Below are 72,089 nucleotides of genomic sequence, written 5' to 3' on the forward strand. Positions count from 1 at the left end.
TCAGCTGGTCATCTGCATTCTGCTCACGTCTCAATTTCTTAATCACCCTCTTTAATGCACTTTCTTCCTTTACTTCGTGCAACGCAAACATTCGTACTTCACTTAGGTCTGTTGCTGTAACTCCCGCGTCATCACAGAGCTCCGCACTTCTAAATAACCCATCAGCTACCAAATTATCTTTGCCTTGAATATATCTAACCTCAAGGTCAAACTGCTGGAGATACAATTACCATCTTACCAAACGAGCATTGCTCAACTTACAGGTCTTTAAAAAGGTCAACGCCTTATGGTCACTGTAAACAATTATCTTGTGACCTAATAGATACTGCTCAAATTTCTGTACCCCAAATACAACTGCCAATGCTTACAGTTCTGAGATGCCATAATTTCTCTCTGCTGCCTGTAAAGATCGACTTGCGAAAGCTATAGTCTTGTGCACTTCTTGTTCGTTCTCTATTTCTACTTGGAATTTCTCCACAGCTATACCATAGCCACTAGCATCAACAGACATACAGAATGGTTTTTCAAAATCAGGTTGATGTAAAATAGGACTATTAATTAAAGATTGTTTAAGCACCTCGAACGCCTGTTGGCATTCTGCTGTCCAAACCCAAGGGGTATTCTTTTTCAGCAGGAGGTGAAGACAGGGCGCATTAAAAGCCTATCACTAATAAAAGGCCTATAGAAGCCGAAAAAACCGAACATCGATCTCAACTGCTTCTTGTTTCTGGGAGCCTCAAATTTTTCAATGACTGCTAGCTTGCCTCGGTCAGGCAGAATACCTTTTCCACTTATCATATATCCCAAGAAACCTATTTTCTCTATAACGCACTCTGTCTTTTCAATCTATAGTTTCATGTTAACTGGCACATCATTGCTTTCTGCACTGTTGTTTACCTGCATAATTTTGTTCGGAACAAAATTACTATCATTTGGATGCCATTGTTGGTTCTGATAATTATTTCTCCACTTCCTACCTATCTTAGGGTGGCGAACATCTACTGTTCTGATGTTTACATTGCCATTCTGCTCGTTCTTAAAATTACGACTAGTGTTATTGCCATTTCTGTTATTACTTGCTTGCTCCTCATTGGCAGCAACACGCTCTACACGTTCCAAATACTCAATGAAACGATCAAGATTGTCTCTAGGGGCAGATATAATTCTAGTTTGCCAATACCATGACAGTTTGGCTTCAAGACCTAGTATTATCATTTCAGGTTTCAGCTTTTCCGCCAAATGTACAAACGTGAAATCCATGATCTAGCAAACTCTTTAATAGATTCCTTGCCTGCATTGAAGCGTTTTCCACTCCAAAATTCTATCAGCACTTCATTTTGCTTATTGCTAGACCAATTGCTACCAAATTAATGAAAGCTGTTTTAAATTCCGCTAATGTTTTACACTTCAACATAACATCAGCCGACCAACGCATGGCGCCACCTGCTAAATGGCTTCTAATAAATGAGATTTTCTCTCATTCAGACCAAGTTGGTGGATTCACATCTTCAAAATCGTTCCAGAAATCTAGCAGGTGGATATTTTTATCTGGATCGAACCGCAAGAACTGCCGACATCCGATAAATGCGGCGTTTGCAGCTACAGCTTGTTGTATACTACCATTACCAGAAGTTACTGAAGCTACTTTACTCTCAATGCTAGCAATGTTAGTACTAATATTTTCTACTCTCATTTCAACATTATCTACTCTTTGCACAATATGAGTAGTCTCAGTTTTGATTGCATCTATTTCTGCTTGACATATGTTTACTTTTATACTAACATCGTTAAACCAATCTGAGCACAGTTCAGATTCCACCTTGATCTTTTCTGTTAACTTGTGCTCCAGCTTCGCATCTTCCATTTGGAAGTGTTTGTGAACCTCAGCAACTTCGGATTTTACTGTTTTATACATTTCAGAAAATTGTTGAGCAACCTTTTTCTTAATATCCTTATGATTGTAATCAATTTTATAATTCAAACTGTCCAGATCATCTTGCAACTTATTGCAACCAGCCTTGAAGGTATTGTCCATTACCTCCAATCGTTTATTAAAATTAGTTTGGCTGGCCACAATCTCATACTTTAATTCAGCATTACTGCTTTTGACCTCAGTTATTTCAGACTTTAATTCAGCTGTAATTTTAGCATTACTGGTAGCTATTGCTTGTAATATAACATTTAAATCAATAGCCCCAGTATCTTTGGGTTGCTCACTAGCTGGTTTTTTATCACACTCAGGTGAAGAAAAACTAGCTCCAATACCAGAATCATCAAAACGAAATGAAACATCTGATTGATCAGTCATATCTAACTTATCCTTTTTAAACTCTACCACCTCTGACGACTGTTTCGTTTTTAACTCATCAGATAAACTATCATCCAATAAATTTACAATTTCTGATTTCTGCTTTACTACAGGAGTCTCTATTATTGAATCATTGCCCCTTTTCACACTACTGTCAGGAGACAATACTTCATATTTCACTTTAACATTACTATTTTCATGCAAATTTACAATTAAACCGTTGTCTGGATTTACAGTTCCCTCAACAGACATAGGTTCTGATTTAAGTTTAACCTCAATTTCTTCTGGCGGTTCCATCGCCAACAGTCTTTTAGTGCAGGTTAGTAAAAATTTTAACAGCTTTTCACTTAACTTAGTTCCTTCTGCACGACGTATGGCGTTGCCAGCGCGGCGTACCAGGATTACTGATGCGACGCGGCGCGTTGAACTGCAGACGGCACTTCGACAGCTGCTGTGTGTTTGCGTGGCCTGCAACTGCAGGCGCGGCTCCGGTTGCTCCGGCAGACGACTGCGGTGAGGCGAAACTGGCTTCTCGCTATGGCGGCAGCGCCGCTAGACTCAGTGCCAGCTCCGTCAATCCAGATGCGTTGTTAATCCAATTGCGTCGTCCACATGCACACATAACACTATCACTGTTCTATTACTCAGTTGCGTGTCGCATTTCACTCTCGAATCCGAATATTTAAAAATCACTTTCACTTTTACTCAGTTTCTTTCCCGGCCGATTGGCACCATATGTGGGGTGGCGGGTGGAATAATTGTTAAATGTTCCTATTATTTATTTAATGCTGTTGTTTGCCGTTCTCAACACTGGCTCTCTAACTACAATATTGGCAACCAGAAAGTGATTAGCAAAACGTGAAGCCTGTAATTAGAATTCCTAATGCCCACTTCATCTGAGAAATACATTTATAGCTACAGCTTATAGCTCTGAGGAATTAGGAGATTGTCTGGGATTCATAATCAAAAACCATTCTCTCTAAAATGTTCACTATATTCTGAAAGTCACAGACCAAAACGAATCCACACAATCCAAGTACCAGAGCAGTTCAGAGTCTAATGCGCTGATGCAACTATAACTGTTTAAATTAAATGTTTAAGTGAATGCTCGCCATAATTTGATGATAATGTTCATCAAACGCCACGCAAATAATGGTGCGGCGGCATGTGAAAATACGACATACGCAAAATAAAGATAGTTCATTAACGTCATCCCAAAATTAACAATTCACTCGAAAACGATTTCATGGTTACACGTATCCCGAGTAACTTATTACTGCATCCGAGGCTGTTTATATCAACGATACCGACGTGACGCGACTCGCGGCACAGGTGGTGCGCTCATCAGCGTCTGGAGAGAACTGGGGCCTTCTGCTTCTTCACGCAGCTTTCTTCCATACAAAACCGCGGTGCGGACGGCTAAGGGAACGCCTGATCAAATCTGCTCTCCCGACTAGCCGCTGGGCTAGTAATGCACCACTTTAAGTTATCGAATAAATCATTGCTTCATTTGCTGATGGTCGTTGAAGCTCTCAATTTAAATGTGGAATCAGCACACAGGTAAGTAATCATAATAAAAGTCTGACGTGGCTAAGTCAAATATTTTGGGCGAGATAATTAATTTAATTACACTACACGCAGTAGACGAGCTCTGAAATTGCCCTTTGGAGATACGCTATCGCTATAGTTTTATAGTTATTCAGTTGAAACTTCTCACATCTTTATGATTATAGCGGATCTCCCTTCTACTTAAATTTAAACATCCTAGCTTTATTTATTCGCCTATTTAATCTATCTTGCTTCCTTAATTTAAAAAAGATAAAAACCAGAAAATCATGAATTTCAACTAAAATTTTAATTTGTGCGATCCAGAAAACTGTTTCTACTAAATTATTATGCAAAAGGAATCTAAATATAAATTTTTAAGTTTCTAGCTCTTTTCTGTTGCGCCAGTGATTTTTACAGAAAAACGTCCAAAATGGTTAAAGTTATTAAACTGATATTCAACACATATTGATTTAGTATTACTCCTGACATGCTAGAAACGTTTCAGGTTATTTACTTGATTTTTAAAGTATTGCGCAAGATTTATGACGTCAGAGCTAGTTACTGCGGACTGGCTGGCACACAATGGAAAGACTGATGTGAATTTTACAAGGCGTGAGTAGGCTGCTTCCCTACGGAAAGTCGCCGGCTGAGGGTGCGACTTTGAGTTCTTCTTCGGACGAGAGGTGGTGTGGCTCCGCTCCATGGAACGCCGTTTCGTTCCCAGTTCGAAGCGATGAACACATGTTTCATCGCATCGACGGTATTGGACAAAAAATTGTCACGTTCAGCCAAGGAACATGCAAGAAATTCTGCAGAGATGGTTCTTCGTTGTTCCTTATGATTTTCTGTTAAGCGGCGAGGAACCCAGTGTGTCACGCCTTCGAGTACCCCAACTGGTGGACAAGTGTGTCAGCACAATCAAGAGAGACGTCCATTTCAGCATTGCGAGGTTTTTGACTGATCCATCTAGCACTTCGATCGAAAGTACTCACAAGTCCCAACACTGTGAGAATCACAGCTATGTGTGGCCAGCCGGCACGCAGGATATCGGACATGTTTGCGCGATGTTGTTACGATGATGAGAGAGCCTCGCCCATCGACTCACTGTGCTTTTGTTCACTGCCAGGACTCCGCAGATATTCTGCAGTCGCTTATGAATACCAGCTCATATGCGCACATTCGCATCCGAAAACGTTTGTGTACTTACATTTACTGGAAATTCTTTGCTTCTCTGATTGTATGTCGAGTTCGATTCCAAAAAAATGGTTAAAATGGCTCTGAGCACTATGGGACTTAACTTCTGGGGTCATCAGTCCCTAGAACTTAGAACTACTTAAACCTAACTAACCTAAGGACATCACACACATCCATGTCCGAGGCAGGGATTCGAACCTGCGACCGTAGCGGTCGCGCGGTTCCAGACTGTAGCGCCTAGAACCGCTCGGCCACTCTGTCCGGCGGTTCGATTCCATATGGAATGGGTGTACTCACCGATTGTGTTTGCTAAAATTGAAAAGTGTACAGCAGTCAGTCGCTGATAATATGTTTATCGCAGATATAGTTAGATTTCAACCACTGTGTGTCAGAGTGATAAGATGCAAGTCAAACTGCCATTGTCGCTTGCCTGATAGCCCCTACTGGAATACCCATGGCAGTATTTCAGTTCACGTTCCACTTACACCAGCGTCAGTTTTCACCACTAATTATGACACTTCCTGAATCTTTATTGTATTGCAAAACAGTTAAATTCCATACCTGGGCCACCATCCAACATTTTTGGACGAGGTAATACAGTTTCATGAGAGGAACTGTGAAAAATTTCTTCGTTCAGTTAAGGAAAGGCGTCGATTCTCAGTACATCTACATCTACATTTACATGGATACTCTGCAAATCACATTTAAGTGCCTGGCAGAGGTTTCATCGAACCACCTTCACAATTCTCTATTATTCCAGTCTCGTATAGCGAGCGGAAAGAATGAACACCTATATCTTTCCGTACGAGCTCTAATTTCCCTTATTTTATCGTGGTGATCGTTCCTCCCTATGAAGGTCGGTGGCAACAAAATATTTTCGCATTCGGAGGTGAAAATTGGTGATTGGAATTTCGTGAGAAGATTCCGTCGCAACGAAAAACTCCTTTCTTTTAATGATGTCCAGCCCAAATCCTGTATCATTTCTGTGACACTCTCATCCGTATTTTGCAATAATACAAAACGTGCTGCCTTTCTTTGAACTTTTTCGACGTACTCCGTCAGTCCTATCTGGTAAGGATCCCACACTGCGCAGCAGTATTCTAAAAGAGGACGGACAAGCGTAGTGTAGGCTGTCTCCTTAGTAGATCTGTTACATTTCCTAAGTATCCTGCCAATAAAACGCAGTCTTTGGTTAGCGTCCCCCACTACATTTTCTACGTGTTCCTTCCTTCTTCATTAGTTTTCAGGTTGGTGGAACGCCACAGGTGGACTTCAGTGATACCGGGTGGATTCTCATATGAATTTCCAATTCATCTCTCCGACCCAATTGTTCTGTACCTCTCTCTTTCCCTTTTTTCCCCTTCGGTGCTAGTACTGGGCGTCGCTTCTCTTGCAAAATATTTTCAGTTTATACGTGTACTGGCAAAGGGCTTAATCGACATTAAGAGAATTATTTCCGTTAATAACCACGAATCGGTTGTGCGTTCATCGCAATGGTAAACGACAATTAGTGTTTTATGAAAGAAACTAATAGCTGGAGCGCTCATTTGGATGCCAACATATTTCCAGCATACGCTGCTTTACGTTTTTTTTTTACATTTTGTGAAATTAGTGACTGAAAAAGTAATTTTCTTTGTGGCTGAATGGACCTGTTTTTTAACTGGATTATCGGAGTACTGTATCAGCGCTTTTGTCAATGTCGCTTCGCGTTTCTCACATTTTATACTCTTTTAATCAGTGTGACGATTTGACTGTTTTGTCATCAAGCTTCGGAACCGCTGATTTAATTCAGACAGAATACTAACGGCAAGCAAATCTGGCAACAAAATTCCGTTTTTGTGCTTAAATTTCCAGCTAGTAAGTGCCGGCGGGAAAGGAACACTGGAAGACCCCAAGCAACCTAGAAGACATCTAATAAAATATTTTACTGGCTGAAATTTAACCTTCGTAATTTGTGGTAACAGAGAGGTTAATGGAAATTATTATGAAAAGTACGTGCTAAATTAAGACCTTTATGTTGTGGATTGGCAAGACAGCCAACCCACTATGACAGGAAGCCGAAAGGCACGCGTTTAAGCTCACGCAGGCTGGCGTGAGGTCTGGAACAGAACACGGAAATGAGACTAGTAAAAAACGTACGTAACTACTGGAATACTTAACTTTAATTCATAATTGGTGAACATCGCTCATGACGGTACATGTTTTACAGCATCAATAGTAACTGGTAATGGCGCCTTGCTAGGTCATAGCAAATGACGTAGCTGAAGGCTATGCTACTTTACACATGTATTCTTTCAATTTACTTTCTAAGTATTCCACAACTCTCCAAATCTGACGTACAATTTCGTCTCGAATTCGTTGCTTTAAATTTATTGAGTACTGCTGTGTAGATCAGGTCGTAGAAGAAAGAATCACAAATTCTAAACTATCAGATTTTTGTAACCATTTTATTGTTCACTTTACGCGGCAGCTCCATAAGCAAAATATGAAACAGGTGGCTGTAAGTCGCAGTCTTAGTTATGAAGTGCTACTAATTCTACATGTCTGCCATTATTAGTTTTCAGAAGTCATTTTTTCCCTTCGGGGCACCGTGCATGTGTATAAGATTCGCTGCTGTCTAGGATATAGTGAGCCATTGCTCTGACACCAAAATCTGGTGCCCTTATGCCCAAAGAACAATATCTTTATAGTGTTTGCTCAAGAGTGGATTCACTCACTAGTTTATACGTTTTTCTACTTGGAGGGAAAACTTGAATTGTGGTACATTTGCAAAATATTAGCTTGGACTAAGAATAACAGTCTTCCTATGCTCCACTTAGAAAAACCTACGTGATGGAATAAAAAGCACCCTCTGCCACACACATGACAGTGAATCTCATAGTATACAGGGTATCCCAGGAGGAATGGTCAATATTCAAGATGTGACAGCAACGATCATTTGAAGCAAAATAGGCTAGTAAACATGGGCATTAAAATGTATTACTTAAGACCTACGAGCGCTTCTTCGATATAAATCTTTTATGCTGCAAGCTTTTTGCTTTTGAAATTTCGGGAGGAGGTAGTATGGACTAAAACGACACAAAATTGTCCAGTAAACATGGGCGCCAAAGTCAGCTATGAGCACTTGTGGGAGGGATGTGTTTCACCGTATCGAAGATGAAGAACTCATAGCTCTGAAGGTATGTGCTTTAGAGCACATGTTTACTCGCCGTTTACTTATTTTCCTCCATACTACCAACACACAAAACATCGAAAGTAATGAGCTTCCAGCAAATTTGTTTCACAGTATCGAAGACGAAGAAGTGCTCATAACTGTTAAGATATGCATTTTAGAGCCAATGTTTACCTCATCTTTTTCCTTGGAATGATCTTTCCTGTCATTTCCCCGAATACTGATCATTCCTCGTAGGACAACCTGTATAGTTAGGTAGACATGTAGATACAGCTTAGACGGCGCAGTTTAGCACAAGAAAAAAGGAAATTAATACAACAGGACAGCATTCCCGAACCTCTTTTTATGGTGGGCCCTATGTAAGGAGATTTTAAATAAAGTTAAAATCTTGTGGGTTGTTAGGCCGCGGCCATATTTCCTTCTAAAATAATCGACGTTTCGACTCCTCTGCTAGGATCTTCTTCAGGATGTTTCGGTGTCCACTACTGCTAGAACCCTGGACACCGAAAATCCTGAAGAAGATCCCAGCAGAGGGGTCGAAAGGTCGATTATTTTAGAAGGAAATACGATGCGGCTAAAAACCAAGATTTTAACTTCAGTGAGAACGGCCACGGAGGCCTGCAGACTTACATAGACATTAAGGATTTCATGCAACGCACAAATATTAGGCGTTACTTAAAGGCTTAAAGCAGCACAAGTCGTTATTTACAAAGTGTTCCATAAGGGAGTTGCGGGTATTTATTTGAAGACTAAATTACTGTGCAAAATTACTTTAGCTTAGTAGCAAATGGTTCAAATGGCTCTGAGCACTATGGGACTTAACATCTATGGTCATCAGTCCCCTAGAACTTAGAACTACTTAAACCTAACTAACCTAAGGACAGCACACAACACCCAGCCATCACGAGGCAGAGAAAATCCCTGACCCCGCCGGAAATCGAACCCGGGAACCCGGGCGTGGGAAGCGAGAACGCTACCGCACGACCACGAGATGCGGGCTTAGCTTAGTAGCATTCGATGTATTTTAAGAAGCGTTCACATTACACAGCAAATTATTTGAGAGTCAAGGCTCTGTCATTGTGTTGTCAGTGTACAAAGCATCCCATGGGAACTATTAAAAACAGAGTAGCTGTCTAAATACAAAGCACTATGGACAGAAAGTCCTGATTTTACCTTACAATTCTCCACTTCTGTCTCCTTTGCTGAGTCACATCTCTGCTCGCACTTGATATCACTTTCTATCCTCTTCATCAACTATTGGTCCCTATCACGGTTAATTTCATGCATCTCCAATGTACAAACTTCCAGGAACTGTGTGCAGGTGCTGGGATTTCCTGACCGGCATATTTTAGACAGGCTACCCAAAATGAACAGCAGGCCATTAAAACTGCATCATCGTGAAAAAGGCAAGCATCAAATGTCAAATTGGAATGAAGTGCACTACATTCTTAGATCTGCAGATGACCATCATTTCAGTGCATCCACACGACATAGGTAGCAGTAGTGCCATCGACATGTAGGCGACAATGTCATGTGTTGTGAAGCAAAACACAGCCGACAGGCCTCGGGAAGTGGGGCCAACTATGCACGTTACAGCAACACGCTAGTGGGAGGACAAAAGCCTTTTCTCACTTGCCACCACAAAAGTGTTTTTCAGTACATGCCTTAAGCACTGAACGAACATGCTCTGCAGTGTGTAAGTACTCAGCCATTCGTGTACGAAGATATTCTCGTCTCAGTATCAAAGCCTACTCCAAGAGCCTGTGACGCCCGAAGTGACACCTTGCAATGCAGTGCGGGGCCCGCTGTTCTACCATGGGACGGGGCAGACTGCCATGAGTCACGAGAGAGGCACAGCCTGGGGCCCTACTCTGCATTGTTCACATCGATCGGTGCGGTAAGTTAGCCTCGGTAGTGACTTCATTCTGTGTTCTTTAGCCGAAACTACAATCTTGTAAGCTCCTGGGACCTGTTATGGATCGGTCCACTGATTTTCCAACTGCACCGAGAGATAGTTAGGTTTCAGTATGGCCACTCGTTTGGAACAGTGTGGTTTGTTTACAGCTAGAATTTGTTATTTGAGAATTATTGAATGGTTTTATTTTCAGATTTAGTGATTATGATTTACTGAAGAATCATCAGTACACATCCCAGTCAAAAGTGAATTAATAATAGACAGTTTCCTTTATTAGAAATATGGTTTGTATTGTTGTTGCTGTGAACGATGATAACATCGAAAAACATTTTCGGTAAAAACTGAGTCTTACTCCCATTTAAGGCTAGTTTATTTTTTACAAGCCATTAACTTACATGTTGAAACAGTGGCAATGTTGCACACAACATACTTTACTACCAAGTTAGTGTCATCAGAAAACAGAGTTATTTCAGAATCACCTGTAATACTAGAAGGCATATAATTTATGTAAATAAGGAACAGGAGTGGCCCCAGAACTGGTCCCTGAAGCACCCACCATTTAGGCGTGCCCCACTCGGACCTCACATCACAGCCATTCTCAGTACTGTGGAGGATGACTTTTTTCTGTCTTTTCTTAAAGTAAGAGGAGAATCAATTGTGAGCTACTCCCCGAAATTCCATAATGGTACAAGTTCTAAAACAATACAGAGTGATTCAAAAAGAATACCACAACTTTAAAAATGTGTATTTAATGAAAGAAACATAATATAACCTTCTGTTATACATCATTACAAAGAGTATTTAAAAAGGTTTTTTTTCACTCAAAAACAAGTTCAGAGATGTTCAATGTGGCCCCCTCCAGACACTCGAGCAATATCAACCCTATACTCCAACTCGTTCCACACTCTCTGTAGCATTTCAGGCGTAACAGTTTGGATAGCTGCTGTTATTTCTCGTTTCAAATCATCAATGGTGGCTGGGAGAGGTGGCCGAAACACCATATCCTTAACATACCCCCATAAGAAAAAATCGCAGGGGGTAAGATCAGGGCTTCTTGGAGGCCAGTGATGAAGTGTTCTGTCACGGGCTGCCTGGCGGCCGATCCATCGCCTCGGGTAGTTGACGTTCAGGTAGTTACGGACAAATAAGTGCCAATGTGGTGGCGCTCCATCCTGCTGAAATATGAATTGTTGTGCTTCTTGTTCGAGCTGAGGCAACAGCCAATTCTCTAACATCTCCAGATACTGTAGTCCAGTTACAGTAGCACCTTCGAAGAAAAAGGGACCAAAAACTTTATTGGCTGAAATGGCACAGAAAACGTTCACTTTAGGCGAGTCACGTTCATACTGAGTTGTTTCCCGCGGATTCTCAGTGCCCCATATACAGACATTAGGTTTAAGTCTATGGGAATTATGACCTTTCTGTTGAGCGGTCGCCATCTTAGCATCAACTGACACTGACGCCTAGTCAACAGCGCCTCAAGCGAACAAATGTAGAACTAAATGGAACTTTATAGCTCCCTCAATTCGCCGACAGATAGTGCTTAGCTCTGCCTTTTGTCGTTGCAGAGTTTTAAATTCCTAAAGTTGTGGTATTCTTTTTGAATCACCCTGTATTTTGTGACCAAGATAATCAAATTCCTTAGTTAAATGAAGAAAGTTGCGTAGCGTTAGAAACCTTTTATTTAATCCTCCCATTACCTCACAGAGAAAACAGAAAACAGCGTTTTCAGTTGTTACACCACTTCTAAAACCAAATTATACTTCAGACAGCAAATTATGTGACATGAAATGATCAATTAATCTTAATAAACACCCTTTTCAATAACTTTACCAAACTCTAATGGCACAGAAATAGGTCAAAAATTGTCTACATTGCCCCTTTCCTTCCTCTGATGAAGTGGCTTTACTAATGAGTACTTTAATCGTTCAGGAACTTGACTATTCATAAACGAAAAATTTCAAATGTTGTTAAGTACAGGGCGAACACATACAGCATACGAATTTAGTGTTGTGTTGTACACTCCATGATGTCCACGAGAATCCTTGACCTACACTAATTATTGGCTCAGTCTCCCTCTTGTCAGTATGAAGGAGAAATATTTCAGATACCAGCCTCGGAAAGCCATTTTCCGAGAGTGCTACACGATCTCCAGTAGAAACTAAGTTTCTGTTTAATTCACCTTTTATATTCAGAAAGTGATTGTTAAATACTGTTGCCTGGCTGTCTCGACCCGCCTCAGCACAGAGTGTGTTCCACTGCTCTCCAGCCCAGCAGTGCTCAGCACGTTTTCTGAAAAGATTTGGTCATGGGCCTCCGAGACACTAGTGCGCCACCATTTACTAGCCACTACAATTGATGAACACCGGCATGGCGTTCAAGTAACGTGAAATGACGCAGCAGTATCTGCCCTCAAAGAATTATTAGACAAGACCAAATTCCAGAGCTCTCACCTCCCCCTCCCCCCCGCCACCCCCCAGGCCCCCCCTCACACACAACAACAAAAATCCTAAAACCTAATGTCACTCTCTCTCTCTCTCTCTCTCTCTCTCTCTCCCTTTTCACACACACACACACACACACACACACACACAAATAAAAATAAAAAATCCTAAAACCTACTAAACCTACTGTCACTCTCTCTCTCTCTCTCTCTCTCTCTCTCTCTCTCTCTCCCTTTTCACACAGCCACCCACACAGCCACCCACCCACACACACACACACACACACACACACACACACAAATATCACACCACTGAAAGATTCAGAACAACTGCCAGGAACACCTTCAACTGTTCCACTGTCAGCCATCTTGTTTTTACACCTTCAATTGTTCCACTGCCCACCTTGTTTATTTTTTGCAGCTGGTACAGCAGTGAAACAATGACAGGGACAGTGACAGTGGCAGCTCAATATATAGTGTTTGACAGTGATGAAGATGAATAAAAAGAAAATGTGAGTGAAACATTATGTAAATAGACACACACACACACACACACACACACACACACACACACACACACAGACACAGAATTAAATAATTTCAGGCATAGAAATAGCAAGTTTTCGAATTGTAATTTTGGCTTAAACCATTTATCTACTTTAGGATATAAGTGGTTGCAGATGACAACCTGTGGAACCAAACGTTCACTGTAGAAAATAAAAAACATCAGAAAGATCCACACCATGTGGTGAAAAGGTATGAATTCATAATTTATGTGTTTTTTTCACATATCTGGAATTACGATTTAAAAACTATAGCTACATGTATACAAACAGCAAAGAACACTCTTTATCTTTAACAGATGAAAAATAAAAGCCCACTGAAGGTGCTGCAACTGCAGTGAAACATGTTTGGGTTAAAAAACAAAATTGGGTTTTGCTGAAGGCGGAAGGAAAAATCGCAGATGAAAATACACCACGGGCCATTAAAATTGCTATACCACGAAGATGACGTGCTAAAGACACGAAATTTAACCGACAGGAAGAATATGCTGTGATATGCAAATGATTAGCTTTTCAGAGCATTCACACAAGGCAGGCACCGGTCGCGACATCTACAACGTGCTGACATGAGGAAAGATTCCAACCGATTTGTCATACACAAAACAGCAGTTGACAGGCGTTGACTGTTGAAACGTTGTTGTGATGCCTCGTGTAAGGAGGAGAAATGCATACCATCACGTTTCCGACTTTGATAAAGGTCGGATTGTAGCCTATCACGATTGCGGTTTATCGTATCACGACATTGCTGCTCGAGTTAGTCGAGATCCAATGACTGTTAGCAGAATATGGAATCGGTGGGATCAGGAGGGTAATACGGAACGCCGTGCTGGATCCCAACGGCCTCGTTTCACTAGCAGTCCAGATGACAGGTATCTTATTCGCATGGCTGTAACGGATCGTGCAGCCACGTTTCGATCCCTGAGTCAACAGATGGGGACGTTTGCAAGACAACAACCATCTACACGAACAGTTCGACGACCACGTTTGCAGCAGCATGGACTATCAGCTCGGATACCATGGCTGCGGTTACCCTTGACGCTGCATCACAGACAGGAGCGCCTGTGATGGTTTACTCAACGACGAACATGGGTGCACGAATGCCAAAACGTCATTTTTTCGGATGAATCCAGGTTCTGTTTACAGAATCCTGATGGTCGCACCCGTGTTTGTCGACATCGCGGTGAGCGCATATTGGAAGCGTGTATTCATCATCGCCATACTGGCGTATCACCCGGTGTGATGGTATGGGGTGCCATTGGTTAAACGTCTCGGTCACCTCTTGTTCGCACTGACGGTACTTTGAACAGTGGACGTTACATTTCAGACCCGTGGCTCTACCCTTCATTCGATCCCTGCGAAACCCTACATTTCAGCAGGATAATGCACGACCGCATGTTGCAGGTCCTGTACGGGCCTTCCTGGATACAGAAAATGTTCGACTGCTGCGCTGGCCACACATTCCCCAGATCTCTCACCAATTGAAAACGTCTGGCAAATGGTGGCCGAGCAACTGGCTCGTCACAATACGCCAGTCACTACTCTTGATGAACTGTGGTATCGTGTTGAAGCTGCATGGGCAGCTGTACCTGTACATGCCATCCAAGCTCTGTTGTCAATAATGCCCAGGCGTATCAAGGCCGTTATTAAGGCCAGAGGTCGTTGTTCTGGGTACTGATTTCTCAGGATCTATGCACCCAAATTACGTGAAAATATAATCACATGTCAGTTCTAGTATAATATATTTGTGCAATGAATACCCGTTTATCATCTGCATTTCTTCTTGGTGTAGGAGTTTTAGTGGCCAATAGTGTAGTATCTCACTGGTACAAATTTAATGTTTATTGTTAAATTAAGTTGGTGTAGAACAAATATTAAATGTGTGTACTACATGTCAGTGGAATGGAGCAGTGTTAATGGATAAATTGTTTTCTGTAGATGAATGGTAGAAGCATAAGGAAAGATAGATCGCCGGATTGTGGTCCTGCGCTTTCCTCCTTCGTAGGTCTGCAAAGTGAAGAGCGGGCAGGCGATTCCCCACTCCCTGTACTCCGCTGAGCTACAAGAAGAAATTACAAGGTGTTTCACAATGGTGCACTGACCGTTTCGTAGCGTACCTTGTGAGTCGCTGGCGACGCATTACGCACAGACCTCCGGGAATTGTTTGTTTTAATACCAAGAGAGTGAAAACTACAGGGAATATGTGGCATAACAGCACCTTCTGACAAATGTTCAACAGTGAGACATGATATCCGCTTAATAAATTCTGCTATCTGAGCTCGCTTCCAGTCCAGCGAAAATTTCCAACTTCTCTCGCACTGGAGGCTGTGCGTTACCCTCATTTGTCGCAGCATCACACTAATGCCTGCAAGAGTACGGACGAAGAGTGCATTTTCACTGACTGACCATTAATTGCGATCAACCGCATATATTTGTGTATGTAGTGTGCTTTCGTAGACGTCTGAAAGAACAAACATCTGTTTCACGATCTCGAGAGTAATGAACAGCGAACACTACGTCTGTGGTGTGCGACAAGTTGGGTATTTTGGTTGACAGTGTTCTTGATCGGATATCCAGAGTGATTAAGATGACCGCTTGCATAAAGTGGGAAATCGGGTTCGACTCTTGGTCTGGCATAAATTTTCACTAGTCGTCGTTGAATTTATTTCAGTGCTCGATTGCGGCTAAGGTCGGAATTTAAATTTCGGCATGTACATATAGAGATACAGGATGATGTCCGCCCCGATAGCTGAGTGATCATCGTGACGGATAGCCGTCCTACGGGCCCGGGTTCGATTCCCGGCTAGGCGGGTCTCCCAGCGTGGCGTCGAATGTAATAAGACCTGCACCTGCCCCGCCAAACTCTCATTTCCATTTTACAGGATCATGAAACGGATGTCTGTTTGTTCGGACATGTCCGACGGAATAGACGCCACATACATAAAATTAAATAGCAATAATTTCACTCCTTCTATCCAACAGCCGGGACGACCAACAGCAGGAACAGAAAAATTACCAGCATTGCAATGAGACCAGCGTCCTCTTGTTAAGAGTTATTGACGAATGAGTTGTTGGCACTAGCCCTTTATATGAAATAGTCATTGTTAACATGTAGTGGGTTCGTAGTTCACGACCCGTTTTAGTCAGTTGCAACTACACTACCTGACAAAAAGTGAAGCAGTTGGACGGGAGGAGTAAACAAAATGGAACTTCACATTTTGAGAGAGCAAGTGACATTATGTCAGTGATTACAAACTGGAGTCAAAGAAGAACTTGGCTGCACAAGCTCACTTATCAGTATAAGACCTGGATGCATGCCCTTATTCCGTTGAGAGGGGTGTCCTGCAGCTGTTGTATCCTCTCCTGAGGCAAAATGGCTCACAACTGTTATAAGTGGATCTTGATATCATGAATACCGGCACTGCGACGGCACTGACGTACGAGCTGGTGCCACGTATGTTCGTTTCCGGACATCTAGAGCTCTTGCTGGCTGTGGGAATGCCTCAACGTCATGCAGACATTGCGTAGAGACTTGTGCCATGTGTGAATGAGCATTTTCCTGTTGGAAAATAGCACTGAGAAACAGTTGCGCGAAGATGCTACTCTCTTTTAGGATCTGGATTTTAATAAAAATGGCAAGGTACTGTTAATCAGAACACACAGAAAAGTTGTGATCTAAATGACAATAGATTTAGTCATCCTTAACATCACAAGACAACAAAAATGATTATAGAAACGTCACACAAACATTTTTATTTGACAAACGCTTTCACTAACATGGGGTCTACGGTGGACAGAGTGATCAGCTGGGGGTCGACACACGACACTAACCGGAACACTAATCGCTTTATCTGACTTCATACACGTGAATCTGGGTTATGGCACAGAAACTACGTCACCATCAAGCATCTAAACTCCACTGTTCCTGTTGCTGGTCAGGGCGGCACACCACATTGCGTTCGGCGACTGAAGTCATGGACGACCGCAATCTCTTATTAATGGCGCACGCCTGAAAAATGCAAGTATGCCATCTTGTGTTCGGTTAATTCGGAACGCACGTACTTCCCTATGACCCTCTGAAACCCCGCTGGATTCCTGTGCGCATATGGACCCGTTTACTGGTCTGCCATACCAATTTGACTCCGTGCCACGACTATGCGTGACGGAATATGTCAAATGGTTAGACGGCCGACTCAAGACAAATAAGTAACCCACACATCACTCGTTGTGTGCGTGATGCTAGAAGCAGTACCTCCGACGGTTCAGAAGGTGACTGGCACAGGCTCTAAGTCGCACACTAGCAAAGGACACAAGTCTCACCATTTAGGTAGAGACCTGCAGTTCTTTACTAGCGAAGCGCCAGTACAAGAGTGATCTTCTCTTTCCGTCCGCTTTCCTCCTCAGCTCGGTAGCAAAAGCCCATTTACATCTTAGACTTCCCCCACTTTAGCACAAGCCAATCACGAGCTGGAGCACAGCATTCGAAGCTCGGAGAGCGCCCCTTGCTCTGCATACACCGATTTCACCAACTTTAAAGTTAATTGGGAGAAAATGAAAAAAGATTCAGCTTCACAGCCTCTTTCCCACGCGTTTACGCCGTGTCTTTTGCTAACAACATGACCCGGATGGCACCACAGCCGTCCATAAAAAGCTTGTTATCTCCCCTGTTGCATCCATTTCGAAGTTTCTAAAGAACAGCCATAAACTCGCTAAAAGCCTCGTGCTATCACAAATACACTCCTGGAAATGGAAAAAAGAACACATTGACACCGGTGTGTCAGACCCACCATACTTGCTCCGGACACTGCGAGAGGGCTGTACAAGCAATGATCACACGCACGGCACAGCGGACACACCAGGAACCGCGGTGTTGGCCGTCGAATGGCGCTAGCTGCGCAGCATTTGTGCACCGCCGCCGTCAGTGTCAGCCATAGAGATGGGTCGAACTCGTTCATTCCCGTGAACTACTTCATTCATTTCACTCTTTGCCGTGAAGCGTTCAAATGAAGTAGTTCATTCGTGAAGTACGGAAGCCTAGCGAAGTTTCCCAGTTCGCCGCTCAGCCGCTGCTACGCTCGCTTCGCCTCGCTCATACAATAAAGCTTCGTAATACTTCACAATTTTACCAACAGATGGCGGAACTATGGAGTAACGTACACGCAACGTTTTACGCTCTTACAACGTCTGAGTTATCTTAAATAGAGCATGGTCGAAGGGGACAAAGGGCGTTTCTGTATGTGTCCAAGTGTCTGAACAATTTTATCTTGGACTCTACGCCCGTGAACGGCACCTTGTATTTTAAAAAGTGTTTGTCTCCGTTTATATGTCCACCATCTTTTTTCTCTAATTGTCTTCATTTCTATCTTTTGTGTTTCTCTGCGGCCAAAGAGCGGCGTAGTATGCTGCTGCAGGCCTGCCTGTATACAGGTTTCAAAATGACAATAAAGAAAAAAAGGGGGACAAAGAAAAGATAAACAGAGAAGGCTGTCACATATAAAGAAGGTACTACATTTAATCTTGCTCGACATTTTCTCGTGAAGCGCCCAAAAAAGTATTTATCTTCCAAATGAAACATTATTTGTTGTATTCATGGACTGAAAAATAGGGCTACCAACGAAATGCAGTCCAGTTTTATGTTCCTTTTAAAATTTAATCCAAAATGAGTATGTTCAACACTGTCACAAAGTCTATATACCTACGTTAAGTAATTATTCAGAAGTTTTCCTGTAGATTTTATTTTTGTTGACAATAATAACCCACTAGATTCAAAACGTAAACTGTCACCTGTAGTCATTGGTACGATTTCAGGTAAAATCCCTCTTCCAGTGTTATTAACAAACCTTTTATTTTCATGTTTGCTGTGCGTGCTCACACAGATAGCCTCTTCGTTTCTATCTTTAATATTCATTTGTCTTCAAGCGCTGCCAACGGTAGGCTCCCCGTAGACGCGAAGTTTAACTGCACAAATAGTCACGGGTAATGATGTCAGCACTGCAGGTAGCAGCTGACGCTGCCTTCTCATCGCCCCTCACCTCCCCCACCCGTCCTAAACCTATCTTTCCCCACAAACACCGCGCGATTCGTCGACAGGCAGCACAGGGAGGAGTGAAGTGAAGGGAGGAGGAGTGACGTGGGTGAGGGAGAGGGGAAGAGAGTGAGTGAACTAGAAAAAAGTGTGGAGTGTGTTACCTGTGAAGAGTTTGAAGTACCAGTTCATTGAAATTGAGTGGTTAGTTCACACTTCACAGGAGTGAAGCGTTCATTTGAACGACTCATTCACGAGCTCCCCATCACTAGTCAGCCAGTTTGCCGTGGCATACGGAGCTCCATCGCAGTCTTTAACACTGGTAGCATGCCGCGACAGCGTGGACGTGAACCGTATGTGCAGTTGATGGACTTTGAGCGAGGGCGTATAGTGGGCATGCGGGAGGCCGGGTGGACGTACCGCCGAATTGCTCAACACGTGGGGCGTGAGGTCTCCACAGTACATCGATGTTGTCGCCAGTGGTCGGCGGAAGGTGCACGTGCCCATCGACCTGGGACCGAACCGCAGCGACGCACGGATGCACGCCAAGACCGTAGGATCCCACGCAGTGCCGTAGGGAACCGCACCGCCACTTCCCAGCAAATTAGGGACACTGTTGCTCCTGGGGTATCGGCGAGGACCATTCGCAACCGTCTCCATGAAGCTGGGCTACGGTCCCGCACACCGTTAGGCCGTCTTCCGCTCACGCCCCAACATCGTGCAGACCGCCTCCAGTGGTGTCGCGACAGGTGTGAATGGAGGGACGAATGGAGACGTGTCGTCTTCAGCGATGAGAGTCGCTTCTGCCTTGGTGCCAATGATGGTCGTATGCGTGTTTGGCGCCGTGCAGGTGAGCGCCACAATCAGGACTGCATACGACCGAGGCACACAGGGCCAACACCCGGCATCATGGTGTGGGGAGCGATCTCCTACACTGGCCGTACACCACTGCTGATCGTCGAGGGGACACTGAATAGTGCACGGTACATCCAAACCGTCATCGAACCCATCGTTCTAGCATTCCTAGACCGGCAAGGGAACTTGCTGTTCCAACAGGACAATGCACTTCCGCATGTATCCCGTGCCACCCAACGTGCTCAAGAAGGTGTAAGTCAACTACCCTGGCCAGCAAGATCTCCGGATCTGTCCCCCATTGAGCATGTTTGGGACTGGATGAAGCGTCGTCTCACGTGGTCTGTACGTCCAGCACGAACGCTGGTCCAACTGAGGCGCCAGGTGGAAATGGCATGGCAAGCCGTTCCACAGGACTACATCCAGCATCTCTACGATCGTCTCCATGGGAGAATAGCAGCCTGCATTGCTGCGAAAGGTGGATATACACTGTACTAGTGCCGACATTGTGCATGCTCTGTTGCCTGTGTCTATGTGCCTGTGGTTCTGTCAGTGTGATCATGTGATGTATCTGACCCCAGGAATGTGTCAATAAAGTTTCCCCTTCCTGGGACAATGAATTCACGGTGTTCTTATTTCAATTTCCAGGAGTGTATGTTTTGTAACGGAGTCTGTACGTCTATACTGCAGTGACCTGTCCCATGGAAATTCGCAACGCTCACATTTGTCTCGCCAGCTTCCTGTCTAACAAGGGCCCACCTGTAACTGGGTTTTCTCTTTTGATGCTAGTCAGTTGCCAGGATGAGCATTACTGCAAAGGGCATTTGATTCTAAAGCATTATGTCAGGATGAAAAACACTAAATAAATTACTTTTTCTCTCTTTACAACATGTGGGCAGGGTGGGTTCTTTCTTGGTTCGGGTATGAGGTAGAATGAAACATTATTTTTACATAAGATAACTTTTATTGAAAGTTTTGTACAACTGTTTCCTTACTCGATCGTTCTGGCTGGGAGAGCGGCAGCTGTGTCGTCTGCGAAGCCTCTGCTCCAGTTCACTGGAGACGCGCCTGGTGCGGTGGCCCGTTTAATTATTGAGAACGAAGTCGTGCATCGGATGGTGATACCTTGGATGTGGTGTCCCAGTGTTTCTCTTCTCTAAGCGGCCGCGTGTGTTGTGTGTCGGCTAGCGGAGCGGCGCGGCGGTGGAAGGCCAGTGTCCCGGACTCGAACAATGGACTCCAGCTTACCCGTCTTCGGCTGTCCGATCTTCATCTCAGCTCACAGATGACTGCTGATGTGAGGCCGTCTCCTTTCCGTCCTCACGAGTCACCCGGGTACGTAAAAATCAGTCTTCAAATACCTTCTAGCTTCTGTCTTCTGGAGGCGAGGCTGCTGCTTGCTATTCCATTACAGCGGCGGACGTGGTGCTTCTGTGTACGATGTAGTCTCTTCCTGCATGACAGTCTTCAGCATCGACTGAACTGTACTGGAACTGAAGTCGAACCGAAACTGAACTGAAAACTGCTGTCGGGCCCACGGCGTCTCGCGTATTTATTTACTTCAGTTCATTGGAGGTGAAAGACTTCACGGTCATAACCTTTTCTGGCACGTTGAAAAGCTTCTCGAAGAGTCTTCTTAATGTCGGTCATTGGCTCTTGGAACGTAGGCGAGGGCCTTTGATTACATGTGACAATTGAGAAACACGTGAGCCAGTCGGGCGATGCCCTGATGGCTGAATCGACAGTGTCCGCTTATGTGGGGAGGGCGATGGCTTCTCCCGAACGTGCTGACTTCACGGTCATTGCCTCTTCTGCTCTGCCTGCTGTTTGCCAGTGTGTAATTCTTCTAAACTAAACTAAGTTTTTCAGTTATTTTCTAATTTCTACTTCACTTTACATTGATTTCACTAATTTATTTACCTATCATAAGTACCACTCAACACATCCTCTTGTGGGGCGGCAGGTGGAATTAAATTGTTAATATATGTAGAATGTTATGTAGAAAAGAAAAGATGCTTTTCCCTGCCGTTTAACCATATGTGAGGCGGCAGGTGGAATTAATTGTTGTTATATAAATGTTCCTATTATTTATGCTGTCTTTTGCCGTTCTCAACACTGGCTCTCTAACTACAATATTGGCAACCAGAAAGTGATTAGTAAAACATGAAGCCTGTAATTAGAATTCCTAGTGCCCACTTCATCTGAGAAATACACTTATTGCTACAGCTTATAGCTCTGAGGAATTAGGAGATTGTCTGGGATTCATAATCAAAGACGATCCTGTAAAAACGTTCGCAATATTCTGAAAGTCACAGATGAAAAAAAAAAAAAAAGGATCCACACAATCCAACTACCAGAGCAGTTCAGAGTCTAATGCGCTGATGCAACTATAACTGTCCAAATTAAATGTTTATGTGAATGCTCGCCATAATTTGATGATAATGTTCATCAAACACCACGCTAAATAATGGTAGAATGTTTGTTCCGCGGCGGCACGTGAAAATACGACATACGCAAACTGAAGATAGATCATTAAAGTCATCCCAGAATTAACACTTCACTTGAAAATGATTTCATGGTTACGCGTATCCCAAGTAACTTAATACGGCATCCGAGGCTGTTAATAGCAATGATAACGACGCGACGCGACTCCCGACACAGGTGGCATGCTTTTCAGCGTCTGGAGAGAACTGGGGCCTTCCTTCTTCGCGCAACGTTCTTATATATAAAGCCGCGGTGCGGACGGCTAAGGGAACGCCTGATCAAATCGGCTCTCCCAACTAGCCGCTGGGCTAGTAAAGCACCACTTCAAGTTATTGAATAAATTATCGCTTCCTTTGCTCATGGCCAATGAAGCTCTCAATTTAAATGTGCATTCAGCACACAGGTAAGTAATCATAATAAAAGTCTGACGTGGCTAAGTCAATTATTTTGGGCGAGAGAATTATTTTAATTACACTACACGCAGTAGACGAGCTCTGAACTTGCCCTTTGGAGATGCGCTATCGCTATAGTTTTATAGTTATTCAATTGAAACTTCTCACATCTTTATGATTGTAGCGGATCTCCCTTCTACTTAAATTTAAACATCCTAGCCTTATTTATTAGTCTACTTAATCTATCTTGCTTCCTTAATTTTTAAGACAGAAACCAGAAAAACATGAATTTCCACTAAACTTTTAATTTGTGAGTTCCAGAATACTGTTTCTACTAAATTATTATGAAAAAGAAATCTAAATATAACTTTTAAGTCTCTAGCTCTTTTCTGTTGCACCAATGATTTTTACAGAAAAGCGTCCAAATTTCGAAAATGGTTAAAGTTATTGAACTGACATTCAACACATATTGATTTAGTATTACTCCTGACATGCCAGAAACGTTTCAGGCTATTTACTTCATTTTTTAAAGTATTGCGCAACATTATGACGTCTGAGCTAGGCTGGCACACAATGGAAAGACTGATGTGAGTTTTATACAACGTGAGTAGGCTGCTTCCCTACACTCTACACTGCAGCGGCGAATTCTCGGCCCTAGTAAGTCTACCTGGACGCAGATGCCGACTGACCAGCGCAAACCAACATGTCTGCACAATGAGACTATGGAACTCGGACGTCCTGAAATGTTTCCAGCCAAGTTCTGCAGAAAAGACGCTCTTCTCTCGGCCCACAGTCACCATGCCTTTTTACTGCAGTTGTTTAAATCGGCACCCTATTCCTTTGGACACAGGTAAAGCTTACCGTTTTTCCTTCCCTAGAGCTGAAAGCAAGAGCATTAACTACTGCCCACCATTTCATCATGATGTATGAAGTCAAATTATGATAAAGATCATCTTCCCTAAGAACATGAAGTGGCATAACACCAAATCAGAAGTGAGAGTACCCTGCAATCTCTCAAAGAGGCAGTATGTCCGCAATATACCACTGTGACATCTGAGTTTCCTCGTTTACTATCAGTCATGACCTGAAGCTGTACCCAGTAGTTCCCTTTAGAATGACGCCAAGATTGGAAGAATGGGATCTCTCCCCAAGTCAAGACTATACTCCCTGACTGTAGTGTAGGACTGGGATTCACCCATCCCGTGGTGTGGAGTGACACATAATGTCGCAAGGAGTGCATGACTTAATCTCGGCCTGTGCGTGGGATGCTAATTCGCTAGTCCTCTGATAGTGTCTGACTAGTGGTGTGGAATGACGCAAAACGTTGCACGAAGTGAACTAATTGTTCTAGCCTATGAATTCCCTAATCCAGTTGCTGCTAGTTTCCAACCAGTGGTGCAGGATGGCATAAATATTGCAGGGTACATATTCTTTGATGGCAGGCACAAATGTGAATGGTGACGATGTGTTTAGTTGACAATACAACAATTCTCCCCCACGATGGTTAGAGATGCCAGCTTGATTCTTGACCATGAATATACCTGCCCTCTCGCTCCTCTGCAATCCAACATCGGTCCAGCGTCACATTCAAATGCTCGGAACTGGAGACTGCAAGATGTGACCAAGTAGCCAACTGAAGATCCACAATGAGCCTCTTTTGACACTCTGCCAGGTGTCTCACGAGTATGTGATATCTCTGCGGTCTTCAAAGTGATCACTCGGTATCTGCCTCTGTTCATGGTCATTACATTCCATATTAGGGCTGATAACAACACTAAATACGAACAACTTTAATGCACTGTGGTGGCCGTTGTACCTATCACAGAGACTCGCAACTCTGATCATTTACATACCTGCCTATGATGTGTATATTAGATGTTGTACTCACATGTCTTGAACGTGCTTCAATTTTTTGTGAGATGGTTCAAATGGCTCTGAGCACTATGGGACTTAACTTCTAAGGTCATCAGTCCCCTAGAACTTAGAACTACTTAAACCTAACTAACCTAAGGACATCACACACATCCATGCCCGAGGCAGGATTCGAACCTGCGACCGTAGCGGCCGCGCGGTTTCAGACTGTAGCGCCTTTAACCGTCTGGCCACCACGGCCGGCTTTTGTGAGACAGTGTGTATATGATGCCCAGTAAAACTTTTCATTTTTCTAGTTTTCCCAGAAACTTCTCCCTCGGCAACAGACGGTAGTTGACTAGTGGAACACTCAGCCCTTTTACACTGTCCCGTGCTCTTGGGCCGGGTCATCGCAGCACGTATCCACAACCCTGGTGCTCTCCTGACTGCGTTCCCCAATTAATTTTCGGAATTCGGCAGCCGATCGCAATTACCGGCGCATATCAGATGGCACTGCAAATAGTGCGCCCGCCAGCGTGTGTAATTACACGCTGAAGTGGACCTACCGTTTATTACATTGTTTCGGTGCGCCAGGCTCCCTGGAAACCTAATGAGGACCAGGTCAGCCACCATGTCGTTCCGTCGTTCCGGAATCTCTGCCTCTGATTCATCGACCTCACTGCTACGGCACTAATTAGGCGACACTTTTCTTAGCATTGGATAAGAGATAGCGCGTTTCTTTTACGAGCACAGCTGTGTACGATAATTACGACTCACAATCTATACCAATTTTTACGTAAAATAGATAACAGGAAACATATAATCAGAACAGTGGAGAAATGATGTTCAAGATTTGCCCAGAAACCGGAACTGTTGTATCTATGTACCAAGGGACAAATACAAAACTTCAAATTGGAACATTCGCCAGAGATTGCAATTGTGTGCAGCAAATGATGGCCACCACATTGAACATCTATTGGCCTGACATGTCGGGACACACTCTATTCCACTCCGTAATTGAAAACAGAAACCACGTGTGTACGTGGTAATGTACATGCGCGTCAGTGAAAAAGACCAATAAAAAGGTGTTAGCATGTGGACGTAATGTGCTGTTCCAGTCTCTTCGGTACCTAAGGTCCATCACAGTTCCCTTTGGATCCCTATGTAATTCGGTGCTCTCCGATACACACGATCGAACAGCGTAGGAGTGGTACTCAAGCGTCAATTTTAGGTTACAATATCTCCGGATGTAATTAGCATTTTACAATGCAACAAACGGCACTGATTACGTATTTGTTTATATGTTCAGATGTGCTAACAAAACTAACGGGGTTCCATTTAAAACACGTAGGTTTGTGTTAAAAAACATACTTCCGTGCATTTCTTTATGGTTTGTATTAATCAATTACACTAGCCCCTCTCCTCACGTTCGGTCTGTGGAATCGATTCGTCAGTATTTGATGTGGTTTACGAAATGTATCCAGCGGTAATGTTAGGTGACTCACCCTGTATAGTGAAGAGGTCATGTCTCATCAAATGATTGATCGCCGGTGTTACATGTTCAGAGAAGGAAGGCAGAGTGTGGAGGATCAGGGTAAAAGCGGGCGTCCTTCCACAACACGAACGAAAATCCCTTGCATCGACTTTTACCAGAGTGGTTACTTCAAACTGATCGCACGCAACGACAAATGTCTTGATGTCAGTGGCGACTGCATCGCAAAATACTGCAAGGTGAATATTTCATGATGTCATGAGCATTTGGTTTTGACAATGAAGTTTCCTTGTGAAAACAGTGACGAAACTTACTTTTGGAGTGTCACTTATGTATACGCACACATAAAAAATGTTTTGCATCGCCCCGGTTCCCAAAACTCCTGAATATAGACGTTGACTGGATACTGTATCACAGACGCAGTCCCTTTGACTGTTCAGAGATATCACCAAACGCACACAAAGATGTAAACAACCATTTGTGAGCAGTGCCTATTAGACGGAAGGGGTCCGACAACCGATCAGTTTCAGTCGTTCCACCAGGAACGAGGTACAGCGCTAGACGAGTTTCTGTTTCAAAAATTGTTTAAAAAACGAAAAAATTGTAGCTCTAAATGTAGCTGTATATGTAGAACTAAAAATTTCAGTAATATTAATATTAGCGCTATATATATAAAATCTTATAATGTGACTTGTTGCACATCATATCGGTAAAATAATATTGAAAATGATCTGCGGAACATGACATAACTAAACGAAACTAAAAGTGTTGTCAGTAGTTCATCCATACCTAAATGGTCAATATCGCTGTTCGATCGCGTCCGCATTCTTACTTTGAGCCAGAAAGATCTCTCAACAAGGGAAGTGTCCAGGCGTCTCGGAGTGAACAAAAGCGGTGTTGCTAGGACGTGGAGGAGATATAGAGAGACAGGAACTGTCGATGACATGCCTCGCTCAGGGCTACCACTGCAGTGAATGACCGCTACCTACGAATTATGGCTCGGAGAAACCATGAAAGCAAAGCCACCATGTAGGATGATGCTTTTCGTGCAGCCACAGGACGTCGTGTTACGACTCAGACTCAGAGTGTGCACAATAGGCTGCATGGTGCGCAACTTCACTACCGACATCCATGGCGAGGTCCATCTTTGGAACCACGACACCATGCAGCGCGGTACAGATGCGCCCAACAACATGCCGGATGGACCGCTCAGGATTGTCATCACGTTCTCATCACCAATGAGTGTCGCATATGCCTTCAACCAGACTATCGTCGGAGACGTGTTTGGAGGCAATCCGGTCAGGCTGAACGCCTGCAGCAAGGTGGACGTTCCCTGATTTTTTGGGGTGGCATTATGTGGGGGCGGCGTACGCCGTTGGTGGTCATGGAAGGCTGTTCGATACGTGAATGCCACCCCCCGACCGATAGTCCAACCATATAGGCGGGGCATTAGTCTTCACGAACGACAATTCGCCCCTCCCTCCCCCCATCGTGCACATCTTGTGAATGACGTCATCACTCAATTAGAGTGGGAGGATGTTCTTCAGCCCTGTCGAACATCCCTAGGAGAGACTGAAAAGGGCTGTTTATGGACGACGTGACCCACCAACCACTCTGAGGATGTTCTTCAGCCCTGTCGAACATCCCTAGGAGAGACTGAAAAGGGCAGTTTATGGTCGACGTGACCCACCAACCACTCTGAGGGATATACGCCGAATCGACGTTGAGGAGTGGGACTATGTGGACCAACAGTGCCCTGATGAACTTGTGGATAGTATGCCATGACGAACACAGGCATGCAGCAATGCAAGAGGACGTGCTACTGGGTATTAGAGGTATCGGTGTGTACAGCAATCTGGAACACTACCACTGAAAGTCTCGCTGTATGATGGTACAACATGCAACATGTGGCTTTCATGAGCAATGAAAAGGGAGGAAATGATGTTTACGTTGATCTCTATTCCAATTTTATGTACAGATTCCGGAACTCTCGGAACCGTAGTGATGCAAAACTTCTTTTGATGTGTGTCTATTATCCACATAAGGAAAGCCTGTGCAGCGTGTCTCAAAAAAATATATCACATTTTAATGTCGGTTTCACGTGAGAATATTATGTGAACTGTCCACCAGTACGTGTCTGAACATTTATTTACACAGCCTGATGAGCTTAAGCCCTTCAGCTCTAACATCGCACCAGGTTTTATATACACAGTATTTTTTTCATCGTTGTTACCTCCAAAACAACAGTAATTTTAATATGAGAAATAGCAACAAAATAAAACACTTGTGGACAAAAATCCTACGGCAAAATCGCACATTTTTTCCCAACGAGTATTCTCAGACCAACTAAAATGTTTAGTATTTCACAATCATTACACATCGTCGTGCTGTTTGAGCTAAGTCGCCCTAAAATGAAAAAAACGTAGTTGATTATATAAAGTGACAAAGATTTTTCATTTTAGGGTGACTTGGCTTTAAGAATACGACGACGTGTATTGACTGTCACACAATGAACGACATTTTAGATTGATCGTAGGATAGATAGTTAATGAGCCGAAACTGGTAATAAAATAAAGAAAATTTGCAATCTTGACGCAGGATTTTCATCCACACATGTTTTAAACCAACAGACCAGACCTTATATCACCCCACTGACGATGTCAAAGAATAGCAGTAAAACAGTTTTAAAAATTAAAAATAATTTCAATATATGTAGCTACCGTATTAACGTTCAGAGATCACGGTGCCACAGTGAATTCGGCAACGCAAATCGATACCACGGACATTTGTGAGGGCCCACTGCAATCCGCAATGACGTATGGGAGGCGGTCCAGAAGACCACGCCTCCCTCTCAGCAGCCCTCGTAGTGACGTCAGTACCGTGTTGAGCACACAAGAGCTCAACGCAGTTCGAGACCTCAACTGCAGCAATCAGCATCATCGTCTAGTACCAACGAGTAGTTACAGTTTCAGATGAACTTGTAGTGTTATTAATGTCGAACATTGAACCTCAAGAAAACAGTTTGGTAATTAGCACATCAAGTGATGCTTTGCTTGCCCATGTCAGTTCTATATATCCAGTACTCCTGTGGGAAAGAAGTGTGTCAAAGTTAAGTGAATATTTAATTCATTTATGAAATTAAGTGAACTAATATTTCATATGTTGTAGCTCGATGAGACTTCTCCTGCAGCATTAAAAAGTTCGATAGTCGTGGCCGGATGTAAACTGTTTCGCCTGATGAATAAATAGTATAGACTTAAGGACTAGTAAAGTACTACTACTTCTACTACCACTACTATTACTGCAACTGTCAGTAATACTTGTAATAATAACTATATAGTGACAGAAAATAATGTCTTTACATGTGTACCAAAAATAATATTTTGTGACATAGCGAGCTCTGAGGGGGAGAGAAATGTAGGTAGTCTGCGCTAGCAAAGAGTGACTGGGAAATGATGAAGACGTGGTTGGAAAGAAAGAGGCAATGGGTTAGCGAGACCGTGCAGGGACAACTTCCATAATTCATTAAGGAACATGATGTGTGTGGGTCATCTGGTTAGGATGGCTCGCACACGTCGTATTAGGTTTATGTGCTCCGAGTGATAAGAGGAACTGTGACAGCACAAACAAATCAGTGACACACAAAAAAATGGTTCAAATGGCTCTGAGCACTATGGGACTCAACATCTTAGGTCATAAGTCCCCTAGAACTTAGAACTACTTAAACCTAACTAACCTAAGGACATCACACACAACCATGCCCGAGGCAGGATTCGAACCTGCGACCGTAGCAGTCCCGCGGTTCCGGACTGCAGCGCCAGAACCGCTAGACCACCGCGGCCGGCCCAGTGACACACAAATATACACTTTATTGTGCTGCGATACTTAACTAAAGTTGTACATCAACTCACTGGATGTGCTTGCGAACAGATACAACTAAGCAGTGTCCTGTCGAGGGGTGCACTACTGAACAGAGTCTCAACAAGGCTATGCCCGTCCTGGGCCCCACACTGTCCATCACTGTAGTAAACACCTGCTCCTATGTGAAGGCTACAGGCGTCTCCACTTTTAGACTTAGTTTCACAGGCTGATCGCCACTATGAACTGCAACCCTGGACCTCTGTACTAGAACTGTCGTACGACATCGCCGAACATGAATGATTCGTAGCTGCCTGTGGCCGCCGATTATCACAACTCGGAAGTACATCACAATGGCGGCGGCGCGGAGACTGTTGATTGGGTCACGCTTGAGGTTGTCGGCGAATTCGAAGCACCGGACGTGGCGCCAGTCGGAAGATGTCACAGTGTACGAGATCCAGTTGCGCCATTGGCGGGGACACAACAGAACAGATTAGTGGTCGGGTACAAACCAGAAAGGGAAAGCAATATAATAGCGGGACAAATTTTCAAACGATGAAAAGTGTCTCAGTACAATACTACTACCTATATTTACGACCAAATAGCCGACCGAGTAAAACTCTGAGGGTCGAGTACAAACCAAAAAATAATAAGGAGGGCAGGTAGACAATGACACAAGTCACCACGAGGATTGCAGAACGTTACTCCCCTTTATCAGCAAGCAGCTCCATGTGTAAGTAGGCTGTTTAGGTTCTTATATTGGTAACGCCGCCGCCACGTAGCGTTCTCTGTATGAAAATCACTGGCTGTGCTGTGTGCAGTCTGTGGCTAGTTTGCATTGTTGTCTGCCATTGTAGAGCGGCAGCTGGATGTGAACAGCGCGTAGCGTTGCGCAGTTGGAGGTGAGCCGCCAACAGTGGCGGATGTGGGGAGAGAGATGGCGGAGTTTTGATAATTTGTAATACTGGATGTCAATTATGAATATTAAGGTAAATACATTGTTTGTTCTCTATTAATATCTTTCATTTGCTAACCATCCCTATCAGTAGTTAGTGCCTTCAGTAGTTTGAATCTTTTATTTAGCTGGCAGAAGTGGCGCTCGCTGTATTGCAGTAGTTCGAGTAACAAAGATTTTTGTGAGGTAAGTGATTTCTGAAAGGTATAGTTTGATGTTACTCAGGGCCATTCTTTTGCAGGGATCTTTGATAGTCAGATTGCGTTGCGCTAAATAATATTGTGTGTCAGTATAAGCACAGTCGTGTATAAATTGCTCAAAGGGGATGTTTCACATGGATCCACGGCGCGTCGCAGCGGTTACTGCGTGGTGCCGATGAAAGCCAGGTAGAAGAGGGCAGCCAGGCCACGAGCGGTCTTCCGACACGAATGTTGCCAACCAACCGACGGGATGTCGGCCTGCTGCTTGTAGTAGACGCTGACCCAGCTGAAGTACTCCGGTATCTCCGCTCTGCGCAGGCCCTCCTTGTTTAGCTCGTGGCTTCGGCCGCTCGGACCTCGTGACCACCTCTTGTCGCGACGCTACCGGTAATCCCCTAACTCCGTGCCTCTCTCTCGGGCCAGCGAACCCGTAAGCGAACCTTCTAAGGACACTGTGGTGTCACCGCCAGACACCACACTTGCTAGGTGGTAGCCTTTAAATCGGCAGCGGTCCGCTGGTATACGACGGACCCGCGTGTCGCCACTGTCAGTAATAGCAGACCGAGCACCGCCACACGGCAGGTCTAGAGAGACTTCCTAGCACTCGCCCCAGTTGTACAGCCGACTTTGCTAGCGAAGCTACACTGACAAATTACGCTCTCATTTGCCGAGACGATAGTTAGCATAGCATTCAGCTACGTCATTTGCTACGACCTAGCAAGGCGCCATTATCAATTGATATTTATCTTGGGATGCATGTACCGTCAGACCAATGTTCACCAATTATGGATTAAAGTTAAGTATTCCCGAAGCTACGTACTTTTCTTGATAGTATAATTACTTTACATGTTCCAGACCTCACGCCAGCCTGCGTGAGCTTAAACGCGTGCCTTTCGGCTTCCTCCAAACTCCGTGAATTGGCTCCTGCCAATTCACAACAGGCACAACCCACAGATACCAACTCCGCGGCAGTGAGGCTGCAAGAGGTATAGTCGATACTACACCTGAGCCAGTGGCGCCAGACAGAAAAGTCTACTAATTCAATGACGCACGGCTCAGTAACATAACAACATTGCACGCATACCTATGCGATATTATCGATTAATGTTAACTTACGCAAACATTATTGTTATATGCTTTCAAACTGTACATTTAAGTTTTACTACATATACACTAAGGAACCGATGACCTTTGCAGTTTCGTCCCTTCAACCTCACAAACCAACCAACCAACCAACCAACTTATACACAAAGTGCCAAAGAATCTGGTATAGGCATGTGTATTCAAGAATGAGATTTTCACTCTGCAGCGGAGTGTGCGCTGATATGAAACTTCCTGGCAGATTAAAACTGTGTGCCCGACCGAGAGTCGAACTCGGGACCTTTGCCTTTCGCGGGCAAGTGCTCTAGCATCTGAGCTACCGAAGCACGACTCCCGCCCGGTACTCACAGCTTTACTTCTGCCAGTACCTCGTCTCCTACCTTCCAAACTTTACAGAAGCTCTCCTGCGAACGCAGTTTTAATCTGCCAGGAAGTTTCATATCAGCGCACACTCCGCTGCAGAGTGAAAATCTCATTCTGGAAACCTCCCCCAGGCTGTGGCTAAGCCATGTCTCCGCAATATCCTTCCTTTCAGGAGTGCTAGTTCTACAAGGTTCGCAGGAGAGCTTCTGTAAAGTTTGGAAGGTAGGGGACGAGATACTGGCAGAAGTAAAGCTGTGAGTACCGGGCGGGAGTTGTGCTTCGGTAGCTCAGATGCTAGAGCACTTGCCCGCGAAAGGCAAAGGTCCCGAGTTCGACTCTCGGTCGGGCACACAGTTTTAATCTGCCAGGAAGTTTCATGTGTATTCAAATACAGAGATACGTAAATGGCAGAACACGTCGCTTAGGTGGACAACCCATATATACAACAAGTGTGTGGCGCAGTTGTTAGATCGGTTACTGCTGCTACAATGGCAGGTTATCGAGATTTAAGTGAGTTTTAACGTGGTGTTACAGTCAGCGCACTAGTGTGGGTCACAGAATCGCCGAGCTAGCGATAAAGTGGGGATTTTCCCGTACCACTATTTCACGAGTGTACCCTGAATATCAGGAATCCGCGAAACATCAGATCTGTGACATCGCTGCGGCCGGAAAAAGATCCTGTAAGAACGGGATCTACGTCGACTTACGACAATAGTACAACGTGACAAAAGTGCATCCCCTCCGAAAATTGCTGCAGATTTCAATGCTGAGCTATCAACAAGTGCAAGCGTGCGAACCATTCAACGAAACATCATCGATATGGACCTTCGGAGCCTTTATATAACTGCACAACACATAGCTTTACGCCTCGCCTGGGCCCGTCAACACCGACATTGGACTGCTGTTGCCTGGTCGGACGAGTCTCGTTTCAAATTGTCTCGAGCGGATGGACGTGTACGGCTATGGAGACAACCTCATGAAGCTATGGACCCCACATGTCAGCAGGGGACTGTTCAAGCTGTTGGAGGTTATATAATGATGTGGGGCGTGTGCAGTGGGAGTGATATGGCACCCCTGATACGTCTACAAACCACTCTGACATGTGATAGTACGTACGCATCGTGTCTGATCACCTCCTGCATACATTAATGCCCATTGTGCATTTGAAACGTCCCCTTAGAACAATTTATACAAGACTGTGCTTAAACTGACACACAATATTTTTTAGCGCAACGCAATCTGACTTTCAGAAATCCCTACAAAAGAATGGCCCTGACTAACATTAACCTATACCTTTCACAAATCACTTACCTCACCAAAAATCTTCGTTCCTCGAACTACTGCAATACAGCGAGCGCCACTACTGCCAGCTAAGTAAAAGATTCAAACTACGGAAGGCACTAACTACTAGTAGGCATAGTTAGCAAATGAAAGATTTTTGTAGAGAACAAACAATGTATTTACCTTAATAGTCATAATATATATATATATCAGTTCATGACATCCAGTCTAACAAATTTCAAAACTCAGCCATCTCTCTCCCCACATCCACCACTGCTGGCGGCTCACCTCCAACTGCGCAACGCTACGCGCTGTTCACATCCAGCTGCCGCTGCCCAACACTACAATGGCAGACAACAATGCAAACTAGCTACAGACTGCACACAGCACAGCCAGTGATTTTCATACAGAGCGCTACCTAACGTTGCCAATAAGAAAACATAAACAGCCTACTTACACATTCCGCTGGACTTGGGTAATTCCAGCAGAACAGTGCGGCGCCCCATACGCCCAGAATGTCTATAGAGTGGCTCCAGGAACACTCTTCTTAGTTTAAACACCTCCGCTGGCCACCAAACTACATGAACATTATTGAACAAATCTTGGATGCCTTGCGAAGTGCTGTTCCGAAGAGATATCCTCCCCCTCTTACTCTTACGCATTTATGGACTGCCTCGCCGGATTCATGGTGTTAGTTCCCTCCAGCATTACTTCAGAGATTAGTCGATTCCATTCCACGTCTTGTTGCGGCACTTCTGCTTGCTCGGGGGGGGGGGGGGGGGCACACGATATTAGGCAGGTGTAGCAGTTCCTTTCGCTCTTCAGTGTGTTAATTACTTATACATTTATTGCTTATGAACTATATGAGAAAGATTCTGCATTTGCCATGGAACTGTGTCTTAACCAAGTAGTTACTGCAGTTCTGTACAAGCTCATCTTTCGCTGAGGGAAGAATTACTGTTATATTTGGAATGTATACGACGAGGTTGGGACGTACTGACACATTCATTCATCGAGTCTTGGTGCACGTGGGGAGAGCACACTCACCGTTTAGTAGTGGTCAAAATCAGTCAGCTGCTGCACGTAACAGCGAAAGACTGTTGGAATGTTAAAACGCCCCGGCTGGAAGAAATGGTTCAAATGGCTCTGAGCACTATGGGACTCAACTGCTGAGGTCATAAGTCCCCTAGATCTTAGAACTACTTAAACCTAACTAACCTAAGGACATCACACACATCCATGCCCGGGGCAGGATTCGAACCCGCGACCGTAGCGGTCGAGCGGTTCCGGACTGTAGCGCCTAAAACCGCTTGACCACTCAGGCCGGCTGGAAGAATATGGAGGCAAATACCCCTTACTGAATCAAAGGCCAAATTTAGTACGGCGAGAATTCTACTAACTGTTGTATTGATTTGGGCCATGGTCTAGCAGCATATAAACTTTTAACTAAGTTCGACATTTAGGAAAGATATCTACTTCAGATAAAAAAAAAAATCAGGAAACTACTGCTTGTTTCATGATGTTGAACTTTGGTAAGAAAAGTCCACGACAGAATATAAGGATAGCGTGTTGATTAAAGCATGAAATTAATAACTGTCGTGTTGGGGAAGACGCCCGACATCAAACGCTGCACAGTCAATGGAGCGATTTATAAAGGTGAGTTGTACTAGTCCCTGACTGAGTCATAAGTGTTGGCACTGCCGTTCTTAGTAGAAAATTGTCGAATTGAAGCATTACAAAAGTAGGCAGTGAAATTATTACGGTTAATATACTTTGTAACCTCCCCCTCACTTATCGACCTTAATGACAGTGAAAAATTAAACCACGTGTACCTAATGGAAATTTGGGAAAAGCAATCATCACCGAAGTTAATTTGTCGGTAAAGAGGGAGGAAAGGGTTACATCTAAATGAAACAAAAAATGCTAATGAAACAGGTGGAAATTAATTTTGTAAAGGGGTAAAGTTAATAAAGAAAGTAAATGTGCGGCCGTTACGTTAACAATTAACTAGTGGTAATCAGATATTTGAGATTTGGGGGAAATTACGGTCGCCCGTCCTAAGGACAATTACTATAGTAACTGAAAAAGAAAGGTTATTGCACATATAATTAGCACTAGAAGCGTGGCAACTGAAGGTTGACACGTGTAGTGTGAAAACTGAAAGTTTGTCAGAAGTAATAAATTTCGCTACACCTTGACTTAATTTAGCAAAAGAATTAATTAAACCGGAAAATCGAAAGTTCATTTAGTGACTGAAGTTAATAGTGAGCTTTCTTTCTGTAGCACATCGAAATTCAGTAAAATACGGTTTGTCTTGGACTACCTCAACAATCATTTTTAAAGCTACTTGAATCTACGTAATTTAGAAATAAGAGATTTAACTTTGAACTTGAATTAAATGATTATGAACAATAGTAAAATTTAGTACGTACCAAGCTGAGCTGCAGTCACAGGTAAGCTAAAATACGGTAACAAAACTCGCACTCTTAATTTGTGCTTGTGTAATCTAAATATTGTAGCCAGCTATGAATACTTTAACTGAACTTTGATTAAAGCAGTGAAATAAAATGATGCTGGCGTTTGAATTTCAACGACACTCGGGTTCATTCCGGAAAAGGAAGGGACCCTGCTTGGTAATGCAATTGGGACAATGAGCAACAAATGTTCACGCTAAGTTGCTGTAATTATAGTTACGAAAATGGTACAGTTTGAAAAGCTGAGGTCAGCCTTACAGTTCTATAACTTTACGTACTTCCAGTCTTCCTTGTTGGTTGATTGAAGGTTTGAAGCCGTCGATCGAGGAGGTGGCGACAGTCACTCATTGTCGGCCGTCGCTGTTGCAGAAGCTGGATGTTGGCGCGCCTTCTTCTCGACATGGTCACCAGGCGAAACGGGCTCTTGATGTGCGCCAGCTAATGCTTCCCGTCCGCAACACCATGTCAGAAACTATCATCGCGAGTCGAGCGCATTTACATGCTACCAAACCCCGAAAGCGCGGCAACTCGCGGGAGCGTCACACAACCCACCTGCTCCACTGCACTACCCCAGCCAGACCCTCTCCGTCTCTCCTCAGCCCGCGCTCCACGCGGCAGAGTTAGCACTACCAAAGATCCTACACACTTTGATTCTTCACACGACATATCGATGTATTCGTTCGATAGCAGTTTTCCCTAGGCAAGACCCAGCGTAAAAATACAAATAATATTTACGAAACAAACCAATTATACCTCGACATAAATGCATAAATATATATATACAAATAGTAAAACAATTACAATATGCGAAGACACATAAATGTTATATATTCAGGTAACAAAAATAAGGAAAACAAATTTATAGTACAATAAATGGAAATAGGAGGATATGCATTTCCGGCGTTACAACTTGATAAACCTCTATATAATATTACGTATTCGGTTATTTGTAATAACTGTTGCCATGGCAATGACGTATAGTGCTTTTTGGGCAGGTGTAAATAATTTAAAACTTGTTATTTAAGAGGAGCGTTATTTTAGATTTGCGTTTTGGAAGTACCGAATTTAAATCTAGCGTGTTGCGTTGTATAACGATGTGTCTTTGCACATTTAATGTCCAGTTATACGTTAATGTTGCATGCTTGGAATAAGTTCAAATGGTTCAAATGGCTCTGAGCACTATGGGACTTAACATGTGTGGTCATCAGTCCCCTAGAACTTAGAACTACTTAAACCTAACTAACCTAAGGACAACACACAACACCCAGTCATCACGAGGCAGAGAAAATCCCTGACCCCGCCGGGAATCGAACCCGGGAACCCGGGCGTGGGAAGCGAGAACGCTACCGCACGACCACGAGCTGAGGACTTGGAATAAGTGCTTCGAGCTATATAACTAACAAATGCTAACGGATATTTTGTAACTGTTGTAATTACTTTAGATCAGGTTAGAAATTCCGATAAGATAAATCCCAAGGACGTTACAAGCTTACCACATAAAATATCTTCGTTACATTGCTAATTTATTTTGTATTCACTGTCCTTATTCAGTTTGTATTTTTGAACAACGTCCAGATCTCATTTGACTTTTGTAAACTGGCTAACTTAATTGCACTATTGAAGAAGCTACAGGTTTATGAAACTTACAAGAGAATTTGTGTTGTTAAGTGAGGATCTCCACCTTGCAATAAAATTAGAGGTGCCCTAGTCAGCCTGCATCCTTCACAAGCGACTGTGGAACCTTATTCTTTCTGTGTTGGCTCTACGATCAGGAACGACTGCTGTATACGTTTCGTGTTTTGAAGTCACTACTGAAACACAGTGTACTAGAATACATGAAAACAGATTTATGTTGTGAAGCTATGTTCGTGAAGTAGGTAAATCATTAACAATGTGTAACGGAACTGAAATGATGGTGGGCTGACAGTAATTTGGAGCCCGCGCGTCTGAAAAGGGCGCGCTTTTGTGAGACTGCCAGGGAGTGCACCCTGATGCCATCTATTGGCGAAACTGGGAATTAGCGCTGCCTGTCAGACAATCCACTAAGCTCTCAGAGTCAAATGTATTCTTTTTCTTGGTAATTATAAGTTATTACTGTATAATTTAATGTTGTAAAGCGCTAGTAGTAAATTATTATGACTGGTATGGACTCCAGGGTAGTAAATATAAATATTCTTAAATACTAAATCATTTCGGTAAAAAGGTGGTAGGGGAACGCCCCCACTCTTGGTGATACGAGCGTAGCTAGGGGTAGCTGGAGACACAGGGACTGGACAATGGGATGGCCTGGGGAGTGTTGACGTGATCGGACGTGCATAACTGTGCTCACGCAAAAGTGATTGTGCAACAGCGAAGAGGCGAATATCGTCGCCGTTTTTGGAGTAAAACGCGACGAATGGTTGTTGAAGCCGCCTTTATGCCACTGGGGCTGATTGTAAGAGTTCCTGTGCCCAGATTTTATGGCGGATGTGCAGTAGCTTATACGAGTGCTACAGCTCATAGTTCCAGCCGCCATTAAGGGCATGAGGCGTGAAGAGCTGCGTTAGCCACATGCATCTCACCACCAGCACCGACACGTCTACCCAACGCAAGACTGCTTGCAATTGTTAAGTCGAACTTTGTATACATGTAAAAGGAGAATACCAGTTTTCTTTTATGCAAGTGCAGAGGACAGAATATAGTAATGAGTAAAATTACGACACATGTTGTTCATTGTAAAGTGTAGTAACCTCAAACATACACTCCTGGAAATTGAAATAAGAACACCGTGAATTCATTGTCCCAGGAAGGGGAAACTTTATTGACACATTCCTGGGATCAGATACATCACATGATCACACTGACAGAACCACAGGCACATAGACACAGGCAACAGAGCATGCACAATGTCGGCACTAGTACAGTGTATATCCACCTTTTGCAGCAATGCAGGCTGCTATTCTCCCATGGAGACCATCGTAGAGATGCTGGATGTAGTCCTGTGGAACGGCTTGCCATGCCATTTCCACCTGGCGCCTCAGTTGGACCAGCGTTCGTGCTGGACGTGCAGACCGCGTGAGACGACGCTTCATCCAGTCCCAAACATGCTCAATGAGGGACAGATCTGGAGATCTTGCTGGCCAGGGTAGTTGACTTACACCTTCTAGAGCACGTTGGGTGGCACGGGATACATGCGGACGTGCATTGTCCTGTTGGAACAGCAAGTTCCCTTGCCGGTCTAGGAATGGTAGAACGATGGGTTCGATGACGGTTTGGATGTACCGTGCACTATTCAGTGTCCCCTCGACGATCACCAGTGGTGTACGGCCAGTGTAGGAGATCGCTCCCCACACCGTGATGCCGGGTGTTGGCCCTGTGTGCCTCGGTCGTATGCAGTCCTGATTGTGGCGCTCACCTGCACGGCGCCAAACAAGCATACGACCATCATTGGCACCAAGGCAGAAGCGACTCTCATCGCTGAAGGCGACACGTCTCCATTCGTCCCTCCATTCACGCCTGTCGCGACACTACTGGAGGCGGGCTGCACGATGTTGGGGCGTGAGCGGAAGACGGCCTAACGGTGTGCGGGACCGTAGCCCAGCTACTTGGAGACGGTTGCGAATGGTCCTCGCCGATACCCCAGGAGCAACAGTGTCCCTAATTTGCTGGGAAGTGGCGGTGCGGTCCCCTACGGCACTGCATAGGATCCTACGGTCTTGGCGTGCATCCGTGCGTCGCTGCGGTCCGGTCCCAGGTCGACGGGCACGTGCACCTTCCGCCGACCACTGGCGACAACATCGATGTACTGTGGAGACCTCACGCCCCACGTGTTGAGCAATTCGGCGGTACGTCCACCCGGCCTCCCGCATGTCCACTATACGCCCTCGCTCAAAGTCCGTCAACTGCACATACGGTTCACGTCCACGCTGTCGCGGCATGCTACCAGTGTTAAAGACTGCGATGGAGCTCCGTATGCCACGGCAAACTGGCTGACACTGACGGCGGCGGTGCACAAATGCTGCGCAGCTAGCGCCATTCGACGGCCAACACCGCGGTTCCTGGTGTGTCCGCTGTGCCGTGCGTGTGATCATTGCTTGTACAGCCCTCTCGCAGTGTCCGGAGCAAGTATGGTGGGTCTGACACACCGGTGTCAATGTGTTCTTTTTTCCATTTCCAGGAGTGTAGTATAGTGAAATCATACTGAGGCCACCATCGCCTCTTTCATTTACAATTCTTTTGGTTGTAGAATACTTTAGCGTATAAGAATGTTGAAAAGAGCAATGGTCACACCAGAATGAGTCGCCTATTTACAGTTACTTAAATTTTTCTGAGCAACCTTTCAAGTAAAGTCACTTAACTAATTCTGTATCATTGGTCCAAAGAGTAATATCCAAAATCATTAAATAAGTTGAAGGATAGAATTTTGTTAACCGAAGTTGCATAACCTGTCTTGGTAGTAATTACCAAGCCAACTCACAGAAATTGAGAGAGTATTTGCTTTGTAGAATCATCTAGAATGATCAGAAATAGTAATATTCAGAATTAAGTTTAAATTCAACTCAAGCCATTTCACTTTGAAACGAGCCCAAAAACTGATTTATTCTTTTGCTCCTTCAGAGCTGGCGACCGTAGTTATAAGTATTTTCAGGAGGATTCGACGGTAAGTCTGCTGCTCTCGTCGTGCTGATAGGATTATCCACTGCTGCTAGCAGTGGTGATTGGATACATAAGCTCACTACCAAGTTAAGTGGGTCAGGTAGGCAGTGTTACCGTGTGAACTGTAGGGCACTGTAGGCCGTGGATCGAACCCGTTCAATCATCACAGCTCTTATGTAAATAGTCCGGTTAGGAGTGTACTAATCATTAGGTAAATACTGGCGAGTAACGGTAAAAAATGTATACGCAAGTGAATTTAGCAAGATCCATGTAGCACCTAGTTAATGTGGTGCAATGGCGAGGGTAGGAGTGGAGTAAAAGTGAGCTGAGCTTGTGGCAGCTGTGCTGGATTCAAATATTAACTACGTGAATTCACTACTGCCTCTTACCATTGGGACTGAGCTATTTACAGTTAAAATACGTAGCAGTAAGCGCAAAGGCGTGACAGCTACAAGTCCGTATTGGTTTTATACATACGGAATTGGGAAGTGGGTCATTCCGTCAGTGGAGGGGGTTAAAACAACCGAGTCAGTGGAGAACATACCCCATTTACTGATGGAAAGATTCAGCGGTTCGGTCGCATGTGGCGACCGTGACAGGACTAACCAAGTTTGTAGAATAATGGCTGCAATAAAAGTGTTTTATATAAACTTGTAGTTTCAAGAAAATTTTAAATTTAAAATTCTGTTGTAGACAAATATACCACAATTGGTAAGTTCAAGACGACAACCTGCAAAGCAGCAAAAGAAAGTCCAATAGTAGGAGTTAAACAAGTAATACTTGGTTTAATAAACATTTCTATTAGGCACGAAATACAGCAGCATAAGATGGAGTCGAATAGTAACAAGCAAGACGAAAACATTACAAGGTCAGACCCAGAATTAGGGACCATAGATACTGTTGTAGGGTTGGAAAATCTTATAGATGAATCCACACCCATAAGACAGGAGGAACGGGAAGTGAAACCAAAGGTAGTGAAAAGTGAACCCAATGTATCTGTGGATGCAAGTCACAAGGGAGAGGATATGGAATTAACAAGTTTGTTAAATAGGATGATGGCGCAAATTCAAGAAGGGAATGCTAGTTTGAAAGCAGAAATGGCTAGTCATATATCCCAATTGGATGAAAACCTATCTGGTAAAATAAAAGCCAATTTAGATATTTTGAATACGCAAAGCCAACGTATCACAGAGGTAAACAAATCAGTAAATAGCATTAGGGCTGAAATAACAAATGTTCAGAGAAAAGTCACAGAAATAGAGAAAAGATTTGATACCGAAATTCACAGAATAGAGAAATCAGTGGAACCTTTGGTTAGTGAAAAATTAGAACCGATAATTGAAAGTAAATTACAGGTGATAGTACCAGTACTAAAGAAAGAGATTGTTAAAGAAACGGCAGCTGATATTGAAACACTGCGCAATACCATGTTGAGTTTTGATGCATGTGTGCAGGAGCAGGAAAATACACTGCGTAATGAGATAAAATTATTAAGTCAGCAAGTTCAGAATCAGACGTTTCTTAACTGTAGTGGTATCCCATTGGTAATGCAAAAATCGAAAATACTGAGTAGGGAGGAAAAATACGATCCTCAAAAGAAACAAGGTGGATGGCATCCAATGGATTTTATAAAAAATTGTGAACGTGTCTTACCAACCGACATGTCGGATAAAGAAAAAATTAATTTAGTAATAGACGCTTTAGCAGGTCATGCTAAACGTTGGGGATTGAATTTGGATATCGACAATTTGAAGTTTACAGACTTCAAAGAAAAGTTCCTTGAGGAATTCTGGAGCACACAACAGAGAGATAGGTTGTGGAGAGAATTCGTTGTCGCCAGAATGCCAGAACATGGGCGTGGGCTCATGAAAGAATACTGTGAAGGATGGTTCAAGCGTTTGGAGTATCTTAAAGATCGTAGATCAGAATCGGAGATAGTGTGGAAAAAGCTACCTGACGATTCAAAGCGTTATGTAGGAGGCACTCATCGAACATTCGATGAATTTTTGGAAAAAATCGAGAATGAAGATAGGTGGCGTGAAACTAGAGAGTTTCGAGGTTTCAGAAATCAGAATGGAATAGTAAAAGGTGGTAGGAATGAACCGCAAATTAACATGATGAGAGGAAGAGGTCAAGAAGGTAACTCTCAGCGAGGGAGAGGACACTATCAGGGAAACAGGATGCATTATCAAAATCAGGAAAACTAAATACCGCGCAGGTCAAGGGCCTAACGCGCGCGGAAAGAAAGAAATGGCCCAAATATAAGGAAGATCGGAGTAGGCAGTACTATAGTAGGATAGTGCGTCGTTCGCCTGAAGAGCAGTTACATAAACGAAACTTTGCGAAGTATAATGCAGGGATACAAACAGAGGAGAGAGAGCAGGGAGGAATTATTAAGGGAAATGAAGTAGGAAAAGAATATCGGTCGGATGTGAAGGCTCACGTGAATGAAATAAGTACAATTCGAGGTCAGAGTGACGAATTCATGAAGGAAGAGTCAGAGAAGGCGTTGTTTGTCGGTAGGGATGGCAACTGTGCAGAGAGGCGGGGGCAAGGGAGGAGTGATGTGACTTATGGTAAAAGGTTCGTACGAATAGTCGACGAATCGCATCGAGAAGTAATTAAAGAGGAAAGGGTGGATAAGAAAAAGGGGCATAGTGCAGAGACGCATGCCGATTCAGAAATTGCCTCGTATGCAGAATATATACATCAGCTCAAAAGCCAGCCAGCACAATTAGAAAGATCTTCCACTCAAGTGATTAATTTGGACCCGAACATGACAGTGTTAGAGAGCCATACCGATTATGATGTGTACCTAGTGACAGCAAGAGTACATGACTGTGATGAAGATTCTTTTAAAGAAATTAGAGAAAGTGTATCTAACCAAGAGAAAGAGTGTTGTGATCCCTGTAGTACTGAAGCAAATGAGTCGAGTGAGACTGGAATTCCATTAGTAGGGGAAAATAATGAAAGTAAGAGTGGCGAATGCACTATCCAACAAAGGGAAAGTATTGAAATGGATTATAATTTGCGAGAATTATTTGAACCCGAAGAAGGTCATATTTCTAAGGAGGAGGAATTATCGTCAGAATCATCAGAAAGCATCCAGGGAGAAAAAGAAATAGAGGAAGTTTCCGATTCCGCAACCGAGAGTTCAGGCATGACAGATTCGAATGAGAACGAGATGGCATTAAAGAGCCTAGACGAAGGACTATTGGAAAAAGTGGTGAAAGAATTTAGGATGAAAAGGAGAAAGAAACCTCCGGATGGAATGGTCAGTATAAAAACCGGAAAAATAATATGGCAAGACTTGGCGGTGGAAAAGGATTTATTATGGGAAGATAAAGAAAGTATGAAAGAGGACAATAGGATGCAAACAATCCTACCTATTAAGGTATGTGGGTACGATTTATATGTATTGTTGGATACGGGTGCTCAAATAAGTACTATTTCGCACGCATTTTTTGAGATGATCAAAGAGCAACGAGGAGTAGTCATGATGCCAGTAACAGGTGTTAAAGTGATAGGGGCGACAGGGAAATGTAGTAAACCTGTTAAACATCAAGTGATGATGGAATTTAAGATAAAAAACAAGCTATTTTCTAATGCAATTTTAGTAGTTCCAGAGCTCAGTGCCGAGATCATTTTAGGCATTGACTGGTTAATAAAACAAAAAGTAATTATAGATTGTGACAAAGGGATAATAGTTTGTAAAGTTGATAGTGCGGTATTAGAAATACCATTTGAATCATCTAGAGTAATGGAAGAGAACCAGCTGAGATGGGTAGAATTTAGAGATGATCATGATTCAGGAATAGGTAAAAAATTCGATTGGTTTCTGGTGAGGCAGATAGTTGAAGATGGAAATAAGGAGACACTCCTTCGAAATGTAGTGGATAAAACGGAAGGACTATCTGATGCCCAAAGGGAGGATCTATGGCAAATTCTGAAAGAAAATCAGGAGATATTTTCGGACAAACCGGGACGAGTGATAAATTATGAGTACTGCATGGAGGTAGAGGAGCATGAACCTTTCTTTAAACCACCATATAATGTACCCTTGTCTAAGAAAGAAGCAGTTCAAAAAGAAATAGATAAAATGGTTTCATGTGGGGTCATTGAACGGAGTTCTAGCCCATATAATAACCCATTGGTGATAGTAGGTAAGAAGGATGGAAGTGTACGAATAGTGATAGATGCTCGTACTCAGAATAAAGTAGTGAAGAGGGAGTTGGATCGTCCAGAGAACATAGATAATTTATTGCAGAAGCTTAATGGTGTAAAGTACATGACTAGTTTAGACCTAACGGCAGGATACTGGCAAATCCCATTAAGTGAGGAGTCTAGGAAGTACACGGCATTTTTATTCAATGGCAAATGCTACCATTACACAGTGGTACCATTTGGCCTAAATACTTCCGTTTCAGTGTTCATTCGGGCTTTAGACAAAATTTTAGGGAGTGAACTTAGTTCGCTAATCACGGTTTATGTAGATGATCTGTTAATTGCTACAAGGACATGGGAAGAGCACATGGAGTTATGCAACAGGGTGTTCAAAGCTTTAATTAAAGGAGGAATGACCCTGAACCTGAAAAAATGTGAGTTTGTGAAGAAAGAAATAAAGTTTTTAGGTCACATAGTAACACCAGAGGGAATTGAAAAGGATCCCATAAAGTCAAAGCAATAAGAAATTGTCCGGCTCCCAAGAATAAAAAACAACTAAAGTCGTTTATAGGACTTTGTTCCTTTTATCGTAAGTATGTGGATGATCAGGTGTTCAATAGCCCACATCTGAACAACCTACTTAAGAAGAACAGTGTGTATATATGGACTGAGGAATGTGAAACAGCATTCAACCGGCTAAAAGACAATTTGGCTAAAAACATAAAGTTATGGCACCCTGATCTGTGTGAACCATTCCACATGGCAACAGATAGTTAAGATTATGGATTGGGAGTATCCATATTTCAGGAGGTAATGATAGATGGGGAAAAAACTCATAGACAAATAGCATTTGCGAGTAGAACCATGTCTAAGTACGAAAGAAACTATACAGTTTCAGAGAAGGAGGCTTTAGCTATAGTATGGGGTTTTAGGAAATTTCAACTTTTCTTATGGGGACATAAGACTGTGGTCCATACAGACCACAAAGCTTTAATATTTTTGAAGGACTGCAGATTGTTACATAACAGGTTGACCAGATGGGCGCTGTTTTTACAACAATTTGATACAGAGATCAAGTATGTTAAAGGGAAATAACATGCAGTACCGGATGCTTTGTCGAGATTACCGGAAGGATGTGAGACACTAGAAAGTGTAAAGAATAGGGAAGATGTTTTTGAGGTGAATTACTTCAAAAAAGCGGAAGGAAGAGAAAAAATTAGGGAAATATGTCGGAATATGCGAAGATATCAAAGTGATGATGATGCACTCAAGTCGGTAAAGGTTAAGTTTGACAATCCGGACGCAACTAACATAAGGGCTTCATATAAAATACATAAAGGTGTACTGTATCTTCAAAGATTAAATAATCCAAGGAAGTGGAAAGTATGTTGGCCGGAACAACACACTGAAGTGCTGATAGATTATGTTCACTTGGCATATGGCCATTGTGGTGCACGGAAGTGTACCGATAAGTTAGATGAATGCATTACCTTTAACAACATGGCACGAAGGGTAGCACAGAGGATAAGATTTTGTGATCTATGCCAAAAGGCGAAAGTAACAAATGCAACTAATCAAGGGCCCATGCAATCAATAAAATCTGATGAAGTATTAGAAATAGTAGCAGTAGATATCTTTGGACCATTACCGAAAACCATGGGGGGTTTTGTGTACATATTTGTAGCAGTTGAACTTTTCTCAAAGTATATAAAGCTTTATCCCTTGAGAAAAGCTACTGCCAGAGCTGTGTATGATAAAATGGTGTGTGATTATTTTGTGAAAGTAGGGAAGCCAAAGAGAATACTATCAGATAATGGTGTTCAGTTTTGCTCAAAAATGTGGAAGGATGGGATAACTGAGAAACAGGTAGAAGTGGTACATATCTCAGCTTATCACCCTTCAAGCAATCCAGCAGAAAGATATATGCGTGAGATAGGTCGGTTATTTAGCACGTACTGCCATAGTAACCACAAGAAGTGGGGCATGTATGTGAGTGAATTCGAAGAAATCATGAATTCATTAACAAACGAGAGCACTGGATTTACTCCAGAAGAAATCCTGAAAAAGACAAGAAGTAAAAGTCTAGTAGAAGACCTACTAGAATTTCCAAATAGAGTTGAATTAGATTATGATAGTAAAAAGAACTTAGTAAAGGACAAGATGAGAAAACAAGCAGATGCGAGAATTCGTCGTCACGACGAAAAAGTAAGGAATCCCAAATTCAAAATAGGTGATCTCGTTCTTGTAAAAACACATGAAAAGTCAAGTGAAATTAATAACGAGATCAGTAAATTTAAATATATATATATAATGGACCATTTAAAATAGTGTCCATACCCAATGTGAATGCCTATTATTTAGAGTACCCATTAACAGACAAACGCCTGGGAGTAAGAAACATAGTGGATCTCAAAAGGTATGAACCACGAATTCTATCAGATTGAAAATAAATATATAAATAAATATTAAAGTAAACCAATATGTAAATAGTTGTGTTTCTTTTGTTCTATGTGAAAGGTAAATGCTCACTAAAATATATTGCAGTATTCTAATGAAACTTCTAGTTTAAGTAGAGACTAAACGGACTGGGAAAGACTGAGCTTCTAAGAAAGCCTTAATAGATGTGTAAATAAGTGTTGTGGAAGAGGTAGAAAAGTGAGGAGGTAAAGTGAAAAGGACGGGCTACAAAGTAATAGGCGCATAACGTGTGTTTTACTTGCCTGAGATAAAAGAAGTGTATTTAAAACTTTGTAAAAAAAAAAAAAGATGTTTAAAGTGTACTGTGTTTAGAAGTAAGAAAATTGGAAAGAATATATGTAAATCATTTATGTAATGTTTAGCAGGAAAGAGAGAAAGAATTGGTGTTTCATTTTAAATATGTAATATAAGTATCGAGGTGTATCAGTAAGAAAGGGAAAACCCTTGGTAAAAAGCTTATCGAACATTTCAGATTCATTATAGGAGAGACTTCTTATTGAATTATCACTGTAAGATACTTCAATAAGAAGTGGGGCATGTGTAACGGAACTGAAATGATGGTGGGCTGACAGTAATTTGGAGCCCGCGCGTCTGAAAAGGGCGCGCTTTTGTGAGACTGCCAGGGAGTGCACCCTGATGCCATCTATTGGCGAAACTGGGAATTAGCGCTGCCTGTCAGACAATCCACTAAGCTCTCAGAGTCAAATGTATTCTTTTTCTTGGTAATTATAAGTTATTACCGTATAATTTAATGTTGTAAAGCGCTAGTAGTAAATTATTATGACTGGTATGGACTCCAGGGTAGTAAATATAAATATTCTTAAATACTAAATCATTTCGGTAAAAAGGTGGTAGGGGAACGCCCCCACTCTTGGTGATACGAGCGTAGCTAGGGGTAGCTGGAGACACAGGGACTGAACAATGGGATGGCCTGGGGAGTGTTGACGTGATCGGACGTGCATAACTGTGCTCACGCAAAAGTGATTGTGCAACAGCGAAGAGGCGAATATCGTCGCCGTTTTTGGAGTAAAACGCGACGAATGGTTGTTGAAGCCGCCTTTATGCCACTGGGGCTGATTGTAAGAGTTCCTGTGCCCAGATTTTATGGCGGACGTGCAGTAGCTTATACGAGTGCTACAGCTCATAGTTCCAGCCGCCATTAAGGGCATGAGGCGTGAAGAGCTGCGTTAGCCACATGCATCTCACCACCAGCACCGACACGTCTACCCAACGCAAGACTGCTTGCAATTGTTAAGTCGAACTTTGTATACATGTAAAAGGAGAATACCAGTTTTCTTTTATGCAAGTGCAGAGGACAGAATATAGTAATGAGTAAAATTACGACGCATGTTGTTCATTGTAAAGTGTAGTAACCTCAAACATAGTATAGTGAAATCAGACTGAGGCCACCATCACCTCTTTCATTTACAATTCTTTTGGTTGTAGAATACTTTAGCGTATAAGAATGTTGAAAAGAGCAATGGTCACACCAGAATGAGTCGCCTATTTACAGTTACTTAAATTTTTCTGAGCAACCTTTCAAGTAAAGTCACTTAACTAATTCTGTATCAATGGTCCAAAGAGTAATATCCAAAATCATTAAATAAGTTGAAGGATAGAATTTTGTTAACCGAAGTTGCATAACCTGTCTTGGTAGTAATTACCAAGCCAACTCACAGAAATTGAGAGAGTATTTGCTTTGTAGAATCATCTAGAATGATCAGAAATAGTAATATTCAGAATTAAGTTTAAATTCAACTCAAGCCATTTCACTTTGAAACGAGCCCAAAAACTGATTTATTCTTTTGCTCCTTCAGAGCTGGCGACCGTAGTTATAAGTATTTTCAGGAGGATTCGACGGTAAGTCTGCTGCTCTCGTCGTGCTGATAGGATTATCCACTGCTGCTAGCAGTGGTGATTGGATACATAAGCTCACTACCAAGTTAAGTGGGTCAGGTAGGCAGTGTTACCGTGTGAACTGTAGGGCACTGTAGGCCGTGGATCGAACCCGTTCAATCATCACAGCTCTTAGGTAAATAGTCCGGTTAGGAGTGTACTAATCATTAGGTAAATACTGGCGAGTAACGGTAAAAAATGTATACGCAAGTGAATTTAGCAAGATCCATGTAGCACCTAGTTAATGTGGTGCAATGGCGAGGGTAGGAGTGGAGTAAAAGTGAGCTGAGCTTGTGGCAGCTGTGCTGGATTCAAATATTAACTATGTGAATTCACTACTGCCTCTTACCATTGGGACTGAGCTATTTACAGTTAAAATACGTAGCAGTAAGCGCAAAGGCGTGACAGCTACAAGTCCGTATTGGTTTTATACATACGGAATTGGGAAGTGGGTCATTCCGTCAGTGGAGGGGGTTAAAACAACCGAGTCAGTGGAGAACATACCCCATTTACTGATGGAAAGATTCAGCGGTTCGGTCGCAAATGGATCTCAAACAAATGCATAAAGCTACTCATTTGAGTAGCGCAGTCTTTTAGCCACTATTAATTTTTCTACAACATAACGAGGAATCGATTTCCTAAGTTATTCTAGAAACTGCACAAGGGAAATTTACGTAACGTGGAAATAGACCGGCCTATACACCACGCCCAAAGCGTGTTTAATTTAACAGTCATTTCGAGTGAGGCAGAATCGGGGCTGGCAAAGAGGGGCGCGTCTGCTAAAATTTACTGCCACCCCCAAAGCCTCCAGCGTAGGGCGCCATCGTACGAAATTATGAAAACTGTTTACAGTGGCTACAATTTATCGCCCGCGAAGGTAATTGGAAATACAGTGCAATTAAACCATTAGGATTGGAGCCGGAATGCGGTGTAAAACAATTATTGCAGCTGTTAGTCACGCGTAGACTGTTCTCAATTTTGAGCAGATGCGTCCCTGGTGACGGAAATACGACCGTAGCGTTGTGCGTCAGTGCGCGTTACCTAGCAACCTGCTCGCCCACACACTCTCTCGCTCACACGCACACACACACACACACACACACGCACATATATATAGAATTGCTACACACTCTTCCAACGAATAACAGTTGTAATCGTAATAGGTCTAGAATGTCATTAACAGGAAAAATAACAGGTGTTACTTCTTAAGCAACACATAGCCTTTCGACGTAACCTACTTAAGCGGCTTGGGAGTCAGTTTCATTGCTCTCATATTCAAGTAAATTTTCAGTTTCCCCACAAGATTGTGTCTGCCTCTTTACAGACCTTTCCACCAGAGAATAATTGGAAGTGGTCACCAGGATTCAAACATGGGACCTCAGCATTACGTCCCGAAAAACACTGAACCTCTCACTCTGTTTGCTGTTATTGCTATGACATTAGCTTGCGCTGTTATGGCATTAGAGACTAGAAAGGAAGTGGATCCCTAGCAAAGAGTGTGTGACGACCACTGGAGGAGACATGCTGGGCGTACGAGGCAACTAAGAATGTGAGGTCTGTTCAAAAAATTTCAGTATATTAGTAATTTCGCGCCAATGGTGTGTTGGAGCGAAATGCGGTTGGCACAGATTAGATTAGTAATTGTTCCATAGATCATGAAAACAACATTTCGTAATGATGTGGAAAGTATCAGGTTAATAAAAGGAGTCTGTACAAGATATTACATTACACAAAATATTATATGACACTTAATATTTTTTTTAATGTGTAACTGCTGGAAGTTACGTTCTTGTATGTCTCTTGGCTATTGTTCAGTGCCGTATTGAGTACAACGTTGAGTCGCACAGTTTGCGAATTTAGAGATGGCAGATTTAGAAGAGCAACGCTTTTGCATTAAATTTTTCTTGAGGCTCAAAACATTTACAGAGACACCCAAATCATGGCTGGTGGGTTGATTTGGGGGAGGGGACCAAACATCGAGGTCATCGGTCGCATCGGATTAGGGAAGGATGAGGAAGGAAGTCGGCCATGCCCTTTCAAAGGAACCATCCCGGCATTTGCCCGAAGCGATTTAGGGAAATCAAGGAAACCTAAACCAGGATGGCGAGACGCGGTTTTGAACCGTCGTTCTCTCGAATGAGAGTCCAGTGTGCTAACCGCTGCGCAACCTCGCTCGGTTCCAATTGATGCACGAAGCCTACTGTGATGAGTGCTTAAGCCGTACTCGGTGTTACGAATGGTTCATACCGTTTAAAAATGGCCGGACGGAAGTTAAAGATAACCCTCGTTCAGGACGGCCTTTGACGTCTACCGACGACGCTCATGCCAGAAAAGTCAAAATTGTGCGTGCCAGTCGAAGACTGCTCGAGAGTTTGCAGAAGAATATAATGTTTCACTTTGATCATGTCATGAAACCCCAACACAGCACCTTGGAATGCACTGTGTTGCCGCCAAGTTCGTCCCACGGCTCTTACGTCAAGACTGGAAAGATCGTTTTTTTTAATTAATTTTTTTTTTTGGAAATTTGTGGCAAGTTCTATGGGACCAAACTGCTGAGGTCATCGGTCCCTAGGCGTACGCACTACTTAATCTAACTTACGGTTAGGACAACACACACAGCCATGCCCAAGGGAGGACTCGAACTTCCGACGGGGCGAGCCGCGCGAACCGTAGCTGGGCGCCATCGGACCTTTCGGCTACCCAGTGCGGTGACCCGAAAGACCTTCGCCTCGTAATAATCTGTGAACAGCTTTTGGATCGCGCAAATGAGAACGAGAAGTTCCTTACGAGAATCATAACTTGTGATGAGACGTGCGGTTCGTGATTAAGATGTTGAGATCAAGGTTCAATCTTCATAATGGGTCGGGTAAGGTTTTCCAAGACCAGAAAAAGCTCATCATATAAGGTCAAATGTCAAAGCCATGCTTGCAGTTTTCTTAGATTTTGAAGGATTAGTTCATGATGGATTCATGCAACAGGCACAAACTGTTAATCGATGGTACTATCGGGAAGTGTTGCGACGCCTGCGAGGAAATATGAGAAGAAAACGGCCTGAAATTATGGCTCTTGCATAACGATAATGCACCCACACATTCATTCCTGTTCGTCCGTGACCACTGCACAAGAAACGAAATCACTGTGCTGCCACCTCCTCCACAGTCTCCAGAACTGGTCCCTGTAGACCTCTTTTCTAATTTCCGAAGTTGAAAAGCCCGTTGAAGGAACGAAGATTTACAACGATAGACGAGGTAAAAGAAAATTCGTAGACGGCGCTTTACGCGGTCCAGCAATAAGCGTACCAAGCCTGCTCCTGTAAATGGAAATGGCTTTGGGAACTAAGTACCAAATGTAGCGGAAAAAGTGTTTCGAAGGAGACCGTGCACAATAAGTGGACAAAGTTATGGAATATTTTGAAGAGACCTCGTAAATAAGATCTGTCAACATACACTCCTGGAAATGGAAAAAAGAACACATTGACACCGGTGTGTCAGACCCACCATACTTGCTCCGGTCACTGCGAGAGGGCTGTACAAGCAATGATCACACGCACGGCACAGCGGACACACCAGGAACCGCGGTGTTGGCCGTCGAATGGCGCTAGCTGCGCAGCATTTGTGCACCGCCGCCGTCAGTGTCAGCCAGTTTGCCGTGGCATACGGAGCTCCATCGCAGTCTTTAACACTGGTAGCATGCCGCGACAGCGTGGACGTGAACCGTATGTGCAGTTGACGGACTTTGAGCGAGGGCGTATAGTGGGCATGCGGGAGGCCGGGTGGACGTACCGCCGAATTGCTCAACACGTGGGGCGTGAGGTCTCCACAGTACATCGATGTTGTCGCCAGTGGTCGGCGGAAGGTGCACGTGCCCGTCGACCTGGGACCGGACCGCAGCGACGCACGGATGCACGCCAAGACCGTAGGATCCTACGCAGTGCCGTAGGGGACCGCACCGCCACTTCCCAGCAAATTAGGGACACTGTTGCTCCTGGGGTATCGGCGAGGACCATTCGCAACCGTCTCCAAGAAGCTGGGCTACGGTCCCGCACACCGTTAGGCCGTCTTCCGCTCACGCCCCAACATCGTGCAGCCCGCCTCCAGTGGTGTCGCGACAGGCGTGAATGGAGGGACGAATGGAGACGTGTCGTCTTCAGCGATGAGAGTCGCTTCTGCCTTGGTGCCAATGATGGTCGTATGCGTGTTTGGCGCCGTGCAGGTGAGCGCCACAATGAGGACTGCATACGACCGAGGCACACAGGGCCAACACCCGGCATCATGGTGTGGGGAGCGATCTCCTACACTGGCCGTACACCACTGGTGATCGTCGAGGGGACACTGAATAGTGCACGGTACATCCAAACCGTCATCGAACCCATCGTTCTACCATTCCTAGACCGGCAAGGGAACTTGCTGTTCCAACAGGACAATGCACGTCCGCATGTATCCCGTGCCACCCAACGTGCTCTAGAAGGTGTAAGTCAACTACCCTGGCCAGCAAGATCTCCGGATCTGTCCCCCATTGAGCATGTTTGGGACTGGATGAAGCGTCGTCTCACGCGGTCTGCACGTCCAGCACGAACGCTGGTCCAATTGAGGCGCCAGGTGGAAATGGCATGGCAAGCCGTTCCACAGGACTACATCCAGCATCTCTACGATCGTCTCCATGGGAGAATAGCAGCCTGCATTGCTGCGAAAGGTGGATATACACTGTACTAGTGGCGACATTGTGCATGCTCTGTTGCCTGTGTCTATGTGCCTGTGGTTCTGTCAGTGTGATCATGTGATGTATCTGACCCCAGGAATGTGTCAATAAAGTTTCCCCTTCCTGGGACAATGAATTCACGGTGTTCTTATTTCAATTTCCAGGAGTGTAGATTCGTACGAAAGGTGGACGCTGTCGTCTGCAACTGAAATAGCAGACGACAAAGCAACAGACACCGAAGTGAAAAGTACCAACATCACTTGGTAAGATCGTTTTATGGATACTGCCAGTCAAGATTCGTGAGCAGCCGAGGTGAGACGTAACAGTTCTACTCCTGTTTGCCACTTTATCCAGTGGCGCGAACAGAGGTGTAGCCTGTGACATCTCTGTACCTACTAAGGTGCATGCTGTTATTGCTCATCCCTCTCCTCCCTGCTTTTGGGGAGTAAACACGACGGTCCTGCCACCGTGGCCAGGTAACCAGTTGGACACTGAATACAGGGCATGCAAGGTAACGACCTCTACACTGACTGCCGCGACAGCCGAGGTGGAACTGTTACACTCGACTATAACGCTGTTCAAAAAACCTACGACATATTAATGTCAATTCATTGGCTTTCCGAGACCGATATCCCAAGAACGAAATCCTGCTAGGGTGATGATGTACCTGGCTCCTTAAACTATATTACCATTTAGTCCATCCCCTGATTCTTTTCTCTGGCTGCCTGTTTTATCGATGTGAATGCCATTTTCAACTTGCCTCCGAACACCTCTTGTTTTTGCCCTTCCTACCCTAAAAAATTGATGGTCTGTCACTCGTAATCACTGGTACTTTACCACATGTTAGTGCTGCCCCTCCACCCCCCCCCCCTTTATTTGCTATTAGAACAGACAGTTTTCCTTTCCCTTTGCTGTTGAGGTCAAGGGCATGCCTAATGCAGTCCCACCTGCCAACAAGAGTTAAGAGGAACCACACTAGTATGAGACCCCATACCAGATCCAAGCAGATGTTCCACCTCTAAATTAACTCTCCTAACAGACGAGTTCGTAACTCATCAGTTTCCAACAACTCTGACAACAGATCAAACCTGTTTACCACATTAACAACAAAAATGCCTGAGAATGTCTTATTCCTATTTTCCCCTCCTGTTGCACTATCTACCTAACTCTGCAGAAAATCCTACGAAACCAATTTGTTTATTTCCTCGATTCGCAAGCCAGTGCAGGCACCCATATGAAAGAAACTGCAACAGCCCTCACAACACATCCGAGAACTAAGAATCCTATGGCAAGTCATACACTGCTGACTCACGGGCAACAATTTTAATATATTAAATTACTTAGAAAGTTTAGGCCTCAGGATTGGATACTAATTCAATAAATCCAAGAGAAATATAAACGACTAAGTCTGTATTGTTTACGTGACGAAACAAAAGTAAATTTGAATTTCTGGCTTACTTCCGACCTTTTTCACTTTGGCTACTTACCAGAGAGCCAACTGGATAGCGTATAAGAATACACTAACCACACAGACTGTACTTTATCGAAATAATCACGTAATTTAAAGTATACGATAACGTAAACAAAACATAGGCCAAAATTCTCTCCTATGAAATGTTTTCTTCTTCCGAAAAATACGCAAAATAAAAGTGAGAACTTCAATGGACTGCTTATTAAAGGTACTAATTTACTTATTTACGATACAATATTGCTTTAGTTAATTGTTATCACACAATTAAACACTTATCGTTAGGAGAGCTCTGAACGTACACGACTGACCAACCAAAGATGCTACTTGGATACCCTAGTGCTAGCGCAGTTGAAAATTGTGCAATGTTGAGTGCCTTCAACTTACTAGAACATTTCAAAAGTTGCATCGTTTATGGGAATACTTTCATTGCGTGTAAGAGTACGGGACAACTTTCAAGACACTGTACACCTACTGAAGCAACTCTCGAACTTGCAACCTCCCCTTTTTCGCCGGCACGGTAAGGTAACTTTATGTGTATTGTTCCGCCTGCATTTATTTTGCTTCTGATACCACGGATAACACGCGCCCTAAAACGTAAAGACTGACGTTGCACGACTTGTCGCGCTGTCGTGCAACGAAAACGTCAAAGCAGAGTTCTGTACACAGACGTTATTCCCTCAGTAGGAAAGTAAAACGCCAGCCGGCATTTACTTAGGTGGCCGAGCAGCAAGTTGTCAACTGGAGGCCGCGAGCACGGCAGCGCGGCAGCTGCGTTTTATGGAGCCCCGGGCGAGTGGACCGGCGTTATTTCCTGCAAGCCGGCCAGATTAATGGCCGGCGCTATCTGGGGGAACGCGAAGTCGCGTGCACGGCGCGCTTAACCCACTGCCGTGTCGCGCGCTCTCGCCTTGGACTCGCACCGCCAGAGGTCGCCCCGATAATTTGTCCACGCGCTGGCCGCTGCCGCGTAAGACCCTTCCTTCTGGCTCCGTGTCGCCGCAGAACGTAAACAGTCGAAAATATACTCGTGCAGGCACAAGTAGGTGGGGCTCAATTCCTGTCTTAGGTGTAACCAGACTCGTGCAGAATCACGACTAATGATGTTCGCTTTTAAGAGTTTTTTTTGTTTTTTCTTGTTTTGTCAACGTCACAATGACTTGTCAGTATGAACCCTCCAAAGACGAGGGTGGAAAATGACGACTACTGATCGTCGTATTAAACAGATTTTTCTGGACAATTTATCAGTAGCTCATCAAGATCAAGCCTCCTAAATTCACGTGGACAATTACGTCTACAGGTGGTCGCTTTTAACGGAGTTTTTTGGACAACTTCCTATTATGAATGGCCGATTCCAGTATAAAGAAGTGAAAAAAATGCACCTGGGCCGATCCATGAGGGAATATAAAACCAGTTAGACTGTGTAATAGTGCGGAGGCAGTGAGTAATTAAGCTGCAAGATGTAAGGGTAAAAACAGGAGTAGAGTATGGTTCCTGTCATTTTAAAGTTACATCAAAAATTGTTTTTCCGATTAAGATAAACATGAAAGAGGAGGAGAAAGAGGTAGATGCTCGATGTAAAACTGTAGACGGTCTAAAATAAAGGATACATCTGCTATAAGAAGAAAGTGTGAAAAGTTTGTATCAGGAAAGGTTAGATGTAAGATTGGACGCAGTGGAGGAGGTTCAAATGGCTCTGAGCACTATAGGACTTAAATTCTCAGATCATCAGTCCCCTAGAAGTAAGAACTACTTAAACCTAACTAACCTAAGGACATCACACACATCTATGCCCGAGGCAGGATTCGAACCTGCGGCCGTAGCTCCAGACTGGAGCGCCTAGAACCGCTTGGCCACTCCGGCCGGCACAGTGGAGGAGGATTGGAGTGTTAGTGAGCTATAGAGTTTCCTGAAACAGTCTGTAATGTCTCTTGCAGCGGTCTCTCCGCGATATTTTCAGAAATTTTATAAATTATATAACTCAGTACATATCTCGAAATATCTCTTCTTATCTTAGCGATTCCTAAACTTTAATATACGATGATTATCAATGCAAAGTAGTTTCAAGCCCTATTATTCCTTGGAGCGTGCATTTACTCCATGGAATAGCTTCTCTGCTAGCTATGTTTTCTCTTATCAAAAGAATGATTCAGATCTTGCCGATTAGCCGTGAAAGAACGAAGGTGTTGTAAGTAGGTTGTTTAGATTCTTATATTGGTAATGCCACCGCCACGTGGGCAGTTGGCTGTTAACAGCGCGTAGCGTTGCGCAGTTGGAGGTGAGTCGCCAGCAGTAGTGGATGTGGGGAGAGAGATGGCGGAGTTATGAGAGCGGATCAACTGGACGTGTGTCCATCAGAGACAGTAAATTTGTAAGACTGGATGTCATGAACTGCTATATATACCTTTGAACACTATTAAGGTAAATATGTTGTTTGTTCTCTATCAAAATCTTTCATTTGCTAACTATGCCTATCAGTAGTTAGTGCCTTCAGTAGATTGAATCTTTTATTTAGCTGGCAGTAGTGGCGCTCGCTGTATTGCAGTAGTTCGAGTAACAAAGATTTTTGTGAGGTAAGTGATTTGTGAAAGGTATAGTTTAATGTTAGTCAGAGCCATTCTTTTGTAGGGATTTTTGAAAGTCAGATTGCGTTGCGCTAAAGATATTGTGTGTCAGTTTAGTGTTGATCAGAATAGGTAAAGAGCGAAATGTCTGAGTACGTTCAATTCTGCTCAGCTGTTTGAAAATCAAATAATGTAAGAGGTTTATCAGCACAGTAATTCATTAATTTTTCTAAGGGGACGTTTCATATGTAGACCCTTAGCCGAGGATACCCCACTGGAATCTTCTGATTTTTTTTGTAGTTTGTGTAATTAGTGTAGCTATTGTTTATTGCTAGCGCGTAATTATAGAGAGAATTTCCTTCATACTTGTAGTTTTTCATTGTTGTACAGTAAAATAGTTGTGGTATGCATGTAGATTTGCACCAAGTATTTTGCAGCTGCGCTTGCAATTAACTAGATATTATTTTCAATGCTTTGTTAATGTGTTATCTTATTTTGCTCTTCAAATTGTGCTTTTCTGTGTTGTCGTGTGAAACATTGTGACAATAATGGCGTGTGAAAAACGTAACACTAGGCTCCAAAGTAAACTAAGAAATAATAGTGACGACGAGCGTAGCTTATCAGCACCACTGTGTAGTGAATTAACAAAAAACAACGTATTTACCTTAATAGTGTTCAAAGGTCATAATATATAGCAGTTCATGACATCCAGTCTTACAAATTTACTGTCTCTGATGGACACACGTCCAGATCATCCGCTCTCATAACTCCGCAATCTCTCTCCCCACATCCACCACTGCTGGCGGCTCACCTCCAACTGCGCAACGCTACGCGCTGTTAACAGCCAACTGCCCAACACTACAATAGCAAATTCCAACAATGCCACCCAGCCACAGACTGCACACAGCACAGCCAGTGATTTTCATACAGAGCGCTACGTGGCGGTGGCATTACCAATATAAGAACCTAAACAGCCTACTTACAATGTATATGTATGTATTGTTGAGCTAGTCGCCATATTGATGAGATTCTGCATGAGAAGGAATTTAATACATGAAATAAACTAAAGGAAGTGTGTTCGCGTATTATTTAACTGATTATTATTGACAGTGTCTGGTAACTACGCTGTGTTGCACGGGATCAGTGGGGAACGTCTGATTTACACTGGACGAACCTGCCGTTTTGTAAGCTCAAGATATCCAGTTTATTACTTTCAATAAATGGGCTAACACGTCTTACCAGCAGATCTCCGGTCTTCCCCATGTGATCACCGAAAGTTAATAATTATTACAAATGTTTTCAGGAGATCGACTGACAATTTTCGTCGCACCGAGACTTCGAAATTGCTTCATGGCCTTATGGAATTTAAGTTAAGCTCAATTTAATCAGGATAGAACAGTATTGAACTGTGTGAATGTGATAAGCCTGCTTTGTGAATGAAAATGAGAAAGGATTGGGAGGTTCTACAGTTGGACGGTATAGTATGGATCATATTTTTAGCCTTAGGCAAATACGCGAGAAGGTGTATTCTAAGGGTCAGGAAGTACATCTAATTTTTGTGGATTTAGAGAAGCATATTAGCCTGCACCCACCAACGGACTATGGAAAGTGATGGAGTATGTAGAAACACAACAGGTATCCCTAATTCAAAGAATATACTACCAATCGTACGCAACACCGAAAGTAGGGAGAAAGTTGAGCGAGACATTCCAAACACTGAAAGGACTTACACAGGGCTACAGTATTTCGTGGACCCTGTCTAAAATATATATTCACTATACATTGTCTAATGTACTCACCCAGTTTGTTATGACCTGTCCTTACCACTTACCATGCATGGATAGCTCTGACAAGGTTAAAATGCCTGTGAACCCAGGACCTGCCAAGTAAGGAGATCCCAGACACAATGACGTTTAGACATCTATTTCAGATCAAACAAACAGACTATTTCCTGTACTAAATATTATTACTATAATAGTCACCACACACAGTGGGTTCAGGATGAGTATTTGGCGGTGAAGCAAAATCCTATGTACTTAGGAAGAAAATCGTAGTAACCTACCTTCAAGCAAGCTAAACACACTAAAACTTACCAAAACAATTGTATCACTAGTGTAATCCCAAGACAGAAACAAATACTAATGTAACTTCAAGCGCACTAAACACAAGAAAATCGTATGTCTGCTGAACGCCCTCCTCGGATTTAAGCTCCAAGAACACTCGCATGATATGGATACGAGGGAATGAGAAGAACTACGCAAATCAACTCCAGTCTAAAGCAGATCTGAAGTGAACGCAGTCTAGCAACACATACACTTTGCTCCAGAGCACCGCGGTATTTACCTTGTGCAGACTGCGGTGACAAGGGCATGTGTCGGCGGCGAATGCGTCGGCATCTTGCGAACCTGCGGGCCTGACAATTCTACTCTGGCCTTGACTTTATATATTGTCGTAAAAGCCCTAAGTTTTCGTGAGGCGAATAACTATGTTTTTCTCTGACTAAATAAACTGGCTGTGTCGGCTCGCTAAGGCTGAGCGATGTGCACACTGTTGCCCTCGAATCTCAACTAGCACATCTCGTAGCTCGTAATCTGCAGTACGTAGATATTATGCAGTATCTGAGAATCGTGAACACACACAAGTGTTCACAACAAGATGTTTCCTCCGGAGTCACGACAGAGCGGGATGCAGTCCGTCAAGCACTTGGCCCCCTCTCTCGAAAGTACTCACTTGTTACCGCCCGCTGGCCGGTGTGGCCGAGCGGTTCTAGGCGCTACAGTCTGGAACCGCGCGACCACTACGGTCGCAGGTTCGAATCCTGTCTCAGGCATGGATGTGTGTGATGTCCTTAGGTTAGTTAGGTTTAAGTAGTTCTAAGTTCTAGGGAACTGATGACCTCAGAAGTTAAGTCGCATAGTGCTCAGAGCCATTTGAACCATTTTTTTTTTGTTATTTCCTGTATTGTTGCAGCTTGCCCCACTGTAGCATGAGTTGACCTCCTACCACAACTAGGGCCAGCCAATGAGAGCATTTGCAGCAACTTATGTCGTTTTTTTGCCCAATGAGGTTTCAGAAACCAAGTGGAGCGTACATTACTTTCACCTGGTCCAATGAGCACCCGCCATTCTTTCTGTAAGTAATAAGCTCCACACAAACAAGACCTGTCCACGTGAACATCATGTGTCATCCTAGCTAGTATCACGTGTTTTTCGAGTGTTTACCAAAATAGTCGTGACTCTCACTTTTGTCCTACTATCTGTGTCTTAAAAATAGCCTCCCGTTGTCTTACTGAGTGTTTTCTTAAATTAAAAGGTTTTCGCAGAACAGGTTTGGGTCTCACGTTCTGTACATGTAAGTGTCAAGTGAAATTTCGTTTATGTCAAGCTACTGACGCACTCTCTGCATTCTTACGTTTCTGCGTAAATGGAAGGGCCGTGTTCTTCTTTGAGACCACCCCAAAGCGAATACTCTACTGCGTTAAAACGTTTACTTCAGCGCACGTATGCATATCTGTGACTCGCCCAAAGCTGGTTCATTATTATGCAGTTATCTCTGCCGAAAATACCAGATGTGGCCGACACGTCACATTCCTAATTCAAAAATGTAAACAGTATTATCTGCGAAGTGTAGCGATCTGGTGCTGTAATTAATTTTAACTTAAGTGTCTCTAATTGATCTCCCTTTGCGAGGATTCATTGGTTTACGGCTTTCCTAAGTTCTGTGTCGCTGCGCCCAGGTCGGCTAGGAAGCCTCCCTTACGCTTCAGTCCACTGCTACAGAAATGCTACTTGTGTGTCAACCTGCAAATTAGGTGGATTTTGTCAGTACCAAGTTCATGAGAGCCTCACATGAATTAATTACTCTCCATACTATGCAAATAACGTGATTCTAAGAAAAGTATGGCTTGTGGGGTATCAAATTTATCGGCTTGGTGAGTAGAACCGATTTCTTGAATAAAAATTATATTATATGGTAAAAATCACCCTACCACCTTACAATTGGAATGGGGGAATCAGTCATGCAGGGGTATGGGATTTACTTTCCAACATGGTACTAGCTACTAATTATTATTTGCCGGTACTGGTACAACAAAGTACAGAATATGCCAAATATATGGCAAAGAAGTTAAAGAAAGAATTTGAACAAGGCAGGTTTAGAGTAAATGAGAGCGAAACAGAATATCTAGTAGTGGGAGGAAATGGAAGGGATAATTACTGTCACAAGGAATTTTTGAAGCTGTAAAGCAGTTTAAATATGATCGATTATTCATTCCTTGGAAAGCTGTGAAGCAGATGTGGAACACAGGATCCAGCAGACAAGAGGAGCAATTAAAATGTGGAGTTCTGTGGAACCGGGCAATTTCAAAACAGCCAAACAAAATTCGGCAAACAGTAGTGGAAAGTATGTTAACATGTATATGATGCAGGAGGATGGACCTTGGAGGAGTTGCAGTGAAGCGGAGTACGGCAGTAGAGATGGATGGAATAAGGAGGGCAGCCAGGGTATCTATGACAGAGAAGAAGAAATGAGAAAACTAGGGACATAATGGATACGGAACAACGAGGCGTGCAAAGAACTGAAAATAGAAATCTTCAATGGTATGCCTGTGTACGGCGAATGGAACCAGGACGGTGATCAGAGACTAATCTGGAATTATCGCCGTCAGGACGGAGGAAATATGGACGGCCGAGATTAATGTGGAGAGTAGGAATAATTGGAAGATGAGGAAGGCAGAGCGTAAAGAGGAAGACTGTCATGATCGTGAAGGCTGACGAATGGGAATGCAGGGCAATTGATGAAGAGCGGAGAATCCCTTGAAATTAAAAGTAAGCCCAGTGACTCGTCAAGAGCAGCCCCTCAAAGATTCAGGCAGACAATTACAGCTACCGGTGGTCGCTTTTCACAGAGTTTTTTGGACAACTTCCCAACGTACCATCAAGACCAATCCTCCTAACACCTGGGTTGTAAATCATGACTAGTGATGGTTAATTTTAACAGAGATTCTTTGTCAACTTCCTAATGAAAGTTCTAGACCATACATCCTCAAGACGTCCAGCCTTCATGATTACTGGTAATAGCTCTTAACAGAGCTTTTGGACCATTCTCGGCTGCTCTTGAAGATCAACGCTCCAAGATCTAGGTGATAACTAACGTACAATCTCATTACATAACTCCTATTTCACCAATTACAGCCGACCTAATTAATTTCCTGAGACAACAAACTATCAAGTTCGGACTCTCGATTGTAAACATAGAAAAACCATCTACAAACGACCGAAATTCTTTCCCTCCTGCCCACAAAGCCTCCATTCATCTTATGAATCGTCTTCTCCTTTCCCATACTATTATCATTTGGGTTTCTACACCGTTCAAGTTGTATCACTCCTTGTAAATCCTCCACGCACTTCTCTGAATCTCCATATAATGACGTACCAAACTATCGTAACAGCGTGGCGGTTCCGCTTTCAAGGCAACAGCGATTCTGCATGGCACAGATTCGGCAACTCCTCGGTAGTTTTCCATTGGTACGTGGGAAAATGCAAAGGCTCAATCTAGATATAGTAGGGGTCAGTGAAGTGAAGTGGAAGGAAGACAAGGATTTCTGGTCAGATGCTGCTGCTGTTCAAATGTGTGTGAAATCTTATGGAACTTAACTGCTGAGGTCATCAGTCCCTAAACTTACACACTGCTTAACCTAAATTATCCTAAGGACAAACACACACACCCATGCCCGAGGGAGGACTCGAACCTCCGCCAGGACAAGCCGCACAGTCCACGATTGCAGCGCCTTAGACCGCTCAGAATATTCTACCAACATCAGACCGCGGGAAGCAAGGACTACGACCGTACTCGCAGGGAGGCACTGATCTGAATTGAAACTGGGGGAAAGATGGTAGAAATCGCAACACTAAAAGATTTTGAAACGAACACAAGGACATGTATTCAGAAATTAGTACAGAACAACGTAGTCTTAACCGAAAGCAGCCTCCACACACATTCAAAGAACGCCGTATAGATAGAGCATTGACATATAACTATACAAGTTTAACTCGAGAACAATTCCGAGAGAAAATATTCAACCATGAGAACCAGGTTTCGGCAACAGAAAAGATGTGTCAGACAAGGCTAGCGCTACTGGTAGTATCGCGAAATACCAACGATGGCGAAACGACCGAAACCGCGATCGAATCCGAGTATCATTACTAGACTATGCCCGAAGTAACGAACTGTTAAACTTCACCGCAGCATGCAGGAGAGTACCAATAGACAAGACGTGACCGCGGAAGAGAAGACAGCTGATGGACGTTCGAAGAAAACGCAGAATATCCCCGAGTGGCGACACTCAAGGGTTTTGATAGATGATTGGCATTTCACACTAGTATGTCTGCGGCTCAAAAAGGTAGGTCTGAGGCGAACTGACGGAGTGGTCAAGCGGCTAGCTGTCACTTGGTGGACCATAGAAGTGGCCGTTTCCTTTTTCTCCAAGAGGCTCCTTAACCTCATGCAACTTCGGCCGTTTGAACAGCGGCTTTTTCCGGATTCATAGGTGCCTTAATACCAAGGAGACGCTTCATTTTAAACTTGAATCTTTTTAACGGCTGCCGCCATATTGTACAATTTATTAATTGGTGTGAATCATATTTTCGCGGCGCAATGACTCTTCCATAAAATTTCGGCAGCATGCCGTCCAGCCATCTTCAGAGTGAGCGTCGCCTTACCCTGAAGATGGCTGGACGGTATGCAGCCGAAATATTAGAAGAACAAGTAAAATATATGCGGCTGCACGCCCGAAATTTTCTGGTAGAATTTGTAGCCGGCTTGTGTGGCCGTGCGGTTCTAGGCGCTTCAGTCTGGAAACGTGTGACCGCTACGGTCGCAGGTTCGAATCCTGCCTCCGCCATGGATGTGTGTGATGTCCTAAGATAGTTACGTTTAAGTAGTTCTAAGTTCTATGGGACTGATGACCAAGGATGTTAAGTCTCATAGTGCTCAGAGCCAACGGTCTGTTCCTCATCAAAAGGTTACGAATTTGTCACCGGATTGCTTATTCACTAATTATTTCTCAACTCCTCCTTTGGTTCCAGCCATGCGCGGCCGCCCACATGCTCGTCACGGCACATGGCGTTCTTGGGAGGATTAAACTTCAGCCTACTCTTCGACACTACTAAACTATGATCTGCTCCTGAGCACGCCTTGCAATACAATGGTTCAAATAGCTCTGAACACAATGGGGCTTAAGATCTGAGGTCATCAGTCCTCTAGAACTTAGAACTACTTAAACCTAACTAACCTAAGGACATCGCACACATCAATGCCCGAGGCAGGATTATAACCTGCGACCGTAGCGGTCGCGCGGTTCCGGACTGAAGCGCCTAGAACCGCTCGACCACTCCGGCCGGCCTGCTATACAATGTCTGATTTCGGAAATTCTGCGTGACCATGATGTAGTCTACTAACTGAAATCTCCCTGTATCTCCCAACCTTTTCTAAGTATACCTCTTCCTCTTCTAATTCTTGAACAGAGTATTCGCCATTACTTGCTGAATTTTACAGCAGAATTCAGTCAATCTTTCTTTTCTATCATTCCTACAACGAAGCCCAAATTTTCCCACAGTCCATTCTTCTACTCTTTCCCTACAATCGCTTTCCAGTCCCCCAAGACTATTAGATTCTCTTCTCTATTTACGTATTGAACAACCCATTCAATATTCTCATATACGGTACTTTCTCCGTCTCTCTATCTTCCGCTTACAACGTCGGCATGTATACCTGAACTATCGCTGTCGGTGTTGGTTTGCTGTTGAATCTGATCAGAACAGTGCTATCACTCAACTGTTCACAGTAACTCACTCTCTGCACTGCCTTTCTATTCATAATGAATCCTACTCCCGTTATACCATTTTCTGCTGCTGTTGATATCATCCTAAACTCAACCTACCAAAGTCCTTGTCTTCTTTCCATTTCACTTCACAAACCCACACTACATCTAGATCGAGTCTTATTATTTCCATTTTTAGATTATGTAGTTCCCTGTCACGTTCAAACCTGTAACATTCCTAGCCCCAACTCGTAGAACGTTATCCTTACCCCTTGAAGTCCCCTCCCAAAGATCCGAATAGGGGACTGTTCCGGAATCTTTTGTCATTGCAAAGATCATCATGCCCTTTTTCAGTTACAGACCACATGCCCTGTGGATACACATTTCGTGTCTTTAAAGCAAAATTCTCCTTTGCCTTCTGCATTCTTGTGCCCTTCATCATTGCTGATTCTTCCGCCTTTAGGGGCAGTTTCCCACACCAAGTGCAAGACTCTTCCCTGAACCTCAGACCGTTCCTCCGACCTCTCTCACACTGTCGTTGGCAGAACGAAGGTGATTACTTATGTGGGCGGTCTTCGGCCGCCATTTTTGATGATTTTTATTCTAAATTTAAGCAGTAGCCCCCCTAACCTGGATCAGAGGACGTTTTGATTGCTAATCAAAGACGCTACCCCTAGACCACAGGTAGCTGAACATTATTTCAGACCTTTACAGCCATTCGTACTTAATGTCTCCCTGACGACGGTGGCATCTTCCGGCAGGATAACTGTCCACAATCGTGCTGCAGTGGTTTCAGAACCATGACAGCGGGCTGACGTTGATGTCTTGAGCACAAAATTCGCCTGATCTGTAACCGCTGGGACGCGTCTGTGACGTTATTGGGGTTACAGCACTGCTTCCACGGACCACTCGCCTGTAACGAGAATTTCATGGACTGTGCCTATATATATGGTGACACGTTTTTTTTTTTTTGGTCATCAGTCTACTGACTGCTTTGATGCGGCCCGCCACGAATTCCTTTCCTGTGCTAACCTCTTCATCTCAGAGTAGCTCTTGCAACCTACGTCCTCATTTATTTGCTTGACGTATTCCAATCTCTGTCTTCCTCTGCAGTTTTTGCCCTCTACAGCTCCCTCTAGTACCATGGAAGTCATTCCCTCATGTCTTAGCAGATGTCCTATCATCCTGTCCCTTCTCCTTATCAGTGTTTTCCACATATTGCTTTCCTCTCCGATTCTGCGTAGAACCTCCCCATTCCTTACCTTATCAGTCCACCTAATTTTCAACATTCGTCTATAGCACCACATCTCAAATGCTTAGATTCTCTTCTGTTCCGGTTTTCCCACAGTCCATGTTTCACTACCATACAATGCTGTAATCCGGACGTACATCCTCAGAAATTTGTTCCTCAAATTAAGGCCGGTATTTGATATTAGTCGACTTCTCTTGGCCAGAAATGCCTTTTTTGCCATAGCGAGTCTGCTTCTGATGTCCTCCTTGCTCCGTCCGTCATTGGTTATTTTACTGCCTAGGTAGCAGAATTCCTTAACTTCACTGACTTCGTGACCACCAATCCTGATGTTAAGTTTCTCGCTGTTCTCATTTCTACTACTTCTCATTACCTTCGTCTTTCTCCGATTTACTCTCAAACCTCATTAGACTGTTCATTCCGTTCAGCAGATCATTTAATTCTTCTTCACTTTCACTCAGGATAGCAATGTCATCAGCGAATCGTATCATTGATATCCTTTCACCTTCTATTTTAATTCCACTCCTGAACCTTTCTTTTATTTCCATCATTGCTTCCTCGATGTACAGATTGAAGAGTAGGGGCGAAAGGCTACAGCCTTGTCTTACACCCTTCTTAATACGAGCACTTCGTTCTTGATCGTCCACTCTTATTATTCACTCTTGGTTGTTGTACATATTGTATATGACCCGTCTCTCCTTATAGCTTACCCCTACTTTTTTCAAAATCTCGAACAGCTTGCGCCATTTTATATTGTTGAACGCTTTTTCCACGTCGACAAATCCTATGAAAGTGTCCTGATATTTCTTTAGCCTTGCTTCCATTGTTAGCCGTAACGTCAGAATTGCCTCTCTCGTCCCTTTACTTTTCCTAAAGCCAAACTGATCGTCACCTAGCGCATTCTCAATTTTCTTTTCCATTCTTCTGTATATTATTCTTGTAAGCAGCTTCGATGCATGAGCTGTTAAGCTGATTGTGCGATAATTCTCGCACTTGTCATCTCTTGCCGTCTTCGGAATTGTGTGGATGATGTTTTTCCGAAAGTCAGATGGTATATCGCCAGACTCATATATTCTACACACCAACGTGAATAGTCGTTTTGTTGCCACTTCCCCCAATGATTTTAGAAATTCTGATGGAATGTTATCTATCCCTTCTGCCTTATTTGACCGTAAGTCCTCTAAAGCTCTTTTAAATTCCGATTCTAATACTGGATCCCCTATCTCTTCTAAATCGACTCCTGTTTCTTCTTCTATCACATCAGACAAATCTTCACCCTCATAGATGCTTTCAATGTACTCTTTCCACCTATCTGCTCTCTCCTCTGCATTTAACAGTGGAATTCCCGTTGCACTCTTAATGTTACCACCGTTGCTTTTAATTTCACCAAAGGTTGTTTTGACTTTCCTGTATGCTGAGTCTGGCCTTCCGACAATCATATCTTTTTCGATGTCTTCACATTTTTCCTGCAGCCATTTCGTCTTAGCTTCCCTGCACTTCCTATTTATTTCATTCCTCAGCGACTTGTATTTCTGTATTCCCGATTTTCCCGGAACGTGTTTGTACTTCCTCCTTTCATCAATCAACTGAAGTATTTCTTCTGTTACCCATGGTTTCTTCGCAGCTACCTTCTTTGTACCTATGTTTTCCTTCCCAACTTCCGTGATGGCCCTTTTTAGAGATGTCAATTCCTCTTCAACTGTACTGCCTACTGCGCTATTCCTTATTGCTGTATCTATAGCGTTAGAGAACTTCAAACGTTTCTCGTCATTCCTTAGTGCTTCCGTATCTCACTTCTTTGCGTATTGATTCTTTCTGACTAATGTCTTGAACTTCAGCCTACTCTTCATCACTACTATATTGTGATCTGAGTCTATATCTGCTCCTGGGTACGCCTTACAATCCAGTATCTGATTTCGGAATCTCTGTCTGACCATGATGTAATCTAATTGAAATCTTCCCATATCTCCCGGCCTTTTCCAAGTATACCTCCTCCTCTTGTGATTCTTGAACAGGGTATTCGCTATTACTAGCTGAAACTTGTTACAGAACTCAATTAGTCTTTCTCCTCTTTCATTCCTTGTCCCAAGCCCATATTCTCCTGTAACCTTTTCTTCTACTCCTTCCCCTACAACTGCATTCCAGTCGCCCGTGACTATTAGATTTTCGTCCCCCTTTACATACTGCATTACCCTTTCAATATCCTCACACACTTTCTCTATCTGTTCATCTTCAGCTTGCGACGTCGGCATGTATACCTGAACTATCGTTGTCGGTGTTGGTCTGCTGTCGATTCTGATTAGAACAACCTGTTCACTGAACTCTTCACAGTAACACACCCTCTGCCCTACCTTCCTATTCATAACGGATCCTACACCTGTTATACCATTTTCTGCTGCTGTTCGCTGTTTCGTCGGAAACAAAGAATTATGCCAATCGGTTCAATAGATTTGAGCTACCACATTCCGCGATAAAAAAAAGTCATTTCGAGAAAAACGCGTTTCAAGTTTTGACTATATATAAATGCAATATTATGCAACGTACTTTCAGTCTGCTATTCCGGGTCCATAAACTAGTCCTTCCTCTTCCTCATAGAGCGCATTCTGCCCGCTGTGGGCCATTCTGCGCTGCTCCAGAGCTGCTCGTACGGCCGGTGACAAGCGGTTCTCGGCCGCTTGAATCCGGTGGTCGTCCGAATGCTTGGCGAACTGCGTCGAATAGAGTCCCAGGTTGACGTCCATCGTTATCATGATCTTCAGAATTGCTGAATACCCTTCGTTGAAGCTGCTCACTGCCAGGAAAGTCGCAATCTCCGCAATTTTCGCACCAGAATGCAAATGCTTGGGGGCTAACTTCCAAACACACGCGTGCAAACTTTCATTTGAATTTTGTATGTTTCCTCCCAAGCACCGGTAGAATAACTCATCCTCCGAAAGAAAGAAAAAAAACTGGTACGTGAAAAAGACCGATTTTAGGCAGTTGCATCTTTTTGTTCAAAGGCGAATAACAAACATTTCCGTTCCGTATTCGGAGAAAACCATTTCAAGGGTGGATTCTAAACACTTTTATGGATCCAAAAATGCAATTAAAAAAAATCAATTTTTTGAACCGAAAGATAGTAAACCCCCCCTTAACGTTAGATCGTGGTGGCCTATCAATATTGACACTACTGGCCATTAAAGTTGCTACACCACGAAGATGGCGTGCTACAGACGCGAAATTCAACCGACAGGAAGAAGATGGTGTGATATGCAAGTGATTAGCTTTTCAGAACATTCACACAGGTTTGGCGCCGGTGGCGACACCTACAACGTGCTGACATGAGGAAAGTTTCCAATCGATTTCTCACACACAAACAGCAGTTGACCGGCGTTGCCTGGCGAAACGTTGTTGTGATGCATTGTGTAAGGATGAAAAATGCGTACCATCACGTTTCCGACTTTGATAAAGGTCGGATTGTAGCCTATCGCGATTGCGTTTTATCGTATCGTGACACTGCTGCTCGCGTTGGTCGAGATCCAATGACTGTTAGCAGAATATGGAATCGGTGGGTTCAGGAGGGTAATACGGAACGCCGTGCTGGATCCCGACGGCCTCGTATCACTAGCAGACGAGATGACAGTCATCTTATCCGCATGGCTGTAACGGATCGTGCAGCCACGTCTCGATCCCCGAGTCAACAGATGGGGACGTTTGCAAGACAACAACCATCCGCGCGAACAGTTCGACGACGTTTGCAGCAGCATGGACTATCAGCTCGGAGACCCTGGCTGCGGTTACCGTTGACGCGGCATCAGACAGGAACGCTTGCGACGGTGAACTCATCGACGAACCTGGGTGCACGAATGGCATAAGGTCCTTTTTCGGATTAATCCAGGTTCTGTTTACAGCATCATGATGGTCGCATCCGTGTTTGGCGACATCGCGGTGAGCGCACATTGGAAGCGTGTATTCGTCATCGCCATACGGGCGTATCACCCGGCGTGATGGTATAGGGGGCCATTGGTTACTCGTCTCGGTCACCTCTTGTTCGCAACAGTGGATGTTACGTTTCAGAAGTGTTACGACCCGTGGCTCCACCCTTCATTCGATCCCTGCGAAACCCTACATCTCAGCAGGATAATGCGCGACCGCATGTTGCAGGTCCTGTACGGGCCTTTCTGGATACAGAAAATGTTCGACTGCTGCCCTGGCCAGAACATTCTCCAGATCTCCCAACTGAAAACTTCTGGTCAATGGTGGCCGAGCAACTGGCTCGTCACAATACGCCAGTCACTACTCTTGATGAACTGTGGTATCGTGTTGAAGCTGCATGGGCAGCTGTACCTGTACACGCCATCCAAGCTCTGTTTGAGTCAATGCCCAGGCGTGACAAGGCCGTTATTACGGCCAGAGGTGGTTGTTCTGGGTAGTGATTTCTCAGGATCTGTGCACCCAAATTGCGTGAAAATGTAATCACATGTCAGTTTTAGTATAATATCTGTGTCCAATGAATACCCATTTATCATCTGCATTTCTTCTTGGTGTAGCAATTTTAATGGCCAGTAGTGTATCTCGTCCGCTAACTGGGGCAAGTTCTTCTCATTCAACCACCTGGGTTACGAAAGCTGTGCCAGTCAGTTTAGGTGTGGTAGAGTTTTATGTCTACAT

The sequence above is a fragment of the Schistocerca cancellata genome, chromosome 1 (assembly GCF_023864275.1).
Source record: "Schistocerca cancellata isolate TAMUIC-IGC-003103 chromosome 1, iqSchCanc2.1, whole genome shotgun sequence".
In the NCBI taxonomy this organism is placed as follows: domain Eukaryota; kingdom Metazoa; phylum Arthropoda; class Insecta; order Orthoptera; family Acrididae; genus Schistocerca; species Schistocerca cancellata.